At 39.9% G+C, this 72089-nt stretch overlaps 1 protein-coding gene across 1 annotated transcript; it reads left to right on the top strand.

Annotated features, from left to right (window-relative positions):
• Window positions 1-37946: 37946 nt before the first annotated feature.
• On the top strand, window positions 37947-63012 carry GPR78 (G protein-coupled receptor 78). Its single transcript, XM_075194378.1, has 3 exons — window positions 37947-38991; window positions 40353-40466; window positions 60938-63012. Exons 1-3 carry the CDS (start codon window positions 38324-38326, stop codon window positions 61173-61175), a joined length of 1020 nt encoding a protein of 339 aa, XP_075050479.1. The 5' UTR covers window positions 37947-38323; the 3' UTR covers window positions 61176-63012.
• The last annotated feature ends 9077 nt before the right edge of the window (window positions 63013-72089 follow it).

Below are 72089 nucleotides of genomic sequence, written 5' to 3'. Positions count from 1 at the left end.
TTAAAAAAATAAAAAAAAGTTTTTTTTATAAAATACCAAAAACTACTTTAATATTTTTTAATTACCACAAAATTTTCACAACCAATCCTGCAGTATAAGCCCATTGGTACTGCAATATTACCAAGTTCACACATTCAGCAGTAAAAGTCCAGTGGTACTGCAATATTACAAAGTTTACACATTCTGCAGTATCAGTCCAGTGGTGCTGTGTCCTGTGCTCTGTCCTGCTGAGTTCCGTAGTGCTGCTGGGTCCTGTGCCATGTCCTGTTCAGTCCAGTGGTGCTGTGTCCTGTGCTCTGTGCTTCTAAGGGCATAGTTATTTCCCCATTATTCCCAAGTTTGTAAAAAATAAAAAAAAAGTAAAAAAAAATAAAAAATTAAAAAAAAAAAAAAATATATAATAATTATAACCAAATTTGCAAAACCAATCCAGCATTATAAGTCCATTGGTACTGCAATATTACCAAGTTCACACATTCAGCAGTAAAAGTCCAGTGGTACTGCAATATTACAAAGTTTACACATTCTGCAGTATCAGTCCAGTGGTGCTGTGTCCTGTGCTCTGTCCTGCTGAGTTCCGTAGTGCTGCTGGGTCCTGTGCCGTGTCCTGTTCAGTCCAGTGGTGCTGTGTCCTGTGCTCTGTGCTTCTAAGGGCATAGTTATTTCCCCAATATTCCCAAGTTTGTAAAAAATAAAAAAAAAGTAAAAAAAAAATAAAAAATTAAAAAAAAAAAAAAATATATAATAATTATAACCAAATTTGCAAAACCAATCCAGCATTATAAGTCCATTGGTACTGCAATATTACCAAGTTCACACATTCAGCAGTAAAAGTCCAGTGGTACTGCAATATTACAAAGTTTACACATTCTGCAGTATCAGTCCAGTGGTGCTGTGTCCTGTGCTCTGTCCTGCTGAGTTCCGTAGTGCTGCTGGGTCCTGTGCCGTGTCCTGTTCAGTCCAGTGGTGCTGTGTCCTGTGCTCTGTGCTTCTAAGGGCATAGTTATTTCCCCATTATTCCCAAGTTTGTAAAAAATAAAAAAAAAGTAAAAAAAAATAAAAAATTAAAAAAAAAAAAAAATATATAATAATTATAACCAAATTTGCAAAACCAATCCAGCATTATAAGTCCATTGGTACTGCAATATTACCAAGTTCACACATTCTGCAGTATCTTGTGCTACATATAATGGAGACCAAAAATTTGGAGGATAAAGTAGGGAAAGATCAAGACCCACTTCCTCCTAATGCTGAAGCTGCTGCCACTAGTCATGACATAGACGATGAAATGCCATCAACGTCGTCTTCCAAGCCCGATGCCCAATCTCGTAGTACCGGGCATGTAAAATCCAAAAAGCCCAAGTTAAGAAAAAGTAGCAAAAAGAGAAACTTAAAATCATCTGAGGAGAAACGTAAAGTTGCCAATATGCCATTTACGACACGGAGTGGCAAGGAACGGCTTAGGCCCTGGCCCGTGTTCATGACTAGTGGTTCAGCTTCACCCACGGATCTTAGCCCTCCTCCTCCTCCCCCCCCTACAAAAAATTGAAGAGAGTTATGCTGTCAGCAACAAAACAGCAAACAACTCTGCCTTCTAAAGAGAAATTATCACAAATCCCCAAGGCGAGTCCAAGGGTGTTGGTGGTTGTCAAGCCTGACCTTCCCATCACTGTACGGGAAGAGGTGGCTCGGGAGGAGGCTATTGATGATGTAGCTGGCGCTGTGGAGGAACTTGATGATGAGGATGGTGATGTGGTTATTGTAAATGAGGCACCAGGGGGGGAAACAGCTGATGTCCATGGGATGAAAAAGCCCATCGTCATGCCTGGTCAGAAGACCAAAAAATGCACCTCTTCGGTCTGGAGTTATTTTTATCCAAATCCAGACAACCAATGTATGGCAATATGTAGCTTATGTAAAGCTCAAATAAGTAGGGGTAAGGATCTTGCCCACCTAGGAACATCCTCCCTTATACGTCACCTGAATAACCTTCATAGTTCAGTGGTTAGTTCAGGAACTGGGGCTAGGACCCTCATCGGTACAGGGACACCTAAATCCCGTGGTCCAGTTGGATACACACCAGCAACACCCTCCTCGTCAACTTCCTCCACAATCTCCATCAGATTCAGTCCTGCAGCCCAAGTCACCAGCCAGACTGAGTCCTCCTCAATACGGGATTCATCCGAGGAATCCTGCAGCGGTACGCCTACTACTGCCACTGCTGCTGTTGCTGCTGTTAGTCGGTCATCTTCCCAGAGGGGAAGTCGTAAGACCGCTAAGTCTTTCACCAAACAATTGACCGTCCAACAGTCGTTTGCCATGACCACCAAATACGATAGTAGTCACCCTATTGCAAAGCGTATAACTGCGGCTGTAACTGCAATGTTGGTGTTAGACGTGCGCCCGGTGTCCGCCATCAGTGGAGTGGGATTTAGAGGGTTGATGGAGGTATTGTGTCCCCGGTACCAAATCCCCTCGAGATTCCACTTCACTAGGCAGGCGATACCAAAAATGTACAGAGAAGTACGATCAAGTGTCCTCAGTGCTCTTAAAAATGCGGTTGTACCCACTGTCCACTTAACCACGGACATGTGGACAAGTGGTTCTGGGCAAACGAAGGACTATATGACTGTGACAGCCCACTGGGTAGATGCATCCCCTTCCGCAGCAACAGCAACAGCTGCATCAGTAGCAGCATCTACAAAATGGCTGCTCATGCAAAGGCAGGCAACATTGTGCATTACAGGCTTTAATAAGAGGCACAACGCTGCCAACATATTAGAGAAAATGAGGGAAATTATCTCCCAGTGGCTTACCCCACTTAGACTCTCATGGGGATTTGTGGTGTCAGACAATGCCAGTAACATTGTGCGGGCATTAAATATGGGCAATTTCCAGCACGTCCCATGTTTTGCCCACACCATTAATTTGGTGGTGCAGCATTACCTCAAGAGTGACAGGGGTGTGCAGGAGATGCTTGCGGTGGCCCGCAAAATTGCTGGACACTTTCGGCATTCAGCCAGTGCCTACCGCAGACTAGAGGCACATCAAAAAAGCTTGAACCTGCCCTGCCATCACCTCAAACAAGAGGTTGTGACGCGCTGGAACTCCACCCTCTATATGCTGCAGAGGATGGAGGAGCAGCAAAAGGCCATTCAGGCCTACACAGCCACCTACGACATAGGCAAAGGAGTGGGGATGCGCCTGAGTCAAGCGCAGTGGAGACTGATTTCCGTGTTGTGCAAGGTTCTGCAGCCATTTGAACTTGCCACACGAGAAGTCAGTTCCGACACTGCCAGCTTGAGTCAGGTCATTCCCCAGATCAGGCTGTTGCAGAAGCAGCTGGAGAAAGTGAGGGAGGAGCTGGTAAGCCATTGCGATTACAGCAAGCATGTAGCTCTTGTGGATGTAGCCCTTCGTACGCTTTGCCAGGATCCGAGGGTGGTCACTCTTTTAAAGTCAGAGGAATACATTCTGGCCACCGTGCTCGATCCTCGGTTTAAAGCGTATGTTGTGTCTCTGTTTCCGGCGGACACAAATCTACAGCGGTGCAAAGACCTGCTGGTCAGGAGATTGTCCTCTGAAGAGGACCGTGACATGCCAACAGCTCCACCCTCATTTTCTTCCACATCTATGGCTGCGAGGAAAAAGCTCAGTTTTCCCAAAAGAGGCACTGGCGGGGATGCTGATAACATCTGGTCCGGACTGAAGGACCTGCCAACCATTGCAGACATGTCTACTCTCGCTGCATTGGATGCTGTCACAATAGAAAAAATTGTGGATGATTACTTTGCTGACACCATCCAAGTAGACATGTCAGACAGTCCATATTGTTACTGGCAGGAAAAAAAGGCAGTTTGGAAGCCCCTGTACAAACTGGCTCTATTTTACCTGAGTTGTCCCCCCTCCAGTGTGTACTCGGAAAGAGTTTTTAGTGCAGCGGGGAACCTGGTCAGTGAGCGGCGAAGGAGGTTGCTTCCTCACAACGTTGAAAAAATGATGTTTATAAAAATGAATAATCAATTCCTCAATGAAGTACAGCACTGCCCTCCAGATACTACAGAGGGACCTGTGGTTGTGGAGTCCAGCGGGGACGAATTGATAATGTGTGATGAGGAGGAAGTACACACTGTAGGGGGAGAGGAATCAGAGGTTGAGGATGAGGACGACATCTTGCCTCAGTAGAGCCTGTTTAGTCTGTACAGGGAGAGATGAATAGCTTTTTTGGTGTGGGGGCCCAAACAAACCAATCATTTCAGTCAAAGTTGTTTGGTAGGCCCTGTCGCTGAAATGATTGGTTTGTTAAAGTGTGCATGTCCTATTTCAACAACAGACCTCTCAACTGCAGCTCATCCCTCCTCTGCGGGGATAATGTCTCCTGTGCTCTGACACGTCACTCTGTGTACTCTCAGCCTCAGGATCTGACACTACAGCTACCATGCCTCTTGTAGCAGCCCTCACTCCAGGGCCTCTTCCATGTGCAGTGTCCCCCTCTCTCTTGGGTTCACTATAGTGGCATGGAGTTCTCCCCCTCATCCAGGGCACACATTCCTTGCCCTGGCTCAGTCACCACGCTCAGACTTCCAGGCAATGCTGGGGGAGCCTGGGAGCTTCCACCCCAGGTCCCCAGCTACAACTCTCCTCTCCTGTGTCTTCTCTCTCTTTCTGACACTTTAAAGATCGTGCCTTTAAATGAAAAAGTCAGTCTTCATTGCACGACTATGTGCAAGTGCAACAGGGACATTTTTTTGGGTTTACAAAGTCAAACAATAACACTACGACCCTGTCTGTCTGGGGTCTGTCAATGACGAATTGTCTGGAGCATGTTTTGAGGAGGTATTGTGGCCCCGGTATCAAATTGGGTACCGGGGCCACCCCACTATGCAGTCCAGATACTTGTTTGGTGGAATTCCGACACGTGGAGGGTTTTTTAATTATATTGTGGCCTCGGTACCAAATTGTGTACCGGGGCCACCACACTACGCAGTCAAGATACTTGTTTGGTGGAATTCAGACCAGTTGAGGGTTTTATTATTATATTGTGTGGACCACTCTATCTATACCACACTACAACTCTATACCACTCTATTTCCTACTTTAATTCTATTTAATTCTATTTCCTACTTTAATTCTATTACTAATTAATTACCATAAAGAGGAACAAAAGAAACCAATTTTACCAAAAGTATAATATGACTTAGACTTACAAACACTACACTTGAAAGATCGTGCCTTTAAATGAAAAAGTCAGTCTTCATTGCACGACTATGTGCAAGTGCAACAGGGACATTTTTTTGGGTTTACAAAGTCAAACAATAACACTACGACCCTGTCTGTCTGGGGTCTGTCAATGACGAATTGTCTGGAGCATGTTTTGAGGAGGTATTGTGGCCCCGGTATCAAATTGGGTACCGGGGCCACCCCACTATGCAGTCCAGATACTTGTTTGGTGGAATTCCGACACGTGGAGGGTTTTTTAATTATATTGTGGCCTCGGTACCAAATTGTGTACCGGGGCCACCACACTACGCAGTCAAGATACTTGTTTGGTGGAATTCAGACCAGTTGAGGGTTTTATTATTATATTGTGTGGACCACCCTATCTATACCACACTACAACTCTATACCACTCTATTTCCTACTTTAATTCTATTTAATTCTATTTCCTACTTTAATTCTATTACTAATTAATTAACATAAAGAGGAACAAAAAAAACCAATTTTACCAAAAGTATAATATGACTTAGACTTACAAACACTACACTTGAAAGATCGTGCCTTTAAATGAAAAAGTAAGTCTTCATTGCACGACTATGTGCAACAGGGACAGTTTTTTTCTTTACAAAGTCAACTAATAACACTTGGACCCTGTCTGTCTTTAACATACTTAATGGGATCTCAATGACGAATTGTCTGTAGCATGTTTGGAGGAGGTATTGTGGCCCCGGTATCAAGTTGGGTACCGGGGCCACCCCACTACGCAGTCCAGATACTTGTTTGGTGGAATTCTGACACGTGGAGGGTGTATTTATTTTATTGTGGCCCCGGTATCAAGTTGGGTACCGGGGCCACCCCACTACGCAGTCCAGATACTTGTTTGGTGGAATTCTGACACGTGGAGGGTTTTTTAATTATATTGTGGCCTCGGTACCAAATTGTGTACCGGGGCCACCACACTACGCAGTCAAGATAGATAGATGCGTATCATAGATAAAGTACATTCAGTGGTGTGGGGCAAATTGAAAAATATTCAAAATGCACTGACATTATCAAAAACAAGAGGTTGTCACACGCTAAAACTCCAACATGTATATGATGGAGAGGATGGAGGAGCAGCCGTATGTGTAGTGTAATGCAGACCTGTTGAAGGTTTTTTATATATTTTATTGTGGTGCCCAGTGCCCACTCCTCTACGCAGTCCAGGTACATTTATTGGTGCGATTCATAAAAGTTCAGGGTTTTTAAGATATTGTGGTGACCCACTCCTCTACGCAGTCCAGGTACATTTATTGGTGCGATTCATAAAAGTTCAGGGTTTTTAATATATTGTGGTGACCCACTCCTCTACGCAGTCCAGGTACATTTATTGGTGCGATTCATAAAAGTTCAGGGTTTTTAATATATTGTGGTGACCCACTCCTCTACGCAGTCCAGGTACATTTATTGGTGCGATTCATAAAAGTTCAGGGTTTTTAAGATATTGTGGTGACCCACTCCTCTACGCAGTCCAGGTACATTTATTGGTGCGATTCATAAAAGTTCAGGGTTTTTAATATATTGTGGTGACCCACTCCTCTACGCAGTCCAGGTACATTTATTGGTGCGATTCATAAAAGTTCAGGGTTTTTAAGATATTGTGGTGACCCACTCCTCTACGCAGTCCAGGTACATTTATTGGTGCGATTCATAAAAGTTCAGGGTTTTTAATATATTGTGGTGACCCACTCCTCTACGCAGTCCAGGTACATTTATTGGTGCGAATCAAACAAGTTGATGGTTTTCTTATTATATATATTGTGGTGACCCACTCCTCTACGCAGTCCAGGTACATTTATTGGTGCGATTCATAAAAGTTCAGGGTTTTTAAGATATTGTGGTGACCCACTCCTCTACGCAGTCCAGGTACATTTATTGGTGCGAATCAAACAAGTTGATGGTTTTTAATATATTGTGGTGACCCACTCCTCTACGCAGTCCAGGTACATTTATTGGTGCGATTCATAAAAGTTCAGGGTTTTTAATATATTGTGGTGACCCACTCCTCTACGCAGTCCAGGTACATTTATTGGTGCGAATCAAACAAGTTGATGGTTTTCTTATTATATATATTGTGGTGACCCACTCCTCTACGCAGTCCAGGTACATTTATTGGTGCGATTCATAAAAGTTCAGGGTTTTTAATATATTGTGGTGACCCACTCCTCTACGCAGTCCAGGTACATTTATTGGTGCGAATCAAACAAGTTGATGGTTTTCTTATTATATATATTGTGGTGACCCACTCCTCTACGCAGTCCAGGTACATTTATTGGTGCGAATCAAACAAGTTGATGGTTTTCTTATTATATATATTGTGGTGACCCACTCCTCTACGCAGTCCAGGTACATTTATTGGTGCGATTCATAAAAGTTCAGGGTTTTTAAGATATTGTGGTGACCCACTCCTCTACGCAGTCCAGGTACATTTATTGGTGCGATTCATAAAAGTTCAGGGTTTTTAATATATTGTGGTGACCCACTCCTCTACGCAGTCCAGGTACATTTATTGGTGCGATTCATAAAAGTTCAGGGTTTTTAATATATTGTGGTGACCCACTCCTCTACGCAGTCCAGGTACATTTATTGGTGCGATTCATAAAAGTTCAGGGTTTTTAATATATTGTGGTGACCCACTCCTCTACGCAGTCCAGGTACATTTATTGGTGCGAATCAAACAAGTTGATGGTTTTCTTATTATATATATTGTGGTGACCCACTCCTCTACGCAGTCCAGGTACATTTATTGGTGCGATTCATAAAAGTTCAGGGTTTTTAAGATATTGTGGTGACCCACTCCTCTACGCAGTCCAGGTACAATTATTGGTGCGATTCATAAAAGTTCAGGGTTTTTAATATATTGTGGTGACCCACTCCTCTACGCAGTCCAGGTACATTTATTGGTGCGAATCAAACAAGTTGATGGTTTTCTTATTATATATATTGTGGTGACCCACTCCTCTACGCAGTCCAGGTACATTTATTGGTGCGATTCATAAAAGTTCTGGGTTTTTAATATATTGTGGTGACCCACTCCTCTACGCAGTCCAGGTACATTTATTGGTGCGATTCATAAAAGTTCAGGGTTTTTAATATATTGTGGTGACCCACTCCTCTACGCAGTCCAGGTACAATTATTGGTGCGAATCATAAAAGTTCAGGGTTTTTAAGATATTGTGGTGACCCACTCCTCTACGCAGTCCAGAAAGATACCTTTTTGCAACGTTTTGGACTAATAACTATATTGTGAGGTGTTCAGAATACACTGTAAATTAGTGGAAATGCTTGTTATTGAATGTTATTGAGGTTAATAATAGCCTAGGAGTGAAAATAAGCCCAAAAACTTGATTTTTAAACTTTTTATGTTTTTTTCAAAAAAAATCCGAATCCAATACCTTAAATCCGAACCGAGACCTTTCGTCAAGTGTTTTGCGAGACAAATCCGAACCTCAAAAATAACGAAAATCCGGATCCAAAACACAAAACACGAGACCTCAAAAGTCGCCGGTGCACATCCCTACTTTACACACACATATGTCTCCTCTGCCCACATGCTTTACACACACATATGTCCTCCCCATCACATTACCCCTTCTTCTTACCTTTTCTCCACCAGTGACTTCCAACAGCCTCCTGCACTGTGTACCATGTGACTGCTGCAGCAACATGACCTGGTGATGTCACAGAGAAGTCTCACAGGGATCTAGCCACCACAGAGATGTGGTGCAGGCAGTCTATGTGGTCTATGCATAGGCGGCCACATCGCATAGTACTCAATGTGGCTGCATCATTCATTCATAGAATATTGTATTACAAGCTGTAGTACAATATTCTATGAATGGATTATGGGGCTGTAGTGAATAGTATGCAATGTGACTGCCTAGCTATGCACGGACTATAGTTTGTCTGCATCACATTCTTACTGGACCACTAGGTAGGCCAAAATTAATTTTAGAAAAAGTTGTGGTATGCAGTGCGGGCCCAGAGCCCTGGCATGCCCGGGCCCCAGTAATTAGTACTCCTCCCTCCTCTCTGCTTACATATGTGAAAATGTAGATTCAGCCTCAATGTAATGAATATGCAAATGCTATAGCTGAGTGTTGTTACCTGGTTACTGATATTAGAGGGTGGGTACTTAGTCTAGGGATCACTAGTCTGTATTCATATTACACATAAATTCTTGCTATATTGTATATTAGTTAGGTTTAAAAGTCACCGTTTGTAAAAGAAGTGACAAACAACATCTGTAGTCTTCTCAACCAAAACATTGTACTGCCATCATATACAACACTTGGGGTAAATGTATCAAGGTGCGATTTTGCAAATCCAGCGATTTTATCGGGAGAGTTGAGACTCGCTGATGTATGAACCTGAGATTTCATGTAAAATCGCCAGAGATGTGTTTCTGACAAAATCGCTATTTCCACAATCAATGGAGATCAATGTCCCGACTATTTGCCACTCCAGCTATACAAGTCTCAAATGTATGAAGCTGGATTTTCCCACGCTGTCATGGGAAAACCCTTTATACTATAAATAGACCCAGCGACTAAACTAAGTTCATTGTGTATCGGAGCTTATGCACTGTACAAGCTGTTTTGCGGCGTCTCTCTTGTTTTCTTATATTTTTAACCAAGCATGTTCCGGAGTGGAATACAAATATGGGACCCCTCCTGGGCTGAAGATAAGAAGACTGCAATCAACAAGGGGGCCCTCCTGGCCAATGGAACTGAAGATTTTTCATCATGGAGTATGGGATACAAATTTATTTGGACTTGGTTTTCAAGCATTTTTGGATTAAAATCTGCTGACAAAAGAAGAAGAAATCTGATTATTGAGTATTTGGGGGTTTTCTTATTTGTAATAAATGTATGTGGTATGAATGAGGGTGTGTATTGTTTTTATTGGGGGTTTATTGTTTTTAATAAATGTATGTTGTTGTAAACAGAGTTGTGGTTTATTTAACATTTTCTTTGTGGAACTACAGGTCGCAGCCAGCAATGGGTGTCAGGACATGTGGCACATGTGGTTCTCCAAGTGCCAGCATGCCCTGGCTGCCAAGGGTATGCTGGTGCTTGTAGTTATACAAGCATTGGCATGCCCAGACTGTTTAGGGCAGCCCGGGCTGGCTGGGAACTGTAGTTCCGTTTGTTAATTTACATTATTTTCGGCGTTATTATCCTACTACCCACAGCCCATGGGGGTAGGAAGAGCCCTAGTGCTTTCAGCACTGGGCTGGTTATTCCTAAAGGGGGTGCCTGCTCATTTTTTGGGCGGACCCCACTCCCTAGGGAATCCAGCCCAGCACTGAACAGCCTGAGGTTTGTTGTTATTATGGCTGGGGGACCCCTGCCCCATGTCCCCCTGCTATAGTGCCACCCACCCCGGGCTGGTTTGCCTAGTGCTAGTTATGTGAAAATTGGGGGGGGACCCTACGCAACTTTCTTCCTGATTTTCACGCAACCAGCAGTAGGCTGGCAGCACTAGGATTAATAGTGGCCGGATGGGGGGACCCCACGCTTTTTTTAAAAAAAACTTTTGACAGCCACCAGACCTCTGACTCTATAGACAGGGGCAGTGTAACAGGGATGTGTTTACTAATCACGCTGCTAGATGAGGACAACACAGGAGAGTTAGCTAAACACGGGAGTGTTTGACATTGCAGCAAATCACCAGAGATGACCAGAGATTTTTAAGATCAGAGTAAAAATCGCAGGTTAATACATCTGGCACCTTGGGGACTAAAATCACTGGTTATCACCCGCGATTTTCCGCGTTTTTAAAACGCTGAAAAAAACGGACCTTGATACATTTACCCCGTTGTCTTTGTTCTGATGCACATGTCGCCAGCCAGGTGCACCAAGTGCAATGCTCAGTACAATGACCGAGACTGGCACTGATAGTTGGCAACCAGGTGAACTTTATACAGGATAACACGTATTGCACATTTACCTGGATGGGGGTACACAAGTGAAAATAAATCCTACCCCAGCTTGCGGTCTGACTAAATTTTTTTTGCCTAATAGTCTGCTCAGCTAATTTGGTCCTTCATTAACCAAAAATAAATTGTAATCTTTTTCTATATCCCACACAACAGACAGACTTTTACTAATGCAGCATTTCAGTTCTGTGTGGTCTTAGAACAGACAATAGTGTGTCCTCTTAATCTTGTATCAGACTGCTTAACGAGCTGGCAGACAATGATTTATCCCTAGCAGATTGGTTAATTGATCACACTTGGGAACTGCTGGATTGCCTTATTTAACTGGCTCTGTGCTAGAACACTGCACGCTCCAACCTGCTGTTAATGTACACAGATCCCGGACTCTGCCACACACATCCAGTGTAACATTGTTCCATAGAGTGATTCTTGCCACATTACTGTGGACTATATTAAATGTGTCTGCATTTGCATGGATGGAAGAGATCTGTCTTTTATATAATTGTATCAACCCGAGTGCACATGGGCTTTAGATACTTCCCCTGCCAGCAGAGAACTACATCTCCCAGCATGCATGCGGTGGGGGAGTGTGTGAAGGAGGGTTTACAAATGGCAGTTGGAGATTCTGAGAGTTGTTTCATCAGAGAGGAAAAGAGGGAACAGCATGTGTTACATGTGCTTAGACATTCATACTAGATTTGAGTTTAAACAAGAAAAGGAGCATCCTTTGCAAAGTGTTAAGGAGAGATTACCTGTCATGTTGAGAAAGGATAAACAGAAGTGCTTTTACTTGGAATCCTGTGTGTTAAGTCCAATTAAGAGATACAGGGGACTGTGTTATCGTTTTGTGCATTCTGCTATATTCATGCATATCAGCCCATGTGGACAAAGAGTGGACATCTGCATCTGTGCTTTTCTCTGGAACTAAATAAGCGAATTTATATATTCATTGTGCAAATGTCATTGTACGACATGTGCCTGCTATTTGAGGCACGTTTGCATGCAATAATATTACAGTGTTATAGGAAGCAGATCTATACTAGAGGGATTTTTATTTGCCTGTACTAGTGAGGTTAAGTGGGTCAGAGGTACCTCTTAATACAATGTAGCTCAACAGGTGGCAAATGTGCGAATTGTGTTCAGTGATTGTTAATGTTTAAAGTGTTACTGTTCTCATACCACTACCTCTAAAATATCAGTTGATATAAAGGAATATATTTTTGATGGTAAATCTAACAAAAGCTTTAGTAGACCCCGCCTTCACTAATAAATGCACCTGTGGCTTCTAAAGACCAGTTGGGTGTATTGCTCCTTGACGTGTGTGCGTTTGTGGTCTTAAGTAGGGGAGGGGGGATTCCTTAGTCTCCCTCTGGTGTTGCTTATTACCACATTACCCCACGAAGATCCTACTGAACCATAACTACAGTGGACGCACTGTGCAAGAAGAAATCAAGGTAAAAATGATATATATGAATAAGACACACACATCTGGACAGAGCCGTAACTAGGCAGGTGCGGGCGGTGCCGTCGCCCCGGGCGCAAGCCCAAGGGGGCGCATTAGCCGCCCGCTACCTGCCTCTGTGCCCAGGCTCAATCACTGCACACAGCGCTCTTACATCCATCTGCCTCTGCCTGCCTGACGAGAAACAACCTATTCCCGGCATCGGCGCTGTAGCTGAGGCTGAGCGGCTTCCTGCTTTGGCATTTGGAACGCAAGTTTGCATTCCAAATTCCGAACTTCCTGTCAGTGGAACGCACATGCGTTCCATTGACAGGAAGTTTGGCATTTGGAACACAAACTTGTGTTCCAAATGCCAAAGCAGGAAGCCGCTCAGCCGCAGCTACAGCGCCGATCACCGCTGATGACCACTGCTAGAGAAAAGTAATTTTTACAACAAACTGCTCTTATAAGAGCATAATTCTCAATTCTATTCCATTCCACTACCATTCTCACTCATCCCTTCCACCTACTTCCTCCATACCCAAACTCCTATTTCAGCCCACTTATACACCACTTCCACCCACCTCTACTCCCACTGAACTCACCAGCACCTTATTTTACTTAACCTCTCTCTATTTCTCAACTATAAATTTAATATTAATTTCTATTTTATAATACACATATTTGCAAATTTATGATAATCCAAATGCATCAGAAATATAGATAGAGTTATAGATCTCTCTCTCTCTATATAAATATATATATATATATATATATATATATATTCATGCATCCGGCTTATCATGCATTTGCAAATATGTGTAACAGAATTTTTTCAGTAGCCACACCCCCATATTAGGTTGGCCACACCCACTTGGCAAATGTCACTCCCACTTAGATGGGGGGCGCTGGTGTCCTGTCTCGCCCAGGGCACTAAAGTGTCTAGTTTTGGCACTGCATCTGGAAATACCCCTGAGCAGGAAAAAGGGGTGTTACATAAAACTGACTGCAAAAGGGTAAAATAAACACAATGAGTAACCTTGGCATTTTTATTCTTATTGATGTGCACCCACCTTAGTGGGACATGGTAGTGATCACACTAGGGGGTATATTTACTAAACTGCAGGTTTGAAAAAGTGGAGATGTTGCCTATAGCAACCAATCAGATTCTATCTGTCATTTATTTAGAACATTCTACAAAATGACAGCTAGAATCTGATTGGTTGCTATAGGCAATATCTCCACTTTTTGAAACCCGCAGATTAGTAAATATACCCCTAAAGGTCCTACCTAACAAGTAGTATTTCAAGGTTTTAGTGGCTGATTATATCCCCACTCTTTTACAACAGTAGCAGATTTCTGTTCCCTCGGTCGTAGATTTCCACTATTGTTATATAAATGCTGACCGTTCCTCCTCTGTTACAAACTAATACTATGGCATACCGATATCATTCATTTCACCTTTATATGAAATTGTTTGACACTAGAACTTGCAATCACCCTGCTAATCTATAAATGGCACCTCAGCATTTTATTTTATTTTGCTATATCTGGTGACTTTTTCCCAATAAAACCAGTTAATGGAGCAGCACACATGGCATGAAAATGTGTATAGTAATCCACTAATCCAACAATGGTCCTAGCTTGTTTCTTCCAAAGTGGATGAGACCACTAGTTTTTGAGGTTTAATTGTCCCCTTCCCACAGTGTGGCTTTCGGTAAGTGAAAACTCTAAAACTGCATCTACTTCAGCAGATGAGAATCCCACGCCTCATGGTGAATAACGACTTAATCCCAATAGGCAGAGGCATACTGAAGGTGAGGCTTTAATCATTTATTCATCAGACTGAAAGGTTGCAGAGGCTCTGTGAAGCCAAGGAAGGTAGTACAGTATATTGATAAAGGTCATCTCGGGGTTGCAAAATCTTTTTTTCTATTTTGCTGACTCAGCAAAAGAGAATTTGCCAGCATCAGCTGAGGGAATTTGCCAAAGACATTGCGAGGCAAGAAAACTGATGTTAGACAGTCTTTCAATGTAGCTGCTCTAGGCAATGTCGGACTGGGGCATGAAGGGCACACCAGGAGAATGCAATGGTATTGCCCATGACATATTGTGTGTGTGACACCAAAGAGATGTGGTCGGTCACCAGAGGGGTGTGGCCAGCCCAAAAAAATAAAGATTATATTATCTATTTGTACTACTGTAGCTCCTGCACCACTTTTTCCACTTAAAATGTTTTTTTCAAATCTTGCACTGCCGGCCTTAAGTCTGTGAATACGTCATCATGTCACCTAGGCAGCAGGAGATTTGCAAACAAGTGGATGTAGCAGCTTAGTGCTGGTGAGTTGCAGGGACATCCCTATCCCCACCCATTTCTCTTTATGTAGTTTCATGCCGCTTCACTTGATTTTGACTGTTGTCTGTTACACCAACATTGTTTGTATTTTTGATCAATTGATTTGTTTGTATCTTTAAGTACTATGTATATTGGCATTGGGTTGCTCTTTTCTGATGTGTTTTGGATACGATTTGAAAACAAAGCCTCCTGATAATTAGGGTTAGTAAGGTGGCTAAAACTAATCTAGCAGGCTTTTACGTAGAAGGAGGCCTCACTAATTCAGTCAGGGTCACTTATGCAGATTATAAGGGAGTCCTCTCCTTGTTGGTTTTACTAAACTCCAACTTTGGGTGATGGTTCTCAGCACATTAGTAGACAGGACTGTTTTGCAGGTGAATATAGTACTGGATCGCTCACAGACTAAATCTTGGTGGAAAGGGGGTTCTATCTCCTCCTACTCTGTTGGATGCCTATGAGTAAACTCTCCCTAATACCGAATGTTTCTGACTTACTGGTAAAACAGTTCCCTCATTCAGTGCACCTACACCTAAGTGTACAATGCAGTGCAGGTAAGCACAAGGTGCAGATACTCACTCAAACTGGTCTCTCCTCTGCTCTCCCCGTCTCTCATCATTTTTTCATCAGTAATAGAACCTCTCTCTGAAACCATTAGATCTAATTTAGAATAGAGGATGTAAAAATAGAGCAGGTCCAACATAAAATCAAGATGTTTGCAGAGAATATTATCTTATCAATCTCTCTCACTTTAATAAGGCTATACAAATCTATTGCCTATTTAAGGAATACGTTAACTTCTGTATAATAATTGTAATGCTATAGATATAAGGAGGGGCCCTCACCAAAACTCTAGAACTAAGCTATTATGAGCTGGTAGTCAAGTCTTTGCCTGGAAAAAACATATATGATATAATTATCATTATAGTCACATACTAATTCTGCTCTCAGATTCAGATCAAGGTTAAAAAAAAAAAAGTACATAAATTGATAATGGCTACAGGTTTGCACCTGGGTGGCTATGACTTTGTATCAAATTAAAGTGTGAATGGAAGAAAATATCAGAAAAATATAGGTTTCTAAGTAGACTGTGTCAAAGTCGAATAATTGGATGAAAGAAAGCATATTGATTAATATTGTTTTACCGTGCGATTGCGATCAGTACGCCACGTGTCATGACGCACGATAAATCACGCACGCATACACTCGCACTTACACATTCACAAATATATATATATATATATTAGTTCCAATCCACAGTTGTTTATGAGCAGATGTTATTTGGTTTATAAGTAAATATTATAAGGTTATATGTACACATTAGTGAGATCTAAGGTTCAGGTCATAGGAAACATGTCATCTCTGGTAGCATTCTAATCCCCTAGTTATTCACAGATGTTCAGTTCATTCGCCAAAAGGATCAGTCCATGTGTATGCAAGTTATGGATGATAGGGAATAAATGATTAGAATGATATTGTCTGTGTAATGCTAATAGACCAGTTTAAACTAGTTCTTGGCTGGAACATTCGTATTCATCATCTGGAGAGCTGACCCCCACCCTTGGAAAGCTGACCCCCAACCTTGGAGGGTGTTGTTTGAACTGACCTATGGACTGCAGTACACTGGACCTTCCTGAAGCCTGAACCTATGGAAACTTGCCAAGTCATCTGTATTGTATTTACTGTAACACCATATATATTATTAATCCTATGCTTGTGCTATTCTGTCTTTTTATATATATAACACTGGACATATACCCTTGGTCCTAGAGGACCGTCCAGCAAGCTTGAAATATTGAACTTCTTGAACTTTATTGTTATTTCCACTGAACTTGGGATATTATCCTAGTAACACACCATTGTGCGCCGTATCCTTGCTTTACTTAGTCTATTATTCTGGACTTGCCTACCAATTCTAAGGAAGGCTGCCTCCACATGTGGAAGAGGTGTTTTTGTGGACTTTTTATATATTAATCCCATACAATACTGTTGTAAGCGCTAGTGTTTATTACGTATTCTGCTATTTTATATATATATATATATATAGCTCCCTGAAATCAGCTAGTTAGTCACTCTGACCACAGTCTTCAGGACTGAAGGACAGTCTAGCTGGATCCAGCAGAATGCAGCTGACCGCAGCACCGCACAGCATATGTATCATGTATCGGCTGTGCTTATTTATTTGAATGTTATACTTTTGAAATTGCTAAATAAATTGCTTGTGCTTTGGAACCACAAAAGTCGCATAGACAATAATTATTGAAAGACGATGAAATTACTTTAATAACTGTATATGATCCCCTTGGATCCCAACATGCACTACTATGTGCACAATTTCTAGTGAATTAACTGAATTAGCGTCAATGCAGTATTTCATACACATTAAATTACACTGCCTCAGTCATGTACACACAAATGTCATACACATCAACTTACAGTCCCTGTCTCAAATACACACACATATCTCATACACACTTTCTCACAGGTCCTCTCTCATAAGCACACACTCGCACATATCTCATACACATTGTCTCGCACTCCCTCTCATACACACACACACACTGACACACAATCACACACACTAACTTCTTCCTGCTGTGCTTGTTACCAGCCTCCAATGATCATTCAGTGTAGGTAGGGGGAGTGTTTGTGCTCCCATAGGCTGAGTAACTGTGTGATGTCACTCAGCCAATGACACCATAGCAGAGGTTTCTGAGAGAGGAGACCAGGAAACACCTGACCAGGAAACAACACAGGTTTATACCATGGTACTGCTCCAGTCTGTGGTGGCCCCTGGACTACTGCATGCTGGCTCTGAGTGCACATATTAGGCCCTACCCCCTCAGGACCCACCAACTAGCGAAACGCAACGGGGCATTCCAACAGTGGGGCTCACCGGGGATCCCCCGGTAGCCCACTTCGACCCTGGCTCCAGGCATAGGGTATGCATCAATATGTGGTTCTTCATTGGGGGTCATCTATGAAGTGCACCTGATGCATACCACCAAATATCTTGCTTTATTTTACCAGGGCACCTCTATGGTCTGCCCAGTGCTCATCTATGCACCCAGGAACCACTTTTGTAAAGTAAAATTGGACCTCAATGCGTGAACATGAACTCTGTTCAAACATGTAACTTTTCATTAACTTTCTATCCTGTACTACCCCTTTCAACTAATAATCAATCAGCTTTTCTCCTAAAATCCAAGGGCGCATGCAGGGGGGGGTTCTGGTTCTCCAGAAACCCCTCCCCTCCGTGAACAAACAAGCACAAAACAGCATGTATTAAGATGCTAAACAATGCCCCGACAGCACCGCCACGGACGCTTCTTTGAGAAGTCTCCGCTCGGTGCTTGCTGCTGTACAGTTCAGAATCCCCAATGGAGCTGCAGCTCCTCCCTCTCATATCTGCAGGGATTACCGCGCTGGCCTGGTGAAAGGTTAGAGATCACTATGGCCAAATTTACATCTTATACATCTATAGATCGGTAAATAGCAATATTGTATAGTACTCACAATTTCACACACCAACCCTCAAAAACACCCCCTCTAAACACACCAATAACGTGATAGCACTACACACATAAGGCACACAGACAAGATACACACAGAAACACACACATGTTAAAACTTTTGTCATCTTTGCCTATTTCTCCCATATTTTCTCACTGTAAAATCTTGCCCAGTTTCACAAGATTAGAGGGGAGATCTGTGAAAGTTTCATTTTGTCCAGCTCAAATTACCATCATGAGGTAAGTCATCAATTCCAAAGATTTTAGATGCTTTTACTTTGCTGAGCAGAATCTCCCTTTTGCCACTCATTTGAATAACTGTGCATCTCAGTTTCCACAAAGAGCCCATTAATATGCATTGCCCATAGATCTCAGCCAATCACAAGTAACTAGACTGACTTGGCTTACTGTGACTGTAAGGTATATTTTTTTTCAAGCTTTACGTAGCAGGCTAAAATAGTGGATCCTATAACATATTGGTTATCATCAGCTTTTTATATAGCGTTATCAATTCCGCAGCGCTGTACAGAGAACTCACATCAGTCCCTGCCCCATTAGAGCTTACAGTCTAAATTCTCTAACATACAACACACAAACAGAGAGAGACAGACTAGGGTCAATGTGGTAGCTGCCAATTAACCTACTAGTATGTTTTGCATATATGTATGTAATATAGTCCAAACTTGTGTCATGGTATCAATGTTTTTTCTTTATTTTTGTGGTTGTTCATTTTTTTAATGTGCGTTAGAAATGCTATTTTGATGTGCGGTATCATTGCTAGTTTAAATACGGAGTGTCAATACTCATGTTAATGAAGGGTTTAGATTGTTTTAATGTATAGTATTTTAGTGTGTAGTAGGAATGATTTTTTTATGTTTTATTTTGCTTTGTTCCGAATTCGACCATTTGGAAACCCCCCCCTTAAAAATCCCGCGTTTGCCCCTGAAATCTGTTACATAAAATCAAGAGAGGTCACCAAGTTACATGTGTCACTTTTCTGTGTGTAAAACTTGTTTTACATTCCCTGGCGTAAGACTAGAAATATGCACATATGGGTCTCCAGGATGTTTGTTTCTAACCATTCCATAAAGGCCCTTTTTGTGGAACATAGTTCATCACAGCCATTGACTTCTATAACTCCTGTAATGTCACAGTTGGCTTCTCTGATAAGTGCTATTCTTGTCTGACAACTAAGTTTAAGGGGAAGGCCCGATCTAAGCAGTGTGGCTGCAATTTTCACACTGAGAATTCTGCATTTTACATACAACTACAAAATGCAGAATTCTCAGTTACAAACAAATTTAAAAATGTATGATAAGCCAACCGCCCCATCAAGTTTAGATGTTTGAGTGGCATGTTTGGTATTAGTAGTTGATGGGGAATTCTGGTTCTTTATTGCCAATTGAAGGTTCCTGGTGGGGTGCCTCTGAGTACGCTATTTCTCAATTTAAAAATATATGACCCAATATAGGCACTCTCATTGTTTAGAATTAGGACCACCCTATTAGCAGAAGCACCTTGACAGGGCGGGTGGCTTACCGTACATTTGCAAATGTGTGTAACTGAGAATTCTGCATTTTACGTACATGTACCCTAGCAGCTATTTTACTAGTTCACAGACGTGCGCTGGGGGATTTTTCTCTTTATTTGTGCCTTTCTGAAATCAAGGTGCATCAAAAGACAGCACAAATCAAGACACACCAAAGAGGACATTGCACCTTGTCTGCTTAGTGTATAAGTCAGGGGTGTCCAACCTTTTAGCTTCCCTGGGCCACATTGGAAGACGACGAGTTGGTTTGGGCCGCACATAACATACACTAACACTAGCTGATCATCCAAAAAACCATAGAAAACATAGTTAACATATTAAACTTACTTGGAAATGAAGTTAGTAAGAGTTAGGAAACCTGTTGCAGAATCATGATTAAAGCAGTAGTCCCATTACCAGCTACAATTTAACTTACCTGCATCTGCCCTTTAGTGGAGTTCGGGGAATTAAATGGCAAAAACTTTTTTTTCCTCTCTTTCTGCCCCCATTAATCATTTTTTTTATTGACCAGTATTGAAATGGTCACCGATATAGGTAGCATCAGGAGGACTAATAGAAATCTACAGAGATTTAAAGATAGGGTGGCGTGAAAAATGGCTCATGGAGCAGCCTCCGATGAGGGTTCCAGTAGGTGATAATTTCACCCTACTCAGAACTGCACATTTAAAATTGTTTAAAATATTAAAAATACAATTATGTCTTAATATTTATATTAGATACATACAGAGAACACAGCTAGTTCATAATTGCATGGTGCAGAAAGTCCAAATTCAGAGTAACAACAATAAGATACTGGATAATCTTTCACTGCTGCTGATAGTTCGAGCGGGTGACTCCTCTGTGCTGCGCTACGCAATGGATGTCAGGGATTGATGACGTCACCCCCGACATTCACTGCGAGCGCCACACGGAGGAGGAGACCAGGGAGGGAGCCGGAGCACCAGCTGACGTGACCGCAAGGTAAGTATTTTGTTTTTATTTATTTTTTTGCAGGATTTTTTTTTTCATTAACAGCGCTGCCCCCTTGCCACAACCGCTGGGCCACATTTACAGGCGTGCTGGGCCACATGCGGCCCGCGGGCCACGGGTTGGACAACCCTGGTATAAGTGAAACCAAGTGTGTTCCACACTAAAGTGGATACTCCTAAACTGTCCTGAAAGTCAGTAGGAAAACAGGTATTCAACAAATCTACTGATAGTTTAGTTTATATCAATGAAAGACACAATTCCCATGAGATCTGTAGCAAAACGAATCACAAGATAGCACAGATGCCGTACTTCCAATTCATTAGACCAATGTCTGCCTGTTTTCCTGCGCATTTGACATAGTGACTGCGAGAAAGGACCAAGAGAAATGAATTGGTCATAGATGGTGAGAGTGGCCTTCTCAGCTTATCATCTTAGTCTGTGTTGATTTTGTGAAGGAACAAGTGCACTCCCTCATCCATACAGACACGGGGTTGAGCAACTAACATCCACCAGAATCTGCTATGGCTCTGGCAGTGGCCACAGCTGCTACACTTTACATATTCAGAGAACCTTTAATTTTATTCTGGACAGTTCTATGAGCAGAACCTTGGTAGTACATGCTATAAAAACTTAAATAATTGGTTAAACTCATGTTTTGCGAATTCTGATCTAGCTCAGAAAAAATGCTAAATATTTACAGTGGTTTATGCACAATAACTTTATAAAATAATATATTTACGAAAAACTGCAGGAAAAATAATCTGGGTATCAATGCTCTTGGGCTAAGAATCTGAAACATGACTCACCTCATCTCCTCATATAGTATGCTGTCCCAATTGCCACCTCTAATTTTATTTTTCATCTGCCTGATGACCCGTACTGTCATATTAGTTGGGTTACATTTGTTAATGTCCATGGAGAGTTTAGCCACAGGATAAATGTATCTGCTTCCTTCCATATCCTTTAACCTAAGCTGAAAAGGGTCCTTTTCTATATAAGTACAAATTGTGACAGGATAAAGTATGTGTTATGTAAGGCCTGTAAGCCTATACTGGACTCCTCATTATTCAGATAAAGTTGTTTCTGCTTTTATCCACTTATTTTGTTTAGACAACATGAATGGACAGGTGCAAACAAGAATGAGCAAATTAAGTCCTATTCTCAGTTGTGATCTATACCACAGGGCATGTAATTGAATTACTCTCGTCACATTCCACACAGAATAATAAACTGTGCGGCAACTCGCATCTAATAGAATCACCCCCATTGATTAGATATAAACTCTATTTTAGAATATTTTATATTTATTACTCGGGAATACTAATAATAGCCATTTGCAGAATTTAATCACCATTTATTTATATAACTCCACCAATTTTGCAGCGCTGTACAGAGATATTTGTCATTCGCCTCAGTCCCTGCCCTATTGGAGCTTATAATCTAAATTCCCTAGCACATGTTAATTTTGTCAGTAGCCAATTAACCTACCGGCATGTTTTTGGAGTGTGAGGGGAAACCCACACAAACACGGGGAGAACATACAAACGCTACACAGATAATATCATGGTCAGGAATCAAACTCAAGACCCTAGTGCTGTGAGGCAGAAGTGCTAACCACTGAGCCACCGTGCTGCCCAAATACAGAACTATTTCCTGAATGGGCTCGTGACCAAGGCTCAAGAATACACTTGCAGATTGGAAGATTGTGGCCTGATTTATTAAGGAAAGTAAAGCAAAGAAAAGGAGTAACTTTGTACCGGGGCAAAACCATGTTGTATTGGAGGGGGAGGTCAATTTAAAATGTGGGGACAGATTTATAGTTGGGGTAGGGCATGTCCTAGATCAACTTTAAATTTCAGTGTAAAAATAAAGCTATCAAGTATTTGTGTGCTACATGAAAAAACAGCCAGTATTTAACTTATGTGCAAAATAATAAACTAATTTGCACCCCTTGCATTGTAATGTGGTTTGCCCAGACAAAAATGTTCTCCTTTTTTTTTACCTTACTTTCCTTAATGAATCAGGCCTTGTGTCTTCACAGTGCAGAAAACATGAGGATGCACACTAAAATGTGCTTTAGTTGGATGCCAAGGGTCCTTCTGTATGGGTTCTTCTGTATGGGTACTTAAGTTCGGCTTTCATGAAACACTTGATCACATTTTGAGGTGGACAAATGACTGTCACATACTAAAGGTATGAAAAATTGAATGTGAATTTGGTGCATCTGCAGACCAGGTATCACGTCCCAGTCTTGCTGAGGTGGCTTCTGATGTCCGCCCATATTTTCTTTTCAGGTGCCACAGGGTCTTCTTCTAGATTGGGGGGGCATAGATGTAGTTTATCGAGATTTTAGTAAGGCTTCTGTAGAGTATCCAAGAGATCTGTACCTGGACCAGTGCAAATGGTATTGAAGGGAAAGTATGACTTTTTGCAGATGACACAATGATATGCAACAGGGAAGGCACATCAGGAGGGGTAAAACAAATGATTGATGATCTAGGCAGACTAGAGGAATGGTCAAGAGAGTGGCAACTACAGTTTAATGCCAAAAAATGCAAAATCATGCACTTGTGTCTCAAAAACCCAACGGCTAAATATAGTATTAACGGCACTTTAATGGAAACTACTGAGGAGGAAAGGGATCTAGGAGTCACTATTTCAGGTGACTTAAAGACAGGTAAGCAATGTAACAAAGCAATGAGAAAGGCAAGTCAGATGCTTGCTGCATAGGGAGAGGAATCAATAGCAGAAAGAAGTAATAATGTCAATGTATAGGTCATTGGTACGGCCTCATCTAGAATACTGTGTTCAGTTCTGGAGGGCATATCTCCCGAAATATATAAATACATTAGAGACTGTAACTAAAATAGTACATGGCCTACAGCACAAAACTTACCCAGAAAAACGAAAAGATTTTGATATGCATAGTTTGGAGCAGAGAAGGGAAAGGGGGGACATGATAGACACCTTCAAATATATCAAGTGTTTTAACAACATACAGGATGGAAATATTCTTCAAAGGAAGAGAAGTATTAGAACACGAGGACATGCACTGACACTGGAGGGAAGTAGCTTCAGAGGAAATTAGAGGACAAACTACTTCACAGAAAGGGTAGTGGATAAGTGGAATAGCCTCCCATCAGAGGTGGTAAAGGCTCATACCGTAGAGCAATTTAAACATGCTTGGGATAGACATAAGGATAGCCTTATAAAGGGATAAGGATCAAATAGGGTTGGAGGTTACCATAAGTTAAGAAATGGGCAGACTAGATGGACCAAGCGGTTGTTATCTGTCGTCAAATTCTATGTTTCTTCTCCCAGGCTGATGTGTGTGCACAGTATCTTGATATAGTTGCGGTCACGTGACAGCCCCCTTTGTGTTCTGACACAGTTTTTAAATTAGCTCTGTGCACCTCTTAGGGCCCTAATCATATCCACACACAATATTAAGTTTTGCGCTAGTGGGGTGAGGTTTTTGGGTCAGTCGTTGAAAAGTTAGAGCGAACTATGTCCTATAAACATGTATATTTAAATCACAAGGGGCTTTTAAATGACGCCGGAATGCAGATTTGTTTTAATATATTGGTACTAGAAAGGTGCAGCAGGTAAATTTTGCCGCAAAATTGCTTTTCTACTTTATCCCCTTTTTTTCACTCAACTTTACATATTCAATTTTACTCTCTCTGGACCTCATTAGAGTTGGCCATACATACATTTCTGTGCTGCAAATATATTCATTCCCATACTGCACATGTGTACCAAAATGTGTTCATATCTATATTGGTGTGCATCTCTGATTTGCAGCGCCTTACACATGAAGTGGGACAAAGTGGGCAAGCACAAGTTGAGTAAAATTGCGGGGTACTGGAGGCCTGGTGTACAGATATGTGGTGATGATGTCACCAGCAGCAATATCTAGCCAGCTCTGATTGGCTGCTTGGATTTTTACCCTGCCAGCTGCACTCAGGGGCGGATCCAGACTATTGCTATACCCTGGGCAATTTTAGGGGGGGCGATTTAGGCCCCGCCCCCTTTCTGATTTCTAAGGCTGCACACTATGTGCAGGTCTGCTCGGCAGTGACAGTGTGCTGCCCCGCTGATTGTGTTTAAAACACAATCAGAGCAGCCGGGCAGCACACTGTCACTGCTGAACGGACCTGCACAGTGTGCAGCCGCCGGCAGCAAGCCCATGCTAGGGGGGGCTATTGCCCCGATCGCCCCCCCCCTGGATCCGCCACTGGCTGCACTAGTATTACTGCTATTATTCATACTTGCCTACTTTTGGCAAGTTGTATCCGGGAGAGGGGCATGTCTAGAGAGTCCCCTGCAACAAATCTGCAGTTTTGTTGCAGGGGCGGGGCCAAAATGACGTGATTCACCGTAAATCGCGTCATTTTAGCCTCGCAATTGCAGGATGCGGCAGATTTGCCAGCTCTCCCGGGAGTCCGTGAGACCGACCCGAAATTCGGGAGTCTCCCGGACATTCCGGGAGAGTTGGCAAGTATGCTATTATTATATTATTACAGCCATCTATTCTTCATTTCCTGCTTGTCCTTTCCATTTGGACTACTGCATGAAAGAAGGTTCCCAACTGATTTGCAAGATGGCAAAACTCAGCTGTTTGTATTTCATAACATTTTGTCAAAAAAACTGACTTTTACATTTATTAATAACACTTTTCTCTCCTGTATATGGCATCTCTTTACATTATACTGTGTATGGATAGGGTGCTGAAACTTTATCGTTAGTAAGCATTATTTCAGCCATATCGTTTACACCTGCAGGTTTAATGCTGGATGATAGTGAGGATCAACATGGCAAAGACTTTGTTTAAAAAAGCTTCCTGTATGTGTCTCAATAGCAATCACAGAACTGTTTGCATTGAATATTTACTATCAAAACCCATTGTATGCACTGTACAGATTATTATTATTTTTTTATGATTTCTGTAACATTAATATATATATATATATATATATATATATATATATATATATACTATAATTGATTTTTTTTTACTTTATTATATTGTTAGAAGTTATTGTAAGTTATGATGAAATAAACGTTGTGCGTTCTGATGTGGAATCATATATGTAAACACATATACTTCAGTCTCTTAAGTGTGTCTACACTTACAGAACGTACTTATTACAAAGAGAGTATTTCCACCTCTATTCAAATCGTAACGTAAGAAACACTTTTATTGGAATACGGGCAGAACTGTTGCATTTAATTTTTTAAAACATAAATTAAGGCCGAATTGCATGTGGAGTTGAATAAGGCCCTCTGTGTCTGGCTTTCTAATAACGTGTTAAAAAAGAGGGCTTGTATCTTGAAGAAAATCCTCTGACAATGTTATATTTACTGCTCCATCTGCAGTGGTGATGTATCAACATGAATATGTGGCAGAGACATGCCATTAGGGAAATGAGGAGGAGCAAGTACTTTAATGTTAATAGTGATAGTTAGTTAATATATGAAACGTTTTATAAAACAAAAATAACTGTGCAATCTACATTTTTATTTACATATGTTCCAGGCATATATCATTTATTACTTTTTTATAATCTATTTAAAAATGTAAATATATTTGCATATATAATCCACTGATCTTGGGTATAATCAGTAGCCGAAGTGGGGGTGTATATGCAGGGCCGGATTAACCAGAGGTCTAACTGGGCTATAGCCCAGAGGCCTCGGGCATCCAGGGGGCCCTTCAAATAATTACATCCAATACCAAATTAGCCTTCATCCACCCCCACAGCACCAGTGTAATTCAGCATGAGACTGGGTTGAGCTAGGAGGACATATTTTGCAGGCCCAATTTTCCTCGAGATTTCAGCACTATGCTGAGCAGACTGGGTCTGGTATCACGCTATGTCAGGAGTCCCATGCTGCTGGTCTCCCGTTGTATAGTATGACCAGGCCAGCCTGACTGGTCCTATTTGCCACTTTTGCAGAGGCAAACCATGCTCTTTGTTCCCCTATAATAAAAGTAACCAGCTGAAGTTGAAGTAATGCTCTTTATTCATTTAGGGGAGCACCCTGTTTGTTTCACTTACTAATTAATTTACATGGAATTGCATTTTCTAAATTATTGACTTATGCAATGTGCAATAACAGTCCCCTAAGGAAACCCTACTGGCGCTACGTTCAAAATCGGTAAACCTGATTTAGACGTTATAGCAACACATTGCGGAAGTGTAACTAGGGAATGGCACAATGTTCTATCAATGTGACACACTGGGTGCCAAATTAATGCTGCTACATGTTTTCAAATGGCAAGAGTTAAAAAATATTCTTAAGGTATGATTTTAGTTCTAGAACATACTTTATAAAGACATAGTAGGCGAGGGAATAGATACTGGAAACGATTGGTCCCCCTGGTGGTTTAGTGAGAGGTTTATGGATCCATGGTAAGAAAAAGTTGAGTAATCACCTTTTGTATAAAAATGTAGTTAAAAATGATATCTTGAGGATTTGTCTTGGCATTCGTTCTAGGGCTGCAACAAATTCCCACAGTTGGGTTACATGGGAGAATTCTATTTTTTTCCTACAATTTAGCAATCTTTTTGCTTGTTGTATTAATTCACTGAGAGCCCCCCTTACCTGCCTGTTTAATCACCAAGGGGTAAATGTATCATACTCTGGTCTTTTCAAGTCGCCGGAAATCGGCGAGATGACAGCTAAAATTTAAAGCCGCGCTGCCTTGTAAAGGGAAACTTGCCTTTACAAGGCAGTGCCGCTTTAAATTTTAGCTGTCATCTCGCCGATTTCCGGCGACTTGAAGAAACCGGAGTATGATACATTTACCCCCAAATCTTTGTTTGCTATTAGATATTTGATAGCCTTTTTTTTTTCATGGATCGTTAAGTTCATTCAAGGGCTCACACTAGTTTCTAATTTGGAAAAATCCCATTAATGTCTACTACATGGCTCCCTTTGGATTCTATTGGATAGAGTTAGGATGACAATTTTATACTCTGGATTTAATTGGTACGTGGCCTTCACCATATGGGTGCCAGATACTGGTTTATAACTAAAAACCCCATGTAAACATAGAAGACAGCTTCCCTGAAGAAAATAAAATCTGTCTCCACCTTCTGTGAAGTCTTTTGTAGTATTTCTATTACTAACAATTTACTTAATTGAAGCTAATTGAGATAACCTTGTCTGTTCTAATGCGTGGCTTTGTGCCTTAATTACATACAAATGTCAACTATATTTCATCAAACACAGGCTTAAAAACACGAAAAAACATGTTGATATTGTTCCATAAATGCGTCTGACTCTTTAATTTGTTGATGTCAGTGAGCACTACTGAGGACTACTAAGAAAATGCATCTAATGATATCATTTTTGACCTCAGAAAATGTACCGCTCATAAAAGGAATGTGCATTCACCTTTATCTTAGATACAACTTCAAAATTACTAGTACTATCGCTGTCCTTGGGAAATGTCAGCACTCTACAGCGCAAGAGCATTAAAATTACAAGCAAAGAAAATGTTTCTGGAATATATTCCATTTCTCAGAACTACAGTACATCATGACCTAAGTGAACTGACAATCCCATTCATTTTATTGGATGACATGTTTACATTTGTGCTTTGGAGATTTGGCAGCTGCTAAGAATTAGCAGTGCACTTTACATTATTATTGATAGGATGTACAATAAATAATATATATACAGTAAATATATCACTGTTATTGCTATTAAAGCTACTTCAAGCTGTATTCTATATTAAAGACACTTCAGATGGATCCACATTACAATATACTGTATGTTGAACTCACAGCAATGTCCTCCCCTTCTGGTCAGAGCTGCATTAAGTATAAATATGAATTTCATCTGCAACATGATCAACTAGGTTGAGTGTTACATATATAAAGCTGACCACTTTGCACAATGTAAAAAAAACACTTTTTAATGAAAGGTTTTCTATCTTTTTGGGGAACAACCCTTTCCCACAGACTAGTACCTCTGGTGGGATTCCTCCACTGTGATCCCTGCCATCTACACAATGATTATGACAGTCACATGTACCGAGGGGCCTCCGATGGAGGACTACAGTGTTACCATAGCAACGCCAGAGGGGAGGGAAGCCATTTTGAAAGTGAAAAACATGCAGATATGCACAGCTTTTTTATTTACTCTATATGGACTAAAATTCCACCTTGAGCATCCATATGCTGGTTTTGGAACTTCTATGGAGGATCTACCTATTTTTCATACCTCCCAACATGTCTTTCCCCAGCAAAATGACAGGGGGCATGGTCACGCTAGCAAGAGGGTGTGGTCACTGTGAGACGGGGTGTGGCCACGCCCCCAGAGGGCTGCCTAATGTAAAGTGCTAGGCTGCCAATTACATACCTCCTTTCCCCCAACATTCCCACCCCCAGGACAAACATGTCCCCTGGCAGGACAGAGGTCTAATATTGGGAATGTCCCGCTGATATTGGGACAGTTGGGAGGTATGCATTCTTTACTGTTTAGCCTCATCAATGGCTTAAATTAATCAATTTATATTATATTACACTTTTGGTGTTTGGAGATTTTTATTACATTGGTGGAAAACTATTGGAAATGCACTTTCCTATATAAAGTGCACGTGGAAGAGGTGAAAGGTGTTGGTATGAAAGTATAACACAACTACCAACTACCTGCACCTAAGCGCTGAAACTGAAATCCTTTTGCATGAAAGGAAATTCTGTGTCCTGTCAAAAGCCAGGGAATGAATCTTCTCTGCTAATGTATGGAATCATGTTTAAATATTCTTGTCCTGCAAAATGTAAACTTGTTAGTTGAATAGAACCATTATATATATAAAATAGCAGTGTGATGTCACAAAATAGCAGCTTTTTACTGACTGAAAATGCCAGCTGACTCCTGATTGGACATGTACCACTGCTGTCCAATCAATAGCAGCAGTCATTGTAGTCAGTGTGCGTCGGAACCTCCTCTCCTATGGCCCATCTTCAACACACCTGCAGCTTTCCAGCAGAAGTCTGCTGTACAAGTGGAGATTGCATCTCCACGCAAATGGCATTAGTCACAAGGGAGAGATCCCAAAAAATGTACTGATCCAGGGAAAAGATCCACTGCATAGTGGAATCTGTTAACAAGAGATTTCGTTTTCAATTTCCTTTTTCTTATAACAGTATTCTCACTAGAGTACTTCCCTGCCAAGCATTTAAAGTCAGTTGCTTCACCCACTAATGGTGGTAACCAGCATTTAATTACATTATTTCAAATGCATCTTAAAAGCTGGTTGCTGAGGTCGGTAAAGCATAATAGCTGCTTGGCTATAACAGGGACTCTCTCCAGGCATAATAAAGTCTAAAAGGTAAATAACATAATAAAGATGGCAATTTCAACATATTTTTAAGCAGTGACATTGTTCTGGGATTGTATTGTGAGACAAAACATTGAGGTGATGATCCTTTTAAATCCTCATAAATTCGTTTTTATTTATTTATTAATTTATTAAGCAATATAAAAATACATATTGTTTAAATATATAACAATTGCTAATGCATACTTATAGCAGCCCCTAGCTTAGCAGTTTTAAGTACATTCTAATTACCACTAGAGAAAACCCAATATTTATAATTAGTTAGAAGTCAATGAATAAACCTGGAAAGTGAGGCACCAGGAGGAATCCTGTGTAACCATGGGAGGGGGACCTAAAAATGATGCACAAATAGCGCTCTGGTAAGAATCACATCTCAAACACAAGTGCGACAAGATATCAATAACAACTAATGTGCCATTGGGCAGCAAAATTATTTAAAATGTTAATGGTACAACTGTGGATTTATAAGTGTGATTAATGATCATAGAATAACCATGGACAAGTGAATCCACTGACAATTTAGCAAAATTGTACCCATCATAGTCATTCCGTACTGTGCAAACCCCTCTTTTTAGACTTTTATTATTGGCTAAGGATGTGGCTGAAAAAAGACGCACTATAACAAATAATAAATAAATGTACAAAATTTGCATGTACAAAACAATTACATCCACTGATGTCATGTCTGCTTTGATGCCTTAGTTTGATATGTCAGTATGGTATATAAAGTCTGCACCTTTGTATTTTACTGAATTCCACACATCTAAGGGTCTTCAAATAAATGTGAGTCTCATCTAATCTTGACAAAAATATATAACACTCTTTAGTCGAAGTGAATGTTTCTATTCGCAGGCGTTTTGCGAAGCCAAGAAAATGTTTGTCTGCTATGTGCGTAGATTGGAGTGTACCCACGTTCTACTTTTGTCTTGAATTTGGGGCCTGTGACACAACATTTTCCTCTTTCCAACTAAAATACTGTTCATTCAACCCTCATTATCCTTAAATAACTCTTGAAAATAATGGGACTTCTGGGAGAATAGGTATCAAGCTACGAGTTTCCGGCAGGTTTGAAAAGTGGAGATGTTGCCTATAGCAACCAATCAGATTCTAGTTATCATTTATTTAGTACAGTCTACAAAACGATAACTAGAATCTGATTGGTTGCTATGGGCAACATCTCCACTTTTCTAACTCTCAGTTTGATACATTTACTCCCTGGACTGTTATTTTTTTCTCGCATCACAGAGTTTTTGTTTACATTGATCTACATGTTCATGTTAATTTGGTTCCTGTTTAAATTATAGAATATATTCAGTACATACTGTATATACGTGATGCATAACATGATATCAATGGATGCATTGCATAATATAATATATTTCTGCAGAAAGCATTTTCTGCATAGCGCTTTTACCTAAAATTACATTTTAAAGTAATAAAAATGCTTTGTCTTCGTTTTAACTAAAAAAAAGTTATAGCAAAAGTTAACAGCAACAGTTTAATATATTGATATGAATATGTATAAACCTACAGCCAACAAGTTATGTAAAAAAAGACAGACTACAAGTAACCTTATCGCCTGCAATACATAATTACATAGTTATGTAGTTTCATAGTAAGTGTAATTTAAAATAAAAAGATCATTAAGTTTTACATTTTATAAATTCTAAATGTATTGATCCAGAGAAAGGAAAAACATATCCCTACAGCAAGATGAATTCCTTCCCATACATGGCAATCAGACTGTTTCTCTGGATCAATCACCTCAACTGCTGAGGTGATTGATCCAGAAAAATAATCTGAAAGGCATCCAATGCATTTTAAAATCCATCCAGTGATTCTTCTATTACTACCTCTCTCAGCAGCAGATTCCGCAGTCTACATACCTTCACCAAAAAATACCTTTCTATGTTGGTGAGGAAAATGTCTAAAACATTGTTTCTCTAGCTGTCACATTTTTTATTGTAATTTAATTCCCCCCCATTCCTTTCATCCCTTTCGAGTTTCTCTGTGTGTTCTTATAGGCAGTAAGGGCTAATGCAGAGGGAGTATTATGCCAGTTTGCATAGCATATATTGCGTGAAATCATTCCCTGCATGTCTAGAAAAGTGTCTGTGGGCATATGCAGCTATGCAGATTTGTGTGATTTGCCCGCTTGCCCCCAAGAAGCAGGAATGTGTGGAGGGGTGTGCTAACATTGTACACTAAGGGCTGGTAAGTTGCAGACTGGGGGTATAGATGCATACACACCTATCTATGCTGTATTATCTGCTGATAGTGATGATGATGGCATAGGCAAACCGAGGGGGGGTTTCCTAGTGTCTGGAACCCCCCCTACAAGCCTGGGTCACTGTATAATTGAGGTGGCTGGACCCTGCCCCGCTTCACACGGCTCTGCTTGAAAAGGGAGAGCTGCGTGCATCTAACAGTAGTGCACGCAGCATTGCCCATGTATATTATGAGGACAGGAAGAATTGGAGAGCAGCCAAGCACTCTCTAAAATTATAGCCACACCCCCATGCATGCTGGTCACGCCCACTGGCAGCATGATGTGGAAACCCCCCTCTACAAATCCTGTGTTTTCCCCTGGATGGATGATATTGATGAAGGTCTCCAGCAACAGCGAACCACTTGTGATTGGCTGTTTGTGAATGCTTAACTGGTGCTTTTATCTTTGCACATTTATGTATTATATTTTTTGTGCATGTTTAAGCAAATGTTTTTCTTCACATCAGCCAACACAGGGATTTATATAAGAGCATTATTAATAAAAAAAGAATAGTGTACAGTACTTATCCCTGAGATATCCCATTAATACCTGTAGTTCAATCTAAATATATTCCATTTATAACAACCCTCTGCTTCCTATACCTCAGCCATTTATCTACCCATGGTTTATATTTTTGCATGAGGTCCGGTGCAGTTATCTTAGTTACAAATCTGTTATGCAAAAAATCCAAATAAATCACATTAACTCCCATGCCAAGATCTAAATGACAGCATACTTCCCCATAGAAATGGATACGTTTGGCATGAGCAGTCCAATAAAAACATTGTATTCTCTATTCTGTATTATTTCTATATCAAATAATATATTTCTGGATGTTATCTATAAGAATCCCTTCAAATATTTTGCCATCAGGATCAACGGTTTAACATTTCCTGTGTTTGATTTTGTGTTCCTTGTTTTTAATGATTGGGCCCACATCTGTTTACAACACGTGTCCTAGCATTGTTTCCTCTTTGATAAATAAATGAAAAGAACATATTTAATAAATCTGCTGTTTCTGTTTCTCCTCCAGTCAATTCTCCTAGTTCATATGTTAGTGGTCCACTGCTACCAACTTTTATTTATTTTTGTTGCTATTTCTATATTTGGAACTTTTATGGGGTTAGACTTGATTTTGTTAGCATTGACTGTTCCAGTTTCTATCTATACTAGCCTGATTTTGTTTTTTTTTTCATTTTAAATTCCTTATATTTACTTTTAAAAAGATAAAGGCTTTGAGGTATATTTACTAAACTTCGGGTTTGAGAAAGTGGAGATGTTGCCTATAGTGACCAATCAGATTCTAGCTGTCATTTTGTAGAATGTGCTAAATAAATGATAGCTAGAGTCTGATTGGCTGCTATAGGCAACAACTCCACTTTTTCAAACCCACAGTTTAGTAAATATACCCCTTTGTCATTTTTTATTTCTAGAACTCTTGTTGCCATAAGTTATATAACTAAAACAATACTTATTCAAAATATTGTCCCATTTACCTCTGTTTTTCCCATGAAAGACCAATATCCCAGTCAATCAGCTTTAATTACAGTCTGAGCAGGTCTAGATTGGTCAGATTTAAAATTCAGGATTTTTGTGACACAATTACATAAGGTATCATTAAAAACAAAAATTAAACGTACCATGCTATGATCACTGTTTCATAAAGGTCTCTTTACCCTTACTTTTTTGTTAGTTATAATATATATTTTATTAGATGGAAGTAATTTGGATGAAGCATGGGAAGATATGAGAATGGGGATAGCCAAAAGCTCTATCTAAATCAAAATTAAGGAAGCCTCATATAAAATGTATTATCGCTGGTACTACACCGCCACCTGACTTCACAGAATGTTTCCGTCCTCCTCACCCGATTGATGGCGGAGTTGTGGTCACAGGGGCACTAGGCTCCACATATGGTGGACTTGTCTGATTATTACCCCATTCTAGGATTCGGTTCATAGCTTCCTGAAAATTCTATTTGAGGCTCCTGTGGTGAAAGATCCTTGGATATTTTTGTTGTGTTACCCTCCCCAAGATCTTGACACATTTTCCAGAAATCTGGCTATGCGCGTATTGACGGCGGCCAAAACCCTTGTAGCCCTGAATTGGAAAAACACCTCCCCTTCGTCTCTCTGGCCTTAAAAAGTAGATCTGGAAGAGATAACCTACTACCTTCACAACAGGGGTCATGTTTTCAACCAGGTCTGGGCCCCCTGACTGTTTGCGGAACGTAAGTTTTCATCCCAGATACCCCCCAATGATACCCCATGTGTGGTGAATGGTCTCTATCCTGACCTACCACATCCTCCTTGTCCTTGGCTATCTTTATCCTACCTGTCCTCAGCTATCCACACTGTCCAACTTCATGGTCCCCTCCCCTTTTCCCCCTTCCCTATTCCTGACCCGTTCTTCCTTCCACACACTAGAATTTATAACTGTTGTTTCTGTTTCCATTGTTGACCGTAAACCTTTCAAAAATTGGTCAATGTCTTTATAAATTCTTTGGGGTCCCATTTGTGATTTTCTCAAACCCACTGTTTACTATTTAACGTAGACCTACCACGCTGAACTCAGTGTCATTTGAATGATTTTCTGTTTCTACCACAGTTTTACAGTTCTGTTCCATGTATTTCTTTTTTGGCTGGCCATTCAAAATAAAGAATTATAAAAAAAAAAAAGTATTTTGGAGTCAATAAGAATATGCTTCCTCTGGGAGAATCATTAATATCATCTTAATTTTTACCTGGGTAGATCACCCATAATGAAGACTGGAATTTGCTGCCCTTTTGTATTTGCATTAGTAATTTCTGTACAATCTGTTATGTTTGGTGAGTAAGTCCAATCAGTACTCTATCAGTGTCCTCAGATAACGACTTCATATTGTCAGTCTTTGCTGTCCTTCCTTAACATAGTGTGGCCTTCCATATTCACTATCCAATTATAAGTCTCATCTATCTATGTTCTTATTATACCTGCTATACCATAATCCTTATCCATCTATTTTTGTTCAAGGTCCAATATATTGTTTGGAAGCCTAACATTTTTTACCATATATATTTTATTTTATTTTCTCATTCTTATTTTTAAGCACTTCCTTATCAACTCTACTAACCCCGTCCCAAATTCATCTCCAGTGTCTCCACAAATTACCTTAATGAATCCAAGTTTCCTGTCCACCCTATCGTGCAACCTGTTTCTATGTCCTATCGTGGAAACTGTTTCTATGTTCTCGCCCACAAACCTTCACATTTATTCAGTTTAAAATATCCTCCAGCCTTCTAACTATATTTTCCACTAGAACATCTGCACCCTCCCCATTGAAATAAAGCTCACGCCTACTGAAAACACTAGAGAAATTTTCCCAGTTTTCCATGAACTCAAAAACCCTCCTTCATACATTTACTTTGAAGCTGCTTATTAACCTTCCTAAGATCAAACTGTCTTTCTGTCTGACACAGATAGTATTTATAAAATATAGCATTGGAGGTCCTTACAGTCTAGGGGCCTGATTCATTAAGGAACTTATATTAAGAAGTTTCTTATTTAAGTCTCCTGGACAAAACCATGGTACAATGCAAGGGGTGCAAATGAGTTTTCTGTTTTGCACATAAGTTAAATACTGACTGTTTTTTCATGTAGCACACAAATATCAACTTTAAATTTCAGTGTACAAATAAGCTATCAAGTATTTGTGTGCTACATGAAAAAACAGTCAGTATTTAACTTATGTGCAAAACAGAAACTAATTTTCACCCCTTGCATTGTAACATGGTTTTGTCCAGGAGACTTCTTAATTTAAGTTCCTTAATGAATCAGGCCCTTGGTCTTCAAATTATTTTGAGGACGTTCCATCTCCCCCAGTGGCGGAACTGCCATTGGTGTGACAGGTGTGGTTCACTGGTACCCATGGAGATAATGGGGCCCACTGGACAGCAGATGCAGAGGGTTGGAATTAGCGAGCTCTGTACCCTGATACCCTCCTACTCACTTCCCTGTACTGGGGCCCACAGCTCACTATTTCCGCCTCTGATCTCCTTATAACATTTGGTACCCATAGGTGCGAATACTGCTCGATACCCAGCTCGATACCCAGCACCACCCAACAATCTGAACTACAATGTGCTGAACCCAGCAACCTGGGATAAAACAAACTGGTCAGAACTCAGCCGTGGGCACAGATTACACTCTTTTAGTAAAACCAGCATATGTTTCAGGGGAGGGCTGGCAAATTTTATCACAGGGGGCAAAACTCGACTCAGCAGCCTGTTAGGAAAATTTTAAAGGAAAAAAATGCAGCTGGCCCAGTGGTTCAGCCCAAGGTAGCCCACTATGGGACCGACCAAGGGGGCAGATGCCCTCCTGCCCCCCAGCCCAGCCTGCCACTGATGTGTATGGCCTTTGCTGTACTTGTTTCCTTTCCTTGCTGGAGCAGCCATTCCCCTGAATGCTAGAGGAGGTATTCAGCTCCAGAAATGACATCTCCAATATCAGCCAATTGTACAAATTTATTGAGTTTGTAAAATCTCCACTAACCTCCATGACACTCTTCCCTCTACCATTTGTATGTACTGAGCTGCTTACCTCAAGGTCCTGCTCTTCCAGATCTCATCCCCAACTTCACTAGTCTAAACCAGAGCCTTCTCAATGTGCATCAAACTCCTCTTCACCATTGTTACTTTCTCATTTACCTCCAGAATATGGGTCACTTATATCCTGAATAGCATTATTCACCATTGACCAGTTGTTCCAGAAGTGTATGCATCCTGCAAGATAGACAAAAATAAGTAAAATGTTTTTCAGCATATATTTTTTTTCATATTTTATCAACTATATAGCTCCAGTACCCCTTTAATTAGTTACTAATCAGTTCACACTAGCACCTTGGGATATAGTTATAGGAAAAAATATCAGTGATCGGCAATAAAGCGATGCATCAAATAAATGCTAAAGATGGGCTGGATTATCAGAGTATTCATAACAAAAAAAATGATATGTTCTTAATTTTACCCAGTGCCATAGACACATTGCTTAAAATTGCTACATGGAATATATTATAGATTCATAGCATACTGCAAAAAAACATTATTTAAATGCAAATAATAAAGTAATACGTGCTAAGGTCGATACTATATTCTGCTAAACATTTATTGGAAGTCCCTATCGGAATTGTCTAGTGAATCTGCAAACAAGTGATTTCCTTACTAGAGACTGGCAATGTGCGTTTCTTGCCTTTGTCACCGCTTCTGCCTGCGCATGAGTCAGTATTCCAGCCTGTGAAGAGAAGGTGTGCCACTTACGTTCATAACCACAACTGCTTCTCTGGTATCTGGGCAAGACCTTTGGAGAAACAGCAACTGCTTTCCCTGGTGTTATCTGTGGAATTATAATACTCACCTAAATTCCAACTGAAGAACAGACAAGCAATAATACTTGTAGGCTGTAGGACCGGACCTGATTTTCCTGGCATGTCTCGGAGGTGCGTCTGCAGCGATTCTAGTTTCAGGACCTCGGACAGCAACGCTGCAGAATATATTGCTGGGGCGCGTCTTAAGCTGTGTCAAACAATGGGGGAATCCTGCACAGAAAGCATGTAGAAAACCCTGGCTGGCTCTTAATCCTCCTAATTTAATGAGGCAAACACTGCTGTGAAAATCAGGCTAATGGGTATATGCTAAGAAATGCACTTGGCAGAGATTCTGCTGTCTGTTTTACTCATAGTGGTTTTCATCGTGTCTTTAATCGCAAATTTACTGGTGCTGATATGCTTCTTGTACAGTGCCGAAATCCGAAAGCAGGTGTCTGGGATCTTTCTTGTCAACCTCTCCCTCTGCAATCTCCTTTTGACTATCCTAAACATGCCCTCCACTTTCCTGGCTATTTTAAATCAGCAACAGCCGTTCGGTGACTGCCTATGTAAAGCTGTGGGCTTCTTGGAAACTTTTCTGACTTCTAACACCATGCTCAGCATGGCAGCTCTCAGCATAGACAAATGGATTGCTGTGGTGTTCCCTTTAAGTTACACCAGCAAGATGAGGTATAAAGACGCAGTCATCATGATGGGCTACACCTGGCTCCATTCACTCACCTTCCCCTTGGTCTCTCTCTTCCTATCCTGGTTAGACTACAGTAGCATGTATGCATCTTGTACACTGCATGTCCAGGAAGCCCATGAGAGGAGACGCTTTGTGGCTTTTACTATCGTGTTCCATGCTGCCAGTTTCATGCTCTCACTGGTTATATTGTGTTTCACTTATTTAAAGGTGCTGAAAGTGGCACGTTTCCACTGCAAGAGGATAGATATTATTACCATGCAAACGCTTGTATTACTTGTAGACATTCACCCCAGGTAATTGACTTATCCTCTCATCTCTTCTGTTTATATAGTGTGTATTGCAGTTCCTTTGTATATTTGTGAATTCAATTTGATATAATGTATACACTCCTTAATAATCATCAATATAGTTAGAAAATATATCTTGTATACCTTTAGCATAGAACATGATATACTAGTACCTTAGCTTAATTCTTCTACTGACCCTTGCTCATAAACAGCATCCAGATTAGTTTTGGCAGATATGACAGCAGTTTGAACTTTTAGATTGCCAAATATGAATAACAGGCAATATTATAAAGATCAAATATGACTCATGTATTGCTAACACAAATTACGAATCAATGTTATCGGTAAAAGCAACATGACGTGACATATTTCTAATGAAAACAATATAGTAAGCATCTATTTATCGAAAATAGTATAATACTGTTTTAGAAAATTTCAGTTCGAAGAACTCTTCTTGGTATTGGCATGGATAGAATCCAATACATGGCACCCTGAAAAGCTTGTCTTCTGATTCTATTCTGTGCCATTAGGTATAAAATAAGCACTGTAATCTATAGTACAATCATGCATTTTATCACTATAGAATTTGTTTAATAGAATTAGGATGGACATAAAAAATAAATACTTATTTTAATATACTGTAATAAACTATGCCACCATGGTCTTAAAATTATAATAGCCTCATAAAAAAAATTGCAATCTATAGCAGAACTGCATGGATTGGATTTAAATGCTTTATCTTACACAGTCACATTACATAAAAGGATAGATTATCATTATAGAACAGTATGTCATTTCTTTTGCCAAGACACAGTTTTTAAATTGACTTTAATACAATAATAATCATCACCTCTGTTGTTCCATAGTTGTAATAAGTATGAATATTGCATATAACATTGACTTTATATTATGTAGTATCCATTTGAGATATAATTTTTTTTAATATCACCAGTTTCTAAACAGTAATCTAGGAGATGTTTACTATAGATACGCTGTCTTTTTATTATATGTTGTTGATGCCCACTTGTAGAGATGATCAAAATTTTCGAAACTGTTCGGCGAAATATTCACCTCATTCCGCATTGAGCCGTGAAAGTTTTAATAAATTGACCATCCTTGTCTCAGCTCAATTCCTAGATTACCAATTCTGCAAAATGTGACTTTAAAAATACAGTGCTGAATGGCATTCTGTGTAATGATGAAGTAAAAGCGTAACTAGCCTGTTCCGCAGAAAATCTCCATTTGCATGAAATTTTGCCACAATTTTGCCCATCGGTAATGCACTATTCATACATAAAACACACATATGTTGGATCTCTAGTTTGCCTGCTGTTACTGTGTAATCATGCTGAACATCTACCTTGCAGTGTGAAGCAGAGATGTCTGAGTGAGCAAAAAACAAGACGGCAACGTGCTACAAAGAAAATCAGTATTTTTATAGGATCATTCGTCGTTTGCTTTGCTCCATATGTTATCACAAGGTCAGTATCTATATGGTTTTCCTCTGTTAACGAGAAATTGATGAGTCACAATTAACATGAATACTGTTTGATTACCTGTAGCTTTAGACCAACAGTTTGAAAGATGGTGATTTAATCCTTTAAGTATCCTCAACAATTGCAATATAGTTGTAGATTCCATTCAAATCTATTGGAATTGGGGCCAGCCAGGATGATAGTGTTAATGGGTCCTAAAACCTGCTCGTAACGTCAGCTGGACTTACAGAAGTTATAGAGAAAGTAGAGAAAGCTGGTACAATAAGGATCATTTATGAACAGCAAAAGTACAATAAAACTAATTTTGGACTGTGCAATAGGAGATGGGATGACCAGGGTTGTTTTGCTTTGTGAGGATTAGGTGCAAAAGTATGGATTAGCTGTATGAATACATATAATTTTGCTCTGGTGTGAAAAACTGAGATTTCGTTTGGCTTGATGAGATTATTTAAAGTCGTCAATGTATTTGTTCCTATACTTAGTAATAATAAGTAGTTACCCTTCTATGGAAAAGAACATTGCTATGTGATTTTAGTCTTAGATGTGGCGAACCGAGCGGTATTTTACGAGCAAAACTGAAGATAAATGAAGGGTGTGAGCCTAAAGTGGTGGCAGGTTGGACTTTGATCCAACTGATGTATTTATTGATTCCGCCACGCAAATTTTCCAGAGCATACGTCCGTTCACAAGACAGACTGATTTTATGGCTTGTTTCCAAAGATCGTGAGGTGGACATGCAGCTTAAATTGTTCTTGGCAGACAAGTAGACACACTCATGCATTCCATTTCATTAGGGTGTGCACCCAGGGAAAATCTAGAGAGGATACTCTGTGCCGTGGTGTAGGCATGTTTAGCACCGCCTAAGGTGAAAATATCAGACATTGCCAAAATGTTCTCAATGATTATCAAATAAGCACAGCCATTACTTTGCTGCTGTGTCTGGTGGAGGAGGATTTAAAGGACTATTAATAGTCACACTGCTACCGCATCCACAGTTGCTGTGGAGTGAACTGTTGAAATGGTGATAATAAATTCATAAATTACCAACTTGTCCCTCAGACCTCTTCATGTGCCCACAAGATCTCTCCGCATGCTCATCAGACCTCACCAGATGCCCCAAACAGACCTCAGATTTCACCAGATGTCCCTAACAGACCTCTCCACATGCCCATCAGACCTCACTATATGCCCCAAACAGATCTCTCCACATGCCTATCAGACCTCACCAGATGCCCCAAACAGACCTCAGATTTCACCAGATGTCCCTAATAGACCTCTTGATCATCTGACCTCTCCATATGCCCATCAGACCTCCAGATACCCCAAACAGATCTCTCCACATGCCCACCAGATGTCCCTAACAGACCTCACTAAATGCCCATCAGACCTCACTATGCCCCAAACAGACCTCTCCACATGCCCATCAGACCTCACTATATGCCCCAAACAGACCTCTCCACATGCCCATCAGACCTCACTATATGCCCCAAACAGATCTCTCCACATGCCTGTCAGACCTCACCAGATGCCCCAAACAGACATCAGATTTCACCAGATGTCCCTAACAGACCTCTCCACATGATCATCAGACCTCTCCACATACCCATCAGACCTCCCATATGCCCCAAACAGATCTCTCCACATGCCCACCAGATGTCCCTAACAGACCTCTCTACATGCCCATCAGACCTCACTATATGCCCCAAACAGATCTCTCCACATGCCTATCAGACCTCACCAGATGCCCCAAACAGACCTCAGATTTCACCAGATGTCCCTAATAGACCTCTCCACATGATCATCTGACCTCTCCATATGCCCATCAGACCTCCAAGATGCCCCAAACAGATCTCTCCACATGCCCATTAGACCACTCCACATGCCCATCTGACCTTATCAGATGTCCCAAATAGACCTCAGATTTCACCGGATGTCCCTAACAGACCTCTCCACATGCCCATCAGATATTTACACGTGCTCATTAGACCTTAACATATGCCCCAAACAGAACTTGCCACATGCCCATCATATTTCACCAGATGTCCTTTATATACTTCTCCACATGTCCATCAGACCTCACCAAATGCCTCGAACAGACCAGTCAAAATAGCCATCACACCTCTCCACATGCCCATCAGATTTCACCAGATGCCCCATACAGACCTCTCCACATGCACATCAGTTTTTACCAGATGCCCCTTACAGACCTTTCCACATTACCATCAGACCATTCCACATTGCCATCAGATTTCACCAGATGCCCCAAACAGATCACTCCCCATGCCCATCAGACCTCTCCACATGCCTATCAGACATCACCAGATGCCCCAACCAGACCTCGGATTTCACCAGATGTCCCTAACAGACCTCTCCATATGACCATCAGATCTCTCCTAATGCCCATTAGACCTCAACATATGCCCCAAATAGCTCTTGCTACATGCTTATCATATTTCACCAGATGCCTCGAACAGACCTCTCCAAATGCCCATCAGACCTCTCCACATGCCCATCAGACCTCTCCACATGCCCATCAGATTTCATCAGTTGCCCCTTATAGACCTCTTCAAATGCCCATTAGACCTCTCCACATGCCCATTACATTTCACCAAATACACACCCGTCACACCCCATGGGTGTTGTCAGAATTTGCAGTTCATATAAACATCAATTGTATTCTGGGCCAAAACTGTTTACTTCATCAGTGTCCCTTCATGCACTTATTTGTAAAACTATGTATGCAACCTTCAAATGTCTGCATGTTTTCCTCACAGCTTAGATACATTTTATTTGCATTGCCTATATATAATCACATATTGGGCTTTCGCATACATTAGAGTTCAAAAGCAAAAAAGTAAGTTGTAAAGTGACAAATGTCACCACAGATTCTCCAAACTCTTAGAGACTACACTGGAATTCAAAAGACAATAATATAATTTAAGCTATTATGACCAAACAGCTTATCATCAAAAAAGAAAGCCACAAGTAGTTTGCTAATGTATAATTGTTCGTGCATCATAAATAATTATCATGGCAGGACATTTGATTTATACCTTAATTAATGAATTAAATGTTGTTGTTTTTTCCTCTTCAAATTAGTAGTATTTCTCATTGCTTTATTCTCCACAGTTAGATTTGTGAGTTAGAGGCGTGAACTAGTCCTATATTATATTGGTAGTTATCCATGCAGGGATCATATACTTAGAGTTGATGCGATGAAATTCGTGTCTCTTGTCATAATAGTTAAATTGTGTGATTGATCTATGAGTGGTAATTCCATACTCTCTATCTGTCAGAATTGTGCGTGATAACCAGTGTCATCACAGAAGCAGCTGAATCACTATCTCTACTTGATATCTCAGATTAGAAGATATTATCACACCATATATTTAAAAGAGATTAATGTTCAGTGAGTCTGTGTGTCACAAATGACAAGATTCTCTTGGCACTGAAGACTGCGTTTATCACACCAGTAGGTGGAGGGTTTTGCTACACCAAAACATGCAATAAGTTATTGTTATATAAGAAGTAGATCAAAACATCAGTATGCCTTTAAGCATAGACTGGACCCGATGACAGATTTAAAATGAGTTGCAAAGGCTGTTTATGTGAATAGCTTTAAGTCATTGATGGGCCATAGGTGACACGCAGCCAACAGCGGCCTGGTGAGCTTTCACTTGCAGCCCGTAGCTACTTTCAGAAGGGTGAAGTCACAGAATAAGTCATGGCTCGGGCATCATGTGATAATAGCAGGTGAAGTAAGGGAAGCACAGCGTCATGTGATCACTGCAGGCATGAAGGCACACTGCAGGAGGAGGAAGAAGCAGTGCAGTTCAGAGGAGGAGGAGGATGGTGTGCAGTGCATTCAGAACCCTGAGATCTTCCCTCTTACTCTATGGGAAAGACTGTGATTCCTGATCCTGACTGACAAGGTGCACTTTTTGGCCAAGGTCACACTAATTAGTGGTAATTAATTGTTAATTAGTAAATAGGTGCAGGTAAGGAGTCCGAGTGATATAATGCGGAAAGCTGAAGCCAGTTTTTGAGTTTGAGCGATCTTGAGGCATGTGGGACATTTTGTGGCATGTGCGATTTTGAGGGTGCTATTTGTTATTTGTTTTTTTTGCATTTTTTTATTTTTATTATTTCTTTTGGAAGCATCCAAATGTCCCGAGAAGAGGAGGAGAAAGAAGGGAGCAGTGTAAAAGAGATGAGGCGTGTATGGTTAAATGTAGTGTTTTAGCATATTACTTATTCCTCAGATTAAGGGTAATGTGAAATAATGTTCAGTGACAGCAGAAGATCAGGACAATGAGAGATGGCAGAGGCCTTGGATCCTTGTTCTAGAGATTATTATTGGATGAATCTTTGGGTAGAGACATGGAAAGAAAAAATAAGATGTTGTGGGAAGAGGCAGTCAGATAGAAAACAAGAAGCCACTTGTAGATGCCTTCAGTAGGGAAGTTACATTACTCAGCTTCTCTTGGGTCTTATAACATGATATCCTTGGAAGATCAAGTGAGAGTTCCGGAATAGAATCATTTGTAAGAGACTGACAAAGGCAAAATAACAACACACAATTGTTAACAGGAAAGAGAACGAGGCAGAAGTGCCAGTGACCAACAGGACAAGCAACAACAGAAGTTTAACAGGACGGGCTTGTGATTACTCCAGGGACTCAATAAGACAGCAAGGAGGAAGATGTGATTCTTATCCCTTCCAAGGGTAGCATCAACTGGACACTGGACCGCTGAGAAGAAATTATAGCCCCCGATGCAGCAGGACCTTGGACCCTCCCCTATCCCCTTGCCTTGTGGGGTGTGACCACATGGACCAATAGGAAGCTATTGGTCTGCATAGTCTCCTGCCAGCATTTCCCTCTCACCTATAATATAATATAATATTTTTCAATATGCGGCGATAACACAGATTTTCCATTGCAGCTTATTGCAACATTAGAAAATCTGTGGACATCGCAATTTATTATAACGATATCACTGGAGCAGCTGAGTGATACTGCCCGTGAGCAGAAAGGCTTTACTTAACGCTTCGCCCAGCCAGTCTAGGTGCCTACAACCATGCTGATTGGCTGGTTAACGCATGTGCAGTAAAATGAAAATTCTGACTGTTCCACTTAATGAAAAAATAAAATAAATGAAATAAAATAAAAAAATTGTATTTAAAATAAAAAAGAAATAGCAAAAATGCTTTATTTAAATACCGCCACGGTCCATGTTAAATAGGCTTTCGCTGCAGAAAGACAGAAAGGGCTAGATTTACTAAACTTTGTGTTTGAAAAAGTGGAGATGTTGCCTATAGCAACCAATCAGATTCTAGTTATCATTTATTTAGTACATTCTACAAACTGACAGATAGAAACTGATTGGTTGCTATAGGCAACATCTCTACTTTTTCAAACCCGCAGTTTAGTAACTATACCCCCTAATCTCTTTGCCAAGCTTTTCTAAATTTAATATATAGACCCCATAGTCATCTTCACTTCAACATTATGCAATGGAAAAATCTATCCTAAGCATTCCCATCTCCTCACTCCCCCATGTTTCTTGTTCACACCATAACAGTCAAGAAGAGATACATAAATTTCCGACAACACAAGTAAATAATTAGGCTTAGACGTGGCTTTGTAAATTTACACAAAAGGGGATTACAATACCATCTCAGATTGGCAGCAAGATATTCATACAAAGAGAAAAAAAAGAAATATGTGTTCTTTAGGGCACTCAATGGCTTTTGGATCTTTTGTACATTAATTTTACCAATTTTATTAATATGCATTAAAAAGGGGAGGGTTCTTATATTAACTACTAGCGAAATGCGCGTCGACAAGACCGCCTTATATACAAGGGAAATCTTTCAGGGGAAATAAAGCTACAATTATGTTTTCTAGCGAAATATTAAAAAAGGAAAATGTTAATTTTATTGACCTTGATATGTGAACTGCTAAAATGGCAGCTAATTGCTGTCAAGCCACGTCACTACATTAAATAATATATGTAAAGTTTACTTGGACCTCCTATATTAACTTATTCCTTTATTCAATATTACAGAGTTTGTGCTTTAGTTTTTTCCAAGTCATGACATTACCAATAGACTGTCTTCCTACCATGTGTGTAATATTTTGATTATTGAGTAATAATTGGTTTCACTGTGTGAAATTATGTTCTACTATGCAATAGCTTATATTACACACTCCCTTCAATTTTACTCTGTAAGTAGGGAATCAAAAGTCTGTTTTTTTTCTGCTACATAGTATTAGCTTTATTTCCCCTGCAAGATTTTCCTTGTATATAATGCTGTCTAGTTGTTTATAAATTAGTTTTTTTATTACACGTCCACAGCAAAGGTTCTTTATCTATAATGGACTAACACTCTATTCCTAGCCTGTAACTTTATTAGCACTGACTGTATGAGAGTAATCATACAGCTACAAGTTTAGCTGATTTAGGGACGCATGTCATACAGCTAAATACATAATTTGTTCTATACTGTCACCCTTAAGCATTTTATATTGAAATAGAGCAACCAGAAGAACAAGTAGTTCAATATTTGTTATATAAGAAATGAGGTAGGGAACGTGGAGTCTCGCAGATGCGCGTTTCGCTAGTGCTTTTTCAAGTGATTTTTTTTGGTCTTGAAAAAGCACTAGCGAAACGCGCGTCATCAAGACAGCCTTATATACAAGGGAAATCTTGGAGGGGAAATAAAGTTAATACTATGTATCAGAAAAGACAGACTTTTGATTCCCTACTTACACGGTAAGATTGAAGGGGGTGTATTGCATAATAGAACATAATTTCACATTGCGAAACCAATTGTTACTCAATAATCAAAATATTACACAGATGGTAGAAAGACAGTTTATTGGTAATGTCATGACTTGGAAGAAACTAAACCCCAAACTGAGTAATATTGAATAAAGGAATGAGTTAATATAGGAGGTCCAAGTAATCTTTACATATATTATTGAGTGTAGTGACATGGCTTGACAGCAGTTAGCTGCCATTTTAACAGTTCACACATCAAGGTCAATTAAATTAACATTTTCCTTTTTTAATATTTCCCTAGAAAACATAATTGAAGTGGAGTTAATATAGGAACCCTCCACTTTTTAATGCATATCAATAAAATTGGTGACTTTAATGTATAAAAGATCCAAAAGCCATTGACACATATTTCTTTCTTTTTCTCTTTGCATGAATGCTAGTCAAGGTGTGGGTGCACCCCCCTTATAACTGTTATATACGTATTATACCACTAAATCCATTTGAAATTTCATAAGGGGTTAATGACTTTACTCAGTGCGGTGTGTAATACTCTGTGGCTGCAAGATCTGTTAACATAACGTTGGTGTGCAAATAGGTAACAAAGCCCAAAAAATGCATGTTTGTGCTTGTCGTAAAGTCATTTAACTACAGATGTCTATGCATACTCTTGTTACACTGTTCTTTAGTTGACCATCTTCATTTATAGCTTTGAATGAAACTATCATCTAGGATTCCTTGTTTCCCTACATACGTCTCACAAGAATGTGGGCATTAACATGTTTTGGTTTTCAACTCGTGTTATACTCAGCGCATGTCGCACAATATCTATTTAATCTTCAGCATGTAGTGACTTGTCCACCAGGGACTATTGCAATATTTTGTTTTTAGAGCTACATATGCTCTAGAACAATAGAATACACAGACATAACTTGCATCTTTCTGCTTATATTGTTCTACCATACAATTTCCATTATTAAAAATTGACTATTGTTAAATCCTCTCACTTGCTGTAAAACAGCACCATTATGAGAATACATTTGATCTGATATCATATAATGTTGTTGAGACTTTACACCAGGGTCCAAAGATCCTTAGCTACATGATTGCAGTGTTTGGTGACAAAATAGCTGCTTGTAGCTTTCTTACTTACTGCATGCTACCATATTTCTAAAAAAGTTTATCATATATGACTTGTGGTGCATTGGTTAGTATTGTTGTCTCACTGCGCTGGGGTCATGAGTTCGAATTCTGACTAGGGCCATATGTGTGTGGAGTTTGTATGTTCTCCCCGTGTTTGAATGGGTTTCCTCCAGTGGCTCCAGTATCCTCTTACCCAGTCTACAAACATACTAGTAGGTAAATTGGATCCTGACAAAACTGACCCTGATGTGTATAATTTGGATGGTCAGCTCCACTTGGATAGGAACTGATGTGAATGACTACATGACTTTGTACAGTGCTTGGTAAGATATTTGGCACTGTATAAATGAATAATAAATAGAACAAGTCACTGATTTGAGTCAATACATGAACTACTTTATTAGTAGAAACTTATGACAACTGTGCATTAAAATCTACAGAAAAGAACTTTGTATAACACAGTACAATCGTTAAAACTGTTCCGTGAAATATTAACCTCATTCTCTCTCATGTTTATTTGTACAAAAATTAATGAAGGTGTTTAGAGTTGATCCTTACAAAGCTCTGCATCTAAATATTCGCTAGACTCCACATTTGGCCACAAAAGTTTGCAGAATTTGACCTTAAGTGTCCCCAGGCTGCTCCGGCCATACCGTATGGCAGGAGTCGATTGACCATCGTCATTCCAGCTTTCTTCATAAACTAAAAATTCTGCAGAACTGTAAAATTCTATTGCCAGAACTTTGCACCTCTGAAAAATGGTATGAAACTAACCGTCACCTTTGAGATAGATCATCACATACAAGTCACACATGGGCAGCACGGTGGCTAAGAGGTTAGCACTTCTGCCTTACAGCACTGGGGTCATGAGTTCAAATCCCAACCGTGGCCTTATCTGTGTGGAGTTTGTATGTTCTCCCCGTGTTTGCGTGGGTTTCCTCTGGGTGCTCCGGTTTCCTCCCACACTCCAAAAACATACTGGTAGGTTAATTGGCTGCTAAAAAATTGACCCTAGTCTGTGTGTGTGTGTGTGTTAGGGAATTTAGACTGTAAGCCCCAATGGGGCAGGGACTGATGTGAGTGAGTTCTCTGTACAGCGCTGCAGAATTAGAGGCGCTATATAAATAAATGATGTTGATGATGATGATGATGATGTCAGCAAAACCTATAACGAAAATACTGATTTGTCAATTTCAATTGTAAGAATAGATGTGTTCCTATGGAGCTTTAAAATACTGTACGTATATTATTTATCTAATGACTATATCCACTTTAAATCATATTATATGGCGGGGCATTGTGGATTGCTGAACAGTATATGTTTTAGTAAAACACTCTTGATGAAAATCAGCAAGCATTTTCTTGGCAAGCCATTTAAATGCAAACCAGTTTGTTGTTAGACAGTTCTTCAACCATAGCAGTTTTTACTGATTAAAAATCCACAGCCCATAAATTGACCTGAAAATTGATTTTGTGTGTTTGTAAATGCTAATGAGTGTGTGTGGTTCAGAGGTACATGGACAAGGTGGTGTGTATTTTCGTGCTTCTGCTAATCCACAACATGTTCAGTTTATTTAACCTGAGAACAATACAGTTAGAATCTTCTTTACAAAAGAGCTCGTCATTGTTTCCATAAAATTATAGAATGCAGCGCCTCAAAATAAGAAAATTAATACCACAGCGCGTCAGGCTAAGTCAGTGCTCTTAAGTATCAAAAAAAATCCATAAATCATTTAAGAAAAGAGCCCCTGTAGCAGCTTTATTACAAGATATATGTAATGAGAAAGCAAGCTAGTAATTATAATGTTGTTTTGTTATTGACAAACTGTAAAGTTAAGCCGTACACTTTACCCTTTTCTATATGATATCAATTATTTTCAGAGTTTAGCTTCACCTTAATTCCACCCTGAAGTTTCTGGCCACCAACATCCAAAGTCTCTGGTTCAATAGTAATCATACTAGGACTTGAGGCTGCTGATGCAGTTGCCTTTCAATGACCAATCAGCAAAATAATTATTGCTGCAAGGACATGGTGCTGCATGGAGATGTGGTAAGAGGTGGGTTTGATTGTGGCTCTGCTGATACCTAATCCAGCATGAAACCCTCCACCCTCTATGTAGTCTTTAATGCATAGAAACAGGGATGCAGAGCCTTCATTACATCTTCAATATATCATTTATCATTTAGTATTGCATGTTTTTTTGTGCTGTGTGCATGCTTCCCAACATTCCCAGTTTAAATTTTGGGAAAGCTGACCCTTTGCTCCCACAATGAAAATGGGAACTTCATTATTAAAAATGTGAGTGTTGGGGGTGGTATATCCATGTGACGAATGCAAACTGCTCCATCGTGTCCTCCACCTAGATGCTCTTGGTCGACAGACGTCCTTGGCTAACTGTGTTCAGGCCCAGTATGGTAGCCAGTAATTACCATCTTAGTGCTTAATGAATTGATAGATCACAATCTCATGAACATTTATTCAGGCCACATAATATAAGATGTTATCTAAAGATATATACCAAGATTTTGCAACGCATTTATATATGTATATCAGGGCAATGATGATGAAACTCTATGGTAGAGCGGCTTGGCACGAGTTTTGAAACCATCTCCTCTAAGATGTTATGTGTTATGTGTGACTATGTGTTTGGAGAGTGCTTATAGATAAACATCGGACAGCTCATGCTGTGGAGTTGAGTGCTGTTTTATTTTATTTATTCTGGTACATTTTGTAGGCCCATTTTTGCTGGTTTTAGACTAATGAAGTGACAATCATTACACTTTGGCTGCACTCTATTTCTTTGTTTTATTTAAAACTTTGTACAGCCCGGAAATGAGGTAAAGACACAGATGTCTTTAACTTAAGTCTTGGTGTTTCAATAAAAAGAGAATTTTGCACTGTGTATATAAAAGAGTCAATAAAAGAGGTTAATTCATTAACTTTATCACTTGGACATTATGAACTTTATGAACAACTTCACTGTGATAATGATTTATGGATAGTACATAGCACATTTAGTCTCTCTCTCCCTCCCTCCCCCTCTCTATCTCTCTCTCTCTCCCTCTCTCTCTCTCTCTCTCTCTCTCTCTCTCTCTCTATATATATATATATATGTATGTATGTATGTATGTATGTATATATATATATATATATATATATATATATATATATATATATATATATATATATGGGTTAGACGACTGCACTTCACTTACTTCAGCGAGTTAAATTACACCAGTCCAGGGCTTTGGTTTAAATAGCCTCAGCTAGTTCTACTCATTAGCATGAAAACAAACAAAACACAAATAAAATCCTTGCCATCTGGCTTCTAACTAATACATAGGTCCCACACATATACAAAACAACAGAACTTATAGATCATAAATTGCAATAGCTCTTTGGAGCTCCTCCACAGGTATTGAGCAGTTGAACAAACTGCCTAGCAGCCTTTTAACAGCACCTCATCAGGTACAACTCCTGATTAGCTAGCAACATGCTAGTTCTATGGAAAACCCAAAATGGGCCATATTAATGGAGCCCACCCTTCTCTCTCCATTAAAACCCCAGGGACCCTTATACCAATGTTTCCCGGGCAGACTTTAGTAGGGGTCCGACCAAATTCATGGCTACCCTTTCGAACAGAACCTCAATAATGGGGAATGGAAGATTTTTATAATGTGGCCTAGGAGCATGGTATTGACACTCAGGGCAGGATGCACACTAATCAGATCCCCTGGCCAGAAAAAACTGCTGCAAAAGTATTTCTCTACCCCTAGATGCCCTGCAGTTATGTGACCATGAGCCAGGTCTAACACCACTGTTCTATAGGCCTTAGGAACTATTTGCTGTTCCACAGTATCCTCTCCCTTTTTGGACATTTGATACAATAATCCTTGACTCAAAGCCATGTGAGGATACGATAATCTATTATCTGGCTCTACAGGGTTTCCATCATTCACTTTTACATTTTCTCTAGCCTTTTAAAGAGTGGGGTCCCTTAACTGCTCTGAGGCAAACAGCACTTCAAGTTCAGGCATACAGTCAACTGGATCACCAACATTTCTTCCTTCAGTATGAGGTACGTTATCCTGCGCTCCACTGCTGCCTTTGTTACTTTCTGAATCCCTGAGCATATTTAAAAAAAGAGAACACTTCAGATAATGGGAAAGATATATATGTATATATATATATATATATATATATATATATATATATATATATATATATATACATATATATATATATACATATATATATGTTTCAATTATCTTTATTTTCTTTATTTGTTGTTTGTTGTAGCTGGATTAAAAGCCTAGGGCATACAGAGTGGTACATCACAGACTTTATTTTAGTGCAGAAGAGGGAGTGAGCAGTTTCAAAAATCTGACATAGAAGGACCACAAGCAGGTACCGGTTTAAATACCACCTGGGATATTCAAAACCGCATCACTGCTTAATTTTGCATAATTGGTAAGGGGAAATGTGGGAGGGAGAGTAGGAGAGGGGTCAAGGGGGGGTTGTGCAGTGGAGGGTTAGTGTACTGGGTTGGGGTGCAGGAGAGGGTGACCCAAAGTGGCGAGTATTTTGGGTTAGTCCCCACATGGGAGAGTTATTATAATGGAAGCAAGGTTCCCATATTTTGTGATAGGTAGCAATAATATTTCTGAAAAGATCAGAGATGTATTCCATTGAAGAGATGCACCAGATTCAGTATAGTAATATGCTCCTAGCTGGTGGGTCTCGGACACTAGTAACATGTTCAGTTATATCTAGGGTTCTATTCCGAAGTAGAGAAATGATTGGACATTCTCACAGTATGTGGTGAAATGTACTTATTGTTCCACAGATTCTTCAACACATGAAAGATGACTGTGGAAGATAACTGTGGGAACTAAATTCCATCCCGTGTATATCTTGTAGACATCCTCCCGGGTTACAATATTGATGGATGACTTTGCAGTTCTTTGTCTGATGATTGACCATTTCTGAATGTCCAGAGAGATGCCCCAGTCATATTCCCACATAACCGCATGCATTTTTTCAAGGATTTAAGTGTCTGTTGATAACATTGTGTTATATAGATTCCCCGATTTGACAGATTTCACTAGATTCAATCTATTTTTTGTTCCTTTCCATCTGAATTTATCACATAATGCTAGCAGTGACATTTATGTAAGTTTAGGGTATCTTCTGCTAACATCCGCAAAAAGTGTAATAATTCAGAACAGTAAGATCATGTTGGATGGCGTTATGTAGTGGAGTATAATTTGTTTGCTATAATTAGCATCTAACACCTGTATTACCAAAGGCAACTTTAAGTTAATTATATGATAGATAAGGATTACAGTCCTTCTGGTGTTGTCTCAGGTTTGTCTTATAGGAACAAAATGCACGTGGCCTGGGTCACTCATATAAGGTAAGAAAATATTTAGTCTGTTATAATATCTTGGCAAATAGTTTAAGGTCAGGGTTTAAGAGAGAGATCCTCTATAGTTGGTACATTGTCTGGGATCTATGTTGGGCTTAGTGATCACTATGATTTTAGAATGGGTTGTTTCTGGGTAAATATATTAGTCCATGAATTAGGGAAGACATTACAGCCCAGAGCTTTCAATTGTTTTGCGACTTTTTAAAAAACTATGACTTCTTCTGCAGTGTCATGGTTAAGCTTCTGGATGGAAACTGAATCCCGCTTAGGAAGGCCACAAGGAACCAGATCATTTAAATGTATACTTAATTATTCTGGGGTCATACAATAGTTGACTTTCACTGCCATGATGGCTTGGATGCTTTTTTGACTCTCAGTTTATTTGTCAATAAAGGGCCTCATTTAGTTGGACGCAAAGTCAAAGTCAGTCGACCACAAAACCACTATCACGCATGTGCAGCAAACACCATATCCGCCTCCATCTCGGACGCAATTTACACTTGCGACAGCTTGCGGCTTACTACAGGGGAAAGGGAGGAACACGGAATTGTGAAGGGGTGAACTTGTATAATATAGACTCAGGGAGTGTAGATCCTTGACGCAGTAAGGCGCAGACGCAACACAAGTCAAAAATGTACGTTAGGAATTAGGTGGCGCAAATAGTTAGCTAGCTGCACGAACTGATCACAGTTCGGTAGGGTATTACGAGTGGGATGCAACTGGGTTTGCATGCCACTCATAATACCCTACGAAGCTGCGGCACACTCCCACTCATACACGTCTTAGACGCACATTGCGTCCAACTCTAAATGAGGCCCAAAGTGTCCACATTATTACCTTTTCATATCATCTTTGGTTTAACCAATATAAGCTCCATTCTATCTTGTAAACCAATAATGTGTAGAGTTCACCTCTGAGTTTGATAGATTTTTTTCTAGCAGTACTCTGTATGGATTTGTAATAATTGTTGCCACCTTTTGCTGTTTTACATGCAGTGAGGTATATTTAATTATTGAGCCTCTTAACACTGCTGTGAGCTTCCCATTTTGTAGGAAATTGGTATTCAGAGTTTACATTAAAATATTGGAGTTGAGCAGTTATAGTTTATAGAAATAGGTATTTTTTGCATAGTCTAATTTAGTCTCCAAGATGGACATCCTCTCGGAGAAGACACAATGCCTAAACAATAGAGTGATCAGATCATGGGTTTGAGAGAATGTTAACCTGAGTGACAGTTTCAATAGAGTGGCTATTTCCCATGATAATGTCTATACAGGAGTAAGAACAGTGAGTATAATGAAGAGTGAGCAACAGCCCTTCATGTGTGAAACAGGCCACCCTCAGTCATGTACCGGCTGAGAAACCTAGGACCAGCAGCCATGTATGATGTGGCTTTAGAGCATGACCTGTCCAGAGGCTAGGAAGGGATTGTACTATAATTGTCCCATAACAATAGCCAATCCTTTTGAATTTTGTGCAATTCCTAAAACAAAGCTGTAAAATAATACAGATTGGCCTGAGGTTGAGCCATAAATATTTGTCAAAGTGATATCTTGGTAGCCTACTTTTCATGTGAAAATAACGAAGTAGCCATCAGTGTGAAACTAATAGTTGATTAAAATGAAGGGTACGGAGTTAGGGATTAGGATTGCCAAATCCTTTTATGTCAACATGTGAGAAGAGCCAAATGTTGGGAATTCCCAAGTGTTGGGAATCTCCAAGATGCCAACGAGGGACACCTATTCATCTTGAAATTGGTTTTCTGCAAAAAAGAAAGGTCCTTAAGATAAAATGTAATTTACTTGGCCTACTAAGACCTGCAGCATCACAGCCTTATTACTGATCATGTGTCACTGTAGCTTACTTACCTTTGTGGACTCACATGAAGCAGACTTTGTCACGACATCCAACCATAATTCACCCACACCTACATCCTACAGCACATTTGGCGCTGTTATCTGCTGTATATATAGCTGGATTCTAAACATTCTGGTTATCAGCGGGTATTCCAGCCTCTGGACTTTCACTAGATCTCCTGATTATTGGGTGAATCATTTCACCTGCATCACATATAGCATTGTTTCCCAAACCCAGTTCTCAGGTACCCCTAACAGTGCTTGTATTACATATCTCTTTGCTGGAGCACAGGTGTATTCATTACTGACTGACACATTTTGAAAGATCCACAGGTGGTCCTAATTATTTCTGTTGTGACCTGAAACACCTGCACTGTTAGGTGTTCCTGAGGATGGGGTTTGGGAATCACTGACATATAGTGTCCCCACACATGCTTCAGGTAAAGTGGAGCCTACCATCACCATCAAGGGCTTGCTGCCAAATGTTAGCCTGGTGGGCGAGACTTGGCTCAGCCTGGGTGGCAGCTGCTCCCCAGCCCAGCCAGTCACTGATCACCATGCTTCACAATTATTCAAGCTCAGCAACTGGCCACAACTAAAGCTACTTCTATTTCAATACATCCTTCTGTGATTTAATATTCCTTATGCACCACCTAAAGTCAATTCATTCTATTATTCAGTCTTTACCATAATTATTTTTTTTTTACATACATACTTCTATCTAACTAGGTCCTTTATTATCTACAATATAAGTGTGTAAATTCCTTAGGTTTTGTGATTAGTTTAATTTCACACTCATCCTCTTCTTGATCAGTCCGCATTTACTCTACGCTGGAAGGATTGATCTACCCCTTATATAGCCAACCCCAATAACTTTTAAGCATCTGTCCTTGTCAGTTTAGTCCTAATGTGTTTATTATCTATCAATGTATATCTGTATTTTCCAAACAACCGTATTTCGTTAAAACTAGAAGTAACTATCGTCTTTGTTGAAACTAGGCCATGCATAAATTTTAACTTGTGTGTCATATTTCTTAGATGAGCTTTCCATTTTTTAAAGATAACAATTTATTTTGATTCTAAAGCATAAGCCTGTGAGGATTTATTTAGAATATTTATTAGTTAACTGGCATGTTAAATGTTGTTTGCAGCTGTTTGTTTTGAAAACAGGGCTATAATAATGTAAATTAATTTAAACAGCTGGTATGTGATGTATTTGTTCTATAAATCCAGTTTAAAGCAAAACATTTACTAAACCTTTTTTTGCACTAAACTAAGCTTGGCAGTAGTTGCCAATGTTTTTCGAAAAAACCCCAAATAAACTTATTATATCTTTTACGTTTCTGTGATGTTAATAACATTGGTACAGAGTCCCAGTGTTACCTTCTAGGTAACAACCTTGGTGATCACATGTAACAAAGAAAAATACAATAATGAAATTTAGCTCATTACTGTAAGAAAAATGATTTCACAGTATGTGAAAAAATGGGGTCTAATTAAAAATACCAAAAAGATGGGACGGATGCAAGATCTCGTGTCATCTGATGGGTATAGGTTTTGTAGGTTCTGCTTCTATGTTAAAGCAGCAGCATGCATGAAAACATTGTAGGAGAATAGTGCCACCTACTGTTCCTCCAGTATAGTCACTCAAATAATACTTAGCCTGCAGCTATTGTTATACTCCAACAAAAAAGGGCAGATTGGGGTGTTCCTTGCTTCCTGTGGGCCAGGCATGTTCACTCTGCAAACACATGCAGAAATTACATTTCCTTTTGCAAGACAAGATATCTAAGTGAGCTTGATTGGGAGAAGGTGCACTTTTTGGAGGGACATATCCGGTTCAGTGGGTGGCTCTTTCCCATACTTGCCTACATTTGGCAAGCTGTATCCGGGACAGGGGCGTGTCTAGAAGGCGGCGGGGGTGGGGCGCGGCAAAACGCGTCAAATATGCTGTTTTGGGGGCCAAAATGACACGATTCACCACGAATAACGTAATTTTAGCCCCGCAATTGCGGGATGCGGGAGATTTGCCAGCTCTCCCGGGAGTCCGTGAGACCGACCCAATTTTCAGGAGTCTCCCGGACAGTCCGGGAGGGTTGGCAAGTATGCTCTTTCCTCCACAAAACAACCTGAATTTTATATGAGCTTTGAGATGGCAGAGATTGTGCAGACATCCATATGTTCAATGTGATGGATTTTGTACCAAACATGTGTGGTTTATATGGTAAATAGTATTTATATGAACATAAATACCAATGTAATAAAACACATGTGGTAAAGTCTGTCTGAATGGCTCCTTATTTTCATGAGTTATTTAAAAGATTAACAAGCAGCATTTTAATAAAAATAAGGAAATTTGGAAATCTATAATATGGGGTGGTTCTTAAAGGGCAGTGGGACTCTGAAGGGACATTTTCCACCCTCTTTTATGCACAGTTCCTTCTAGCCCGTAATACTGCAAATGTCCATGTAGAACTCTCTGCTTCAGGACACTTCCAAAACTGGGATGTTGGCTGTACAGGCGTAGGCGCTCAAAATAGGTGCGTTTGCATAAAATTCAATTTGCTGCATGTCTGCATATTCTACAGTTAGCAAATGAGTGTTGCTTTCTCGAACTTGTGAGTAAAAATCTGAGGAGTAACATGAGAAAATATTATATTTCTAGAAGAGTAGGAGAGATCTACAACAAATTTCCAGTAAGTGCAGAGTAACGAACAACAGTAATGGATCCGAATGTGCTTGGAATAAACACAGGTCACTCCTTATAATAAGTCATTACAGAAATATTCAGACTTAAGAATAGATTTACTAATTGATATTTACCTGCTGTAAATATTAAATATTTCTATGTTTCAACTAATAAATGTATTATTATTTATTACATTAGTTTTAGGGACATTTACGAACAAGTATGTGGGTGTAAATGTTGTCAGGACTGACAACATTTGGCAGGGGGCAAATTCGTAACTGACCCAGACATGTGAATTAGTGGTGAGGGTAGAGGACCTCAGTACAAAATCTAAGCAGAGGTACACAAGTGCCATATTTAATAACAGTTACCAGAATATGTTTTAGCCCCAGAGGTCTATGTACAAAAGTTTTATGTACAAAATTTCTGGGTATAAATATTACATGTATGTATTTATTTTTTTATTATTATTATTATTATTAAGCACCACCATACTGCATTGCTTTACAGTTGTGACCAAACACAGAAATGATGTTAAAGTTTGCATTAACAAACAGATAAAGACAAGAGGGTCCTGCTCACAAGCTTACAAATATTAAGAAAATACGAATTTGGTAAATGAGGTTTAAATGCCACAGATTGCAAATTGGTCCAGACATCTTGTAATAGAAAAAAGTGCTTTGTGTATATAGTACAGCTCCTATATCATGTGCCCAGTACACAGTGCTGCTCCTGTATCATGTGCACAATATACAGTACTGCTCCTATATCATGTGCACAGTATACAGTACTGCTCCTATATCATGTGCTGAGTATATAGTACTGCTCCTATATCATGTGCCCAGTACACAGTACTGCTCCTGTATCATGTGCACAGTATACAGTACTGCTCCTATATCATGTGCACAGTATACAGTACTGCTCCTATATCATGTGCTGAGTATATAGTACTGCTCCTATATCATGTGCTCAGTATACAGTACTGCTCCTACATCATGTGCTCAGTATACAGTACTGCTCCTACATCATGTGCTCAGTTCCCATGTCCTATCCCCAATATACAGGACAGCTCTTATGTCCTATCCCCAATATACAGGACAGTTCCCATGTTCTATCCCCAATATACAGGACAGTTCCCATGTTCTATCCCCAATATACAGGACAGCTCCCGTGTCCTATCCCCAATATACAGGACAGCTCCCATGTCCTATCCCCAATATACAGGACAGTTCCCGTGTCCTATCCCCAATATACAGGACAGCTCCCGTGTCCTATACCCAATATACAGGACAGCTCCTGTGTCCTATACCCAATATACAGGACAGCTCCCGTGTCCTATCCCCAATATACAGGACAGCCCCCGTGTCCTGTCCCCAAAATACAGAACAGCTCCCATGTCCTATCCCCAATATACAGGACAGTTCCCATGTCCTATCCCCAATATACAGGACAGCTCTTATGTCCTATCCCCAATATACAGGACAGCTCCCGTGTCCTACCCCAAATATACAGGACAGTTCCCATGTCCTATCCCCAATATACAGGGCAGCTCCCATGTCCTATCCCAAATATACAGGACAGCTCCCGTGTCCTATCCCCAATATACAGGACAGCTCCCATGTCCTATCCCCAATATACAGGACAGTTCCCGTGTCCTATCCCCAATATACAGGACAGCTCCCGTGTCCTATACCCAATATACAGGACAGCTCCTGTGTCCTATACCCAATATACAGGACAGCTCCCGTGTCCTATCCCCAATATACAGGACAGCCCCCGTGTCCTGTCCCCAAAATACAGAACAGCTCCCATGTCCTATCCCCAATATACAGGACAGTTCCCATGTCCTATCCCCAATATACAGGACAGCTCTTATGTCCTATCCCCAATATACAGGACAGCTCCCGTGTCCTACCCCAAATATACAGGACAGTTCCCATGTCCTATCCCCAATATACAGGGCAGCTCCCATGTCCTATCCCAAATATACAGGACAGCTCCCGTGTCCTATCCCCAATATACAGGGCAGTTCCCATGTCCTATCCCCAATATACAGGGCAGTTCCCATTTCATGTCCCCAGTATACTGTACAGCTCCCACATCATATGCCCAGTTTCATCCTTTACTATGTCCACTTTATTTATTTTCAAATGCTATTTGTACAGAATAAATGATAATTTGTATATAAAGGATCTTTTTCATAATTCTATAAACTACCACTTGTAGTATTGACCAGGTCATCCCCACAAAAAACAAACTGGTATGTTTAAAAAGTCAAATAAGGACTTGTGTGCAGATATTTTCCCATGAATACCGGTTAGTGAAGGCTGTAGCTTTTTAAATGTTCAATGGAGAAATAAAATTTAAATACTGTCACCTTCTGTTATTCTCGTTGCCTTTTATTGACTGCAAATAAAAAGTTCCTCTCATTCCTAAGGATGTGTAACTGTGCACGGAATGACTAATGCTGGGGAAATTTCCATATTATTCAGCTGTAAACTGACTGTGCATAAGCTTCACTTTGATCAAAGCTCCTTTTTTTCTGCATCTTTTCCAGGTTAATAGAGCTTCTTCCCTATGTAAAGATAAACAACTACTGGGGTATCGCAAGCAAGTGCCTGGCGTACAGTAAAGCTGCCGGGGACCCTTTTGTATACTCACTTCTGCGCCAGCAGTACAGAAAGGTCCTTCTCAACATCGTCAACAGGATATTGAAGAGAGAACTGTATCCCTCATCAGGCTACAACAGCTCTCTTGATACCGAAAATGACTACTGTGTGCACAGAGCAAGCTAAGAAGACATCACATCACTAACACAACATTCAGTAAGGCGTCACTTTCTCGGCCATTAAAGTGCAATGGTCAGTTTCATGCAGTGGGTGGAACTAATATTGACAATATAGCCTGTCGATTTGTTATCCCTGTGACTCATATAGGCAGTGCCTTAATGATGTCACTGGTTCCTAGCGAATTGATAGGCTGCATTGTGGAAACCACCATTTTGTGTGAGTAGCCCACAAAATGGTGGCTTCCACAATGTGTAGGCAACGGGACCATTTTAAACGGAAAGCAGATATTGTAATATATGGTGTATAAATAAAGGGACACCAGAGCTAAAATGCAAGTTGATCATGTAACATTCTCGAATACAATGTTTAAACATGTTCTGTTTAAACTAACAATGTTGACAAGCGCCACAGCATTGGTGGTCAATGATTGGTAGAACACTATGGAGAGGGCACATACGAGTTTCTCGTCCTACCTTCTGGAGGTGCTGGATTTTCCTGTTAATCTACATGATTCATCCTCTATATATGTATATATGAATATTTTAAATGGAGTCCGTCACATAGATAAAGCGGAGGAAACCATTTTTTGGTCTGAACTAATATTCATGACAGTACAACTTAGTTGTATCTCTAGCATCTACATCACTGCAGCACTTCATGTCACTGTTGCTATCGCTATCCATAAAGGGACTTAGCATATCTGTCAACAGTCCTGACTTCTAGTGGTGAAATGGGTCATGGCCTGTCTGAAAGGGGGCATTTTCTCACCAGAAATGGGCATGGTAATGGTGGATTCAGAATTGTGCCTAATTTGTAGCCTGAGACACCTTACCAGATATACTAATATAATAAAGAGAAGAAGCATTAAAACAAAACACTTAATGTAATGAAACCAAGGGGAATATTTACTAACATCCAATCAGATTCTGGCTGTCATTTTGTAGAATGTACTAAACAAATGATAACTAGAATCTGATTGGTTACTACAGGCAACATCTTCACTTTTTCAAGCCCGCAGTTTAGTAAATATACCCCCAAGTCTTTCTTCTAATGAAATACCTTTCAGTGTTTAACATTATATAGCATAACATTAAAAAGATCCATTTTCTTGTTATTACTTCTTTAAATTGTGACTAACGGTCTGAAGAGAATAACCATAGGTTCTACTTGTGAGTTATTTTCCTTTTTCTACATAATAACACTTTGTTAGAACATATATCCTAATTATTTATTTTCTACTTTCATCATAATTTAAATATAATGATATCTGTTCTTGGCAGGTTTAATAATTGTTTATATATAGTACAAAAACATGTTTTTTAAGATACGCTGTACATTCATCCAATCTGATCCTTTACACAGGTTCACGTGCATTGTTGGATCTGCCAATCAGGTGCCTGTTGCTGATTTAGGAGCAAAGCAAAAAAAAGGAGTCGATTGCTCCTGGACAAATCATGTTACAATGCAAGCGGTGCACATTAGTTTATTATTTGGCACGTAACGAAATACTGGCTGTTTTTTTCATGTAGCACACAAATACATGATAGCTGTAGCTATACACTAAAATTTAAAGTTGATCTAGGACATACCCTACCCCAACTATAAATCTGTTCCCACATTTCAAATATATCTCCCCCTCCAATGCAACATGGTTCTGCCCAAATGCTAACTCAGCACCAAGCCCCAAGTTGGTAAACACATATCCCTAATTTCAATCAAAATACTTTGAACTTTATAGACACAACTCCATTTACACTTAAACCCGTATAAAATGAATAACATTCAGTAGTTATTACATAATACATTTTAAGTGAAATTCTGTATTTCAACATTATTACCTATAATAACCTCTTTCTTGATCCCTCATAGGCCAAAAAAAATAGAGCTGAAAAATCCCTATTAAAAAAATAAAATCTACACACTAGTGCTGACTGCTGCTAAATTATGAAAGTCAGTACTTCCCTTCACTGGCAGTCAAACACAAAAATGTTCCAACACCAGCCACTTGTGATTTCCTGTCAGGAAATCATTTAACGGTGGCCATTTGTAGTGTGTGGATGGGTGATTTTTATGGGATTTGTTTTTGTTGTTTATTTCCAGTTTGTACTACAATGGATGAAGAATGAAGAAAAGAAGATTTTTCTTATTCAATAAAGTAGTGAACAAGTGATTGTTTTAGTCAAGTAAAATCTATTTGAAAAATTAGGTATGTGTGTTTTTTGTTTCACTCTATTGGTATATTGAGCAGGACACCACGCCGAGCCAATTAAAGAAAGAACAGCTGAATGTTTAACACATTATGTTAGGGAACTCTGTCTGTTCTATTGGGACCACTTGATTGGACGGTTGCCAGTCCATGGGTTCAAGTGGAGAGAAGAGCTCCGGTGCGTTTAATCACATGTATGGTAGCCTCTGGAACGTGATAGGACAGTTTTTTGCACCACTCCCTTCACACAAACTAAATTAATCTTAATCAAATTAATTAATAATTACAGATTGGTTGCTATGGGTTACTGCACATTTACAGTGTTCTAAGCCCATGAAAGGATAATGTTGCAGGCCCATTTCTCAAAATTGGCTCACTAACTCATATTATCAATATTCAATATTATCTCTTTATCATTGAGTAAGCAACTTATTTCATCATTTTAAGCAATGGGAAAAATGAGAGAGTGATATTAATAAATCCAGTACAAAATCATAGAAAGGGTGTGATGTTCTTATCTGACAGTGACTTTAGTCCCACATGTCTATTATATAATTCATCAAAGTTCTAGAATTATTTCTGATTCAGTAATAGAGATTATTATTACATTCTATTGACAAGATAACCATTCAAAAAAACAAAAGGAAGCAACCGTTTTTGAATTATCTGAACTTTATTTAAAAAACAAAAAACAAACACCAATTCCAAAAGGGGCCCAGAAATCTGCATCTGTGAGTATCCCTCTGTAACGTTGTCCTGTGTACTGTATATTGTTATATATAGGTACTAAATGTTTCTTGGAAAATTGCTATTTTTACTAATCACTGTAGTGCATAGGCTGCAAAATTCCACAGCGCTCCTGGTTTCTTTGTGCAGCTTATGTTTAACGAGTGACTGTAGATATAGAAAAATCAGATATCTCAGGCTTTATTCCTACATCTTGGCTTTTAATCTGTGTATAATTAGACTCCAAAGAAGTTTCATTTCTCACAAAAAAAACTGTTAAATTGAATGTATTATTTCATTTTGTTGTATTTAGTATCACATTTGTACTTTTTTCTTGGATTTTGTGTATACTGTTCATTATAGAGATTTTGTACTGTATAGCAAAAAAAAATATTTGTTATATATGTATTATTTTGCAGTAAGCTATTGTAAAAACTTTACTTAAAGTGCAACTGTTATCGACACACTGTGGAGGCAGCCATTTTATGTGTTAAACCAATGTTTGTGGCATTTATTTGACTAGGAGCCAGTGACATTTGTTATATATCTTTTAGACACGTAGTCAATGTTTTCAAGTGAGTTGACTGTGAAATCACTGGTTCCTAGTGAATAAATTGACCGCATTGTTTTGAAAGCTGGTTCAGCTGAAACAAAATGGCTGCCTTCACTGTGTACGGGCAATAGGAGAACTCTATGGTTTATTACACAATAAAATATTATGAGCATTGATAAGAAGTAACGTCTATTATTTTTTTAATGAATGTGCGTGACTGCAAAGCAGATGTTACTTTTATGCAGATGGAAATATAAATATATATTAAGGATATTATAGGAACTGCAATAGCAGTGTAGACTGTCTCTTGTGGAGGAGGAATGCTATGTGTAAATCTGTATTAGATTGGAAAGTTTTGTGCCAAAAGAGTTTTGATAGACTTTATGACAGAACACCTACAATTCAGTCAAGTAATGTATATGTTACGTAAATTGTAGGCCTCGAAATACGGTTGATACTGAATGAATTAATTTTCAGATACTGTAATTTAATTTTTTTTTTGTGATATGCAAATGATTTCCTGTAAATTAATAAAAATATTTATCAGAGTGTTTTACATATCTTGAGTTGTCTTTTCACCTTAATTAGTAATGCTGGGAGATCATCATGGGTTAAATTAAGAGACCCACAGGGGCAAATCCAGGATTTGTAGAAAGGGGTTTCCACGCCACGCTGCCAGTGGGCGTGACCAGCATGCATGGGGGTGTGGCTATAATTTTAGACAGTGCTTGGCTGCTCTCCAACTCTTCCTATCCCCATCACATACATGGCAATGCTGCGTGCACTACTGTTAGGTGAATGCAGCTCTCCCTTTTTGAGCAGAGCCGTGTGAAGAAGGGCGGAGACACACAGCTGGGGAGGGAGGCAATGCAGATAGAAACAATCAGAAACGATCTGCACACAAGCTGCAAACTGGCTGGTCCCGAGGGCAGGGTCCAGCCACCTCAAGCATACAGTGCCTCAGGATGGGAAGGGGGTTTACAGGTACCAGAACCCCCTCCCCCCCCCCCCGGGTTCGTCCCTGGACCATGGGGTTGACACTACAGACGTAGTTACGTGCTTCACAACCTAGCCATTTGTGAAAGGCTATGATTGTATACAGTCATTGTATACCAAGCAACATTGTACACTCCATCATTTCAATGGGTGCATTACATACTCCGATAATCAATCACTGTCTTGATTGCTTTAAGGGTAAGTCAAGTACAAATGTTTTGCACCTATTCACCAGTGCTACCTTGTAAAGGCAAGTTTCCCTTTACAAGGCAGCGCCGCTTTAAATTTTAGCTGTCATCTCCAAATTCCTTATTATCTTCTCCATTCCAGGTCCTTGATTGACTATCAGATTCCACCATGCAAGCTGAAAACATAGATAGCGCTAACAAACTGAATAATAATCATGTCCTTTTTAACTAAAAGTATTTTTGAATAACAGTTGAAAAATGCTTTGAATTTGGATGGAAAATTGAATAATAGAACATTGCGTTTAGCGATAGTTGGTTGGTGAAACAGGCTGCAAGCAGATAATTGTTGCTGTAAAAGCAGTACACAAACTGCCCTGCCCTGTGGCTTCCCATTCACTCTGAGTTGTGTTCTCCTTGCAAACAATGATATAGGATTACCATAGTAAACTGTCAAATTACAATGGAATTCCATGGTAATTTCATTATTTACCATGGTAATCCTATGCTATTAGTGTCAAGATCAGATGCATGGTGAACACACATTTGGAATTGGAATGATTAATTCCTGCAGAGATGTAAGGGCATGATGTTCATAGTGAATGCTGTACAGACCATGACTTAAACTTTATGGCACATTAAAATACCAGGTGTAGTCTGCTTTATCAGTTAGATTATCAGTTATAGCCATGTCAAATTTTGCATTTATACAATACTGGGATAAATATTTTAATTTTTAGTTCAGTATTATGGGGAAAAAATAATGATTCAGTAAAAGGTTCTTTAACTGAATTAATGCAACCCCACTAATGTCTGCCAACATGTAATCAGCTACAAGGTTGATGCAGGGCCATCTTACCAACATTGGGCATAGCACTGCACTGGGGCCTCTACCTACACAACCACGGAATTTATATATATTTTATAATTTAATTATATATATATATATATATATATATATATATATATATATATATATATATATATATATATCACTTTTTTTTAATGCACTTGTACTGCTTTTTTTTGCAGGATTATTTATTCTAATAAAGAGCACTGCCTATGGGGCCCCCTTGCCCATGGGGCCCCCTGGCACTTGCCCATCGTGTCCAGTGGAAAGGACGGTCCTTGGTTGATGCAATTATAAACATGTTTCTCGAAACACCACATAGGCCCAGGCTATGGCGAAACAATTGTAGGGCCAGCAGTCTGTCCCATAAGTTCCCATTGGCAGTTTATTTGAAATATTTTCCTTTTATTGATCTTTAACTGAGAATACTTTTCCCCAAAATTCCAACTACTAAGTAAATGCCTGTCACGATAAACCCCACCCCCTAAGGACTCGCTGTCAAATTTTAGCCCAGGAGGCAAGAGTCCGTTCAGCTTCCCATTAAGTACATTTTAATGGACGAAAAGCAGGTAGCCCAGTGATCCATAGTAGCCCACTAGGGGACCAGCCTGGGGCGTCAAATGCTGTAACTCATAGAAACCATTTACATGTTTTGACCTTCTAAACTGATCTGAAACACTGGAAGTATCTTGTTACTTTAGGCTATAGTATATTTATGTTGTGTACCATTTTTCATAACTGTTTCTCCTGATTTTTGATAATTTTTTCAAATGAAATTTTAAAATTAATCACATTTGTTTATATGATTTGATGAATTATCAAAAAAAAATCCAAATATATTTATATGATATGGACATCAACTGTGTTTGTGCATGCCATTCATTTGTGATGCTAGTTGACTTGTGCTGTAACATGTATATGTGATGTTCTGGGCATAGTACTAATACCTATTCTTCCAATATCCTGCCAGAACAGCTAATGTTCACACAGTTTAGCATTGAAGTGTTAAGTGGTTCTCTATGCAGTCAATCAGCAGGAGACCAGTCCTTCTGTGTTCTAGAGATAGAGTTGGATACTTGAAAGATGTGGTATTTTTCAAAGGAACAGTCTAGTTTAAAATAAAGTAGTAGAAAGATTCTGCCAGTGCTGCAATTTTGGCTGTCCATCCATAGATAAATATCTGACTAGGTGGGGAATAGTAAATAGTGTGAGGGATTTTGCTCATAGATGAATAAACTCATTGGTAATTCTAAAATCCTTATTACCATCCCCATTCCAGAGCCCCAGTTGACTGCCAGGTCCCACTATGCAGTCCACCATACCTGAATTGGACAGAATATATGAAACACACTCAAAAGTTCTGGATAATTAGACCAGTCTACACACTCCTCAACAGGCGAGGTGGGCACATCCGCGACGTCACCAGCCAATGCTGATTTCGACTGTCTCGGCTTCCGTGGAAGTTCTGTTGTGACCCCCAGGTTAGCATTCTGGTATGGCCGCTTCCAACAATTGAGATCCAGATGTAGTGGTGTTTTAGGCAGATCCATTAAGACTGTGCTTCCGACCGGCGAATCGGTTGCTGGCATATCCGGCCAGATTTGCTCACTGAAGACCTCTTTAATTAGTGGAAAGTCCCGCCCCAGAACAAGGGGTTACGGTAGTTTAGGTGCTATCCCAGTCACTACCTCCCCAGTTTGCCTCTGTGTGTAATTGTCAAAAGAGTCCTTTTTAATCTCCTGGTCACTCTATGTGTGCAGCACACCTTAATTTTGGGCAGCCGAGATTTCTTGGCTCCCGGCAGGATAGAACTTGAAACCAGCGTAATGTCATTTTCAGAGTCCACAACTGCAAGGACAAGCTTTTTGTTCATCAGCACTGTCACTTTCCTCAGAGGTGAACCACTGCTTGTGCAACTCTGATAACAACAACTTAAAAAGGCAGGTCCAGCTTGAGCAAGTGAACAGTCCCTTGGGTTTTGGGGACTAGTGCACCTGGCTTTATAGTATCCAAGTTCTCCACACCTGAAGCACCTCTAGTTAGGTACACTGACAGCTGGACCTCAATTAGCAGCACGACAAAGGATTCCTTGGCCGAACTGCACTGTGAGGGTCCACTGACCAGACAGCACTATGAGGGTCCACTGACTGTACAGCACCATGCAATACCATGGCCTGAAAAAGTCTAGGAGTGACATCAGGCTGAGCGGTACAGGAAGTGACCTCGGGCTGAGCAGTACTGGGAGTGACCTGGGGCTGAACTCCAAGCTTGCATAATTCGACACTCTCATCCTCAGTTTCATAAGGCCTCTCAGAGAGGATGCCAAGACCATAGCTTGATCACGTTCCTCAGCGTAGAGTCTTTTCTTCTTGGAGCAACGTTCTAGCTTTTCATGCCTTTCAGCAAAGTACAAACCTCTCTAACTTGCAATCCTCAAGCTCCCTTGTAGACTCTCTTGCTAAGAGTACCTCTTGCTGAGCCAAGACAAGCTTTTGTTCTAAAGCAGCAATTTCTCTGTCTTTCTCTGTTGTTAGCTCTTTAAGAACGTCTACTGCTTTTTCTCTTTCTTTACACACTCTTTGTAATGCATGCAAGTCATCTTTCAAAGATTCAAGACCCACAGTTCCCTGCTCTCTCTGCTGCAACCTCGCTGCAGTTTCTTTAAGAGCCACTACTGCTCTTGTTTTCTTCACACTGTCGTTTTAACACCGACACTTCTTTTGTAAGACAGGAGTTTTCTCTCTCTTTTCATTTTCTATAAGCTTTCATAGTCATCCCTGGCCACATAATCTGTCCCAGGTAACACAAAGTTGGTACAAAGAGCAGAAGATTCTTCAACTTCTTCTCCTCTCTGATTTTACAAGTGTTCTGGTTGATACTGTGTCTCAGATATACCTGTTTGCACACTTTCCTTTTGAAACATTTTGTTCTTTCTCTTGCCCATCTTAGCACCACCTTTCATGGAGGCTGGGTGGACAGCTGTGCATTGGCTGACCTTTACAAATCCCACTACTGACAACACTTGTAACAAACGCACCCTTCTTGTAGCACTTTTGACACCACTTGTTGCAAGAGCACCCTGCAGACATCAGCAACACAGACCAATTCTTGTTCCAAATCAAAATGGTGCATCACAATAACAGCCAAAGCAAATATCACACATCGGGACAACACCAGGCACTCTACATCTGGCTATATAGCAGTTCCCTAACTACCATCTGGCCACTAACTGGCATTGGTTGCAATGCACAATTTCACAGTACAGGTCTTTATAGTCGAGACTCCTCCCACAGCCTTGACTTGATGGACAGGAGACACTCCCACTTGGCCTTTAAAAGGAAGTCTCCTCAGGTGCTCTGTAAATCCTATTCAGACACCCTCCTTCATTCTGCTGTAGCTGTGGAAGACACTTATAAACCATGTAAGTAAAATTACATTTCACATTTCAGCTTGCAACTTATGTCTGTACATAACAAAACCTAAGTGTAATGCTACACCTGTATACAACTTGGTCTACAGGCTTTTACCTGCAGACTGTCAACTCCATAGTCAATTACACCCTGAGTGTAATGGGAGGGGCAAGCCACTCCCATTACAATATATATATATATATATATATATATATATATATTTATTAAACTAGTGTTGCCCCTTAATCAATAGATAATGAATGTCTGAATAATTTAAATGTCAGTGGTGCTTTCTCTCATGTTCTGAATGGCAATGGCTTAGTAAATCCGGTGGTTTGTATGTTCATAATTTTTAAAATCGGTCTGGTGATTTGTAAAGTGGATTTGTAAAGTGGTGGTTTTGAAAAGTGTCAATTCTGGCCATTTTAATGGTGGTTTGGGCTCTAGTAAAACCGCGGGGAAAAATTGCTGAAAACTGGCGGTTTCACCAAACTGTCCTTTAGTAAATCTAGCCCTTGGTGTGCAGTTAACATTCGCAGTCAGTGAGTTGCTTGCTTGGTCAAGTGGCTCCAGTAAGAGGAGTGCGTGACAAATATAGAATGATCCAATCCATGGCAAGCAAGCCAAAAAGAACAAGTGGTATCTACAGAAAAGAATTGATTACTATAGTAAAACAATAGATTGAAATACCATGTCAAATTTTATTACTCATTATTATTATTATTATTAATATTTATTTATAAGGCGCCACAAGGCATCCCCAGTGCCGTACAGAGACAAACAAAATTACAATACAATGGGAGACAGCACAGTACAGTAAACACAGCAACTCAGTAAGCTCAATGCACAGCTAGAGAGGGCGGGGAAGGGGGAGGGAGGATCCGCAAACGACGGGACCCAAGAAGGAGGGCGCGGAAGACAGGGAGACCCCCAGGGGGGAGGAGGGAGCGAGAGTGGACGTGGGGTGGAGGACTCTCGAGGAGGAGGGCTAAGTAGCTGGAGAGCAGAGTTAGAAGTGGTGGAAACAGGAGGAGAGATGGCCCTGCTCAGAGGAGCGTACAATCTAAGTTACTTTCCATCCTTACTTTTCTAAGGGTCATTTGAGAATGCAAAATACTTGTATGATTTGGGCAAGCTTTTTTGTACCAATTTTACGCAGGTCAAGGACATAGCATCTATGGAGGAGCAAAATTTGACTCCTTTTCATGGGATTGGCTGGATAAATGTGGGGTGCCCACTATAATTCACCTGATTCTGCATGCAAATGGAATAAGGAAATTTTGTGGCAAGATATTTCAATGAAATACAAGGGCTAAAGAGGCATTTTAGAGGACATTTCCAGTGTAGTGGGTGACCAAAATGCTTTGGAACCCAACAAAATGACTTGTTTGTAAGGTAGGATGGCAGTCATCAGGAAAGAGAGCCATTTGTGTGTGGGGGAAAAGTGCCTAATTGCTGATGACCGCACAGATTGGCCTGGTCTACTTTGTGAATATTGTACTTAACTGTAGTATTGATGAAAAGTTTATGGAAGGCTAATTAAGTTTCCCAGTTACCAGTTGGGGGTTATAGTACAGTATCAGAGATCATGTCAATGTGATATGATAACTCTAGAGCCACGGAACAACGCAATCTCATATGCAAATTTGTTGCATTGTTATCACCTGAAGATATCAATCGTGAGACTCAAGATTAGTTCAAGATCTGAGCGAGGTTGCGGGTCAACACATGCGTAGTGAAGCCCTTGCTAGCAGATGATTGTGGGTGCAGGCAGTGATGGAATTACCTCCCTCGCAAGGAGTGCAGCGGCTTCGGACACCAAACTGACCTTCAACCTCGTAGCCGCTGCTCCCCCTTCAGCGGCGGAAGCTACAGTTACATCCCAGCATTCAGCATTTCAGGATGCTGCTACTAACACATTAAAAACACAATAGTATAATTACTTTAATGCAATATATATTTAACCATTTATTCCAGTCATTTCAGTTATTAAC

The sequence above is a fragment of the Mixophyes fleayi genome, chromosome 1 (genome assembly GCF_038048845.1).
Source record: "Mixophyes fleayi isolate aMixFle1 chromosome 1, aMixFle1.hap1, whole genome shotgun sequence".
Classification (NCBI taxonomy): Eukaryota; Metazoa; Chordata; class Amphibia; order Anura; family Limnodynastidae; genus Mixophyes; species Mixophyes fleayi.
This window is presented reverse-complemented; position numbering and strand designations above follow the sequence as displayed.

Excerpts from the sequence above, each read along its gene's own strand:
- GPR78 (XM_075194378.1), top strand. The coding sequence starts at position 38,324 with ATGCACTTGGCAGAGATTCTGCTGTCTGTTTTACTCATAGTGGTTTTC. Across the intron at positions 38,992-40,352 it reads CTTGTAGACATTCACCCCAG|TGTGAAGCAGAGATGTCTGA; the intron begins GTAATTGACTTA and ends TCTACCTTGCAG. Across the intron at positions 40,467-60,937 it reads GCTCCATATGTTATCACAAG|GTTAATAGAGCTTCTTCCCT; the intron begins GTCAGTATCTAT and ends CATCTTTTCCAG.